This window comes from Coregonus lavaretus (assembly GCF_964263955.1).
Source record: "Coregonus lavaretus genome assembly, chromosome: 22".
In the NCBI taxonomy this organism is placed as follows: Eukaryota; Metazoa; Chordata; class Actinopteri; order Salmoniformes; family Salmonidae; genus Coregonus; species Coregonus lavaretus.
In genome coordinates, this window is record NC_140009.1 from 29,043,787 (window position 1) to 29,115,157 (window position 71,371).

At 42.3% G+C, this 71,371-nt stretch overlaps 4 protein-coding genes across 4 annotated transcripts in view; 1 reads left to right on the forward strand and 3 right to left on the reverse strand.

Annotated features, from left to right (window-relative positions):
* Positions 1-4,692, reverse strand: part of LOC311149917 (matrix metalloproteinase-19-like) — a gene marked incomplete at both ends in the record, with an annotated part of 10,979 nt that extends 6,287 nt beyond the window's left edge. Inside the window, 2 exons of the mRNA XM_084187146.1 lie at positions 4,385-4,476; positions 4,612-4,692. Coding sequence (XP_084043272.1) covers positions 4,385-4,476; positions 4,612-4,692 — 173 coding nt within the window. The remainder of the gene's footprint in view (positions 1-4,384; positions 4,477-4,611) is intronic.
* A 492-nt stretch (positions 4,693-5,184) lies between these two features.
* LOC311149565 (partner of Y14 and mago B) lies at positions 5,185-9,092 on the reverse strand. The gene is made up of 4 exons (XM_084186742.1): positions 8,981-9,092; positions 8,758-8,873; positions 6,968-7,061; positions 5,185-6,835 (listed from the first exon to the last, which is right to left on the reverse strand). The coding sequence occupies exons 2-4, from the start codon at positions 8,795-8,797 to the stop codon at positions 6,349-6,351; spliced, it is 621 nt and encodes a 206-aa protein (XP_084042868.1). The 5' UTR covers positions 8,798-8,873; positions 8,981-9,092; the 3' UTR covers positions 5,185-6,348.
* A 3,382-nt stretch (positions 9,093-12,474) lies between these two features.
* Positions 12,475-52,511, forward strand: LOC311149866 (spermatogenesis-associated serine-rich protein 2-like). The gene is made up of 13 exons (XM_084187106.1): positions 12,475-12,561; positions 40,988-41,331; positions 42,925-43,004; positions 43,193-43,301; positions 43,703-43,752; positions 44,221-44,452; positions 44,603-44,785; positions 44,881-45,016; positions 45,721-45,779; positions 48,762-48,871; positions 49,044-49,146; positions 49,348-49,481; positions 49,612-52,511. The coding sequence occupies exons 2-13, from the start codon at positions 41,307-41,309 to the stop codon at positions 49,900-49,902; spliced, it is 1,512 nt and encodes a 503-aa protein (XP_084043232.1). The 5' UTR covers positions 12,475-12,561; positions 40,988-41,306; the 3' UTR covers positions 49,903-52,511.
* A 7,155-nt stretch (positions 52,512-59,666) lies between these two features.
* LOC311150421 (PAN2-PAN3 deadenylation complex catalytic subunit PAN2-like) overlaps positions 59,667-71,371 on the reverse strand; it is a 13,387-nt gene continuing 1,682 nt past the window's right edge. The window contains exons 3-26 of the mRNA XM_084187896.1: positions 70,100-70,269; positions 69,728-69,848; positions 69,504-69,581; positions 69,112-69,382; positions 68,669-69,014; positions 68,202-68,298; positions 67,904-68,026; positions 67,622-67,741; positions 67,308-67,436; positions 65,422-65,621; positions 65,062-65,210; positions 64,834-64,940; positions 64,656-64,754; positions 64,312-64,403; positions 63,964-64,105; positions 63,554-63,691; positions 62,835-62,894; positions 62,633-62,723; positions 61,919-62,076; positions 61,497-61,640; positions 61,162-61,341; positions 60,771-60,864; positions 60,440-60,642; positions 59,667-60,298 (exon numbers count right to left, since the gene is read on the reverse strand). Coding sequence (XP_084044022.1) covers positions 60,452-60,642; positions 60,771-60,864; positions 61,162-61,341; positions 61,497-61,640; positions 61,919-62,076; positions 62,633-62,723; positions 62,835-62,894; positions 63,554-63,691; positions 63,964-64,105; positions 64,312-64,403; positions 64,656-64,754; positions 64,834-64,940; positions 65,062-65,210; positions 65,422-65,621; positions 67,308-67,436; positions 67,622-67,741; positions 67,904-68,026; positions 68,202-68,298; positions 68,669-69,014; positions 69,112-69,382; positions 69,504-69,581; positions 69,728-69,848; positions 70,100-70,269 — 3,300 coding nt within the window. The 3' untranslated portion in view covers positions 59,667-60,298; positions 60,440-60,451. The remainder of the gene's footprint in view (positions 60,299-60,439; positions 60,643-60,770; positions 60,865-61,161; positions 61,342-61,496; positions 61,641-61,918; positions 62,077-62,632; positions 62,724-62,834; positions 62,895-63,553; positions 63,692-63,963; positions 64,106-64,311; positions 64,404-64,655; positions 64,755-64,833; positions 64,941-65,061; positions 65,211-65,421; positions 65,622-67,307; positions 67,437-67,621; positions 67,742-67,903; positions 68,027-68,201; positions 68,299-68,668; positions 69,015-69,111; positions 69,383-69,503; positions 69,582-69,727; positions 69,849-70,099; positions 70,270-71,371) is intronic.

A 71,371-nucleotide genomic window follows, 5' to 3' on the forward strand; every position in this document is an offset into this window, starting at 1 on the left:
TTGTCATCTATCGCCCTCCAGGTTCCCTTGGAGAGTTCATCAACGAGCTTGACGCCTTGATAAGTTCCTTTCCTGAGGATGGCTCACCCCTCACAGTTTTGGGGGATTTCAACCTCCCTATGTCCACGTTTGACTCATTTCTCTCTGCCTCCTTCTTTCCACTCCTCTCCTCTTTTGACCTCACCCTCTCACCGTCCCCCCCTACTCACAAGGCAGGCAATACGCTTGACCTCATCTTCACTAGATGCTGCTCCTCTACTAATCTCACTGCAACTCCCCTCCAAGTCTCCGACCACTACTTTGTTTCCTTTTCTCTCTCGCTCTCCTCCCACACTACTCACTCTGCCCCTACACAGATGGTAATGCGCCGCCGCAACCTTCGCTCTCTCTCTCCCACTACTCTCTCCTCTTCCATCCTATCATCTCTTCCCTCTGCTCAATCCTTCTCCCTCCAATCTCCTGATTCTGCCTCCTCAACCCTCCTCTCCTCCCTTTCTGCATCCTTTGACTCTCTGTGTCCCCTATCCTCCCGGCCGGCTCGGCCCTCCCCCCCAGCTCCGTGGCTTGATGACTCACTGCGAGCTCACAGAACAGAGCTCCGGGCAGCGGAGCGGAAATGGAAGAAAACTAAACTCCCTACCGACCTGGCATCTTTTCACTCCCTCCTCTCTACATTTTCTTCATCTGTTTCTGCTGCTAAGGCCACCTTCTACCACTCTAAATTCCAAGCATCTGCCTCTAACCCTAGGAAGCTCTTTGCCACATTTTCCTCCCTCCTGAATCCTCCTCCCCCCCCCCCCACCTCCTCTCTCTCTGTGGATGACTTCGTCAACCACTTTGAAAAGAAGGTTGACGACATCCGATCCTCGTTTGTTAAGTCTAATAACACTGCTGGTCCTGCTCACACTGCCCTACCCTATGCTTTGACTTCTTTCTCCCCTCTCTCTCCAGATAAAATCCTGCGACTTGTGACTGCAGGCCGCCCAACAACCTGCCCGCTTGACCCCATCCCCTCCTCCCTTCTCCAGACCATCTCCGGTGACCTTCTCCCCTACCTCACCTCGCTGATCAACTCATCCTTGACCGCTGGCCATGTCCCTTCCGTCTTCAAGAGAGCGAGAGTTGCTCCCCTCCTCAAAAAACCAACACTCGACCCCACTGATGTCAACAACTACAGACCAGTATCCCTTCTTTCTTTTCTTTCCAAAACTATTGAGCGTGCCGTCTTTAGCCAACTCTCTTGCTATCTCTCTCAGAATGACCTTCTTGATCCAAACCAATCAGGTTTCAGGACTGGTCATTCAACTGAGACTGCTCTTCTCTGTGTCACGGAGACTCTCCGCACTGCTAAAGCTAACTCTCTCTCCTCTGCTCTTGTCCTTCTAGACCTGTCTGCTGCCTTTGATACTGTGAACCATCAGATCCTCCTCTCCACCCTCTCCGAGATGGGCATCTCCGGCGCGGCTCACTCCTGGATTGCGTCCTACCTGACCGGTCGCTCCTACCAAGTGGCGTGGCGGGAAGCTGTCTCCGCACCACGTGCTCTCACCACTGGTGTCCCCCAGGGATCGGTTCTGGGCCCTCTCCTTTTCTCCCTATACACCAAGTCACTTGGCTCTGTCATATCCTCACATGGTCTCTCCTATCATTGCTACGCTGACGATACACAACTAATCTTCTCCTTTCCCCCTTCTGATAACCAGGTGGCGAATCGCATCTCTGCATGTCTGGCAGACATATCAGTATGGATGACGGATCACCACCTCAAGCTGAACCCTGGCAAGACGGAGCTGCTCTTCCTCCCGGGGAAGGACTGCCCGTTCCATGATCTCGCCATCACGGTTGACAACTCCGCTGTGTCCTCCTCCCAGAGTGCGAAGAGCCTAGGCGTGACCCTGGACAACACCCTGTCGTTCTCCGCCAACATCAAGGCGGTGACCCGCTCCTGCAGGTTCATGCTCTACAACATTCGGAGAGTGCGACCCTGCCTTACACAGGAAGCGGCGCAGGTCCTGGTCCAGGCACTTGTCATCTCCCGTCTGGACTACTGCAACTCGCTGTTGGCTGGGCTCCCTGCCTGTGCCATTAAACCCCTACAACTCATCCAGAATGCCGCAGCCCGTCTGGTGTTCAACCTTCCCAAGTTCTCTCACGTCACCCCCCTCCTCCGCACACTCCACTGGCTTCCAGTTGAAGCTCGCATCCGCTACAAGACCATGGTGCTTGCCTATGGAGCAGTGAGGGGAACGGCACCTCTGTACCTTCAGGCTCTGATCAGTCCCTACACCCAAACGAGGACATTGCGTTCATCCACCTCTGGCCTGCTGGCTCCCCTTCCTCTGCGGAAGCACAGCTCCCGCTCAGCCCAGTCAAAACTGTTCGCTGCTCTGGCACCCCAATGGTGGAACAAGCTCCCTCACGACGCCAGGACAGCGGAGTCACTCACCACCTTCCGGAGACATTTGAAACCCCACCTCTTTAAGGAATACCTGGGATAGGATAAAGTATTCCTTCTAACCCCCCCCCAAATTGTAAAGTGGTTATCCCACTGGCTATAGGGTGAACGCACCAATTTGTGAGTCGCTCTGGCTAAGAGCGTCTGCTAAATGACGTTAATGTGCCCTTGAGCAAGGCACTTAACCCTAATTGCTCCTGTAAGTCGCTCTGGTTAAGTGCGTCTGCTAAATGACTAAAATGTAAAATGTAATGTAAATGTTAAAAGAGCAAGTCCATATTATGGCAAGAACAGCTCAAATAAGCAAAGAGAAACGACAGTCCATCATTACTTTAAGACATGAAGGTCAGTCAACACGGAACATTTCAAGAACTTTGAAAGTTTCTTCAAGGTCAGTCACAAAAACCATCAAGCGCTATGATGAAACTGGCTCTCATGAGGACCGCCACAGGAAAGGAAGACCCAGAGTTACCTCTGCTGCAGAGGATAGGTTCATTAGAGTTACCAGCCTCAGAAATTGCAGCCCATATAAATGCTTCACAGAGTTCAAGTAACAGACACATCTCAACATCAACTGTTCAGAGGAGACTGTGTGAATCAGGCCTTCATAGTCGAATTGGTGCAAAGAAACCACTACTAAGGGACACCAATAAGAAGAAGAGACTTGCTTGGGACAAGAAACATGAGCAATGGACATTAGACCGGTGGAAATCTGTCCTTCGGTCTGATGAGTTTTTTTGGTTCCAACCTCCGTGTCTTTGTGAGACGCAGAGTAGGTGAACGGATGATCTCTGCATGTGTGGTTCCCACAATGAAGCATGGAGGAGGGGGTGTGATGGTGCTTTGCTGGTGACACTGTCTGTAAATTTATTTAGAATTCAAGGCACACTTAACCTCTTAAGGATCGGACCCTTTTTTTCCAATTTTCGCCTAAAATGACATACCCAAATCTAACTGCCTGTAGCTCAGGACCTGAAGCAAGGATATGCATATTCTTGATACCATTTGAAAGGAAACACTTTGAAGTTTGTAGAAATTTGAAATTAATGTAGGAGAATATAACACATTAGATATGGTAAAAGATAATACAAACAAAAAAACATGCGTTTTCTAATTATTATTTTTTCCATCATCTTTGAAATGTAAGAGAAAGGCCACAATATAATATTGCAGTTTAGGCGCAATTTAGATTTTGGCCACTAGATGGAAGCAGTGTGTGTGCAAAGTTTCAGATTGATCCAGTGAACCGTCCCATAGAGGTTTTAACCAGCATGGCTACCACAGCATTCTGCAGCGATACGCCATCCCATCTGGTTTGCGCTTAGAGGGACTATCATTTGTTTTTCAACAGGACAATGACCCAACACACCTCCAGGCTGTGTAAGGGCTATTTTACCAAGAAGGAGAGTGATGGAGTGCTGCATCAGATGACCTGGCCTCCACAATCACCCGACCTCAACCCAATTGAGATGGTTTGGGATGAGTTGGACCGCAGAGTGAAGGAAAAGCAGCCAACAAGTAAGTGCTCAGCATATGTGGCAACTCCTTCAAGACTGTTGGAAAAGCATTCCTCACGAAGCTGGTTGAGAGAATGCCAAGAGTGTGCAAAGCTGTCATCAAGGCAAAGAGTGGCTACTTTGAAGAATCTAAAATATAACATATATTTTGATTTGTTTAACACTTCTTTGGTTACTACATGATTCCATATGTGTTATTTCATAGTTTTGATGTCTTCACTATTATTCTACAATGTAGAAAATAGTAAAAAATTAAGAAAAACCCTTGAATGAGTAGGTGTGTCCAAACTTTTGACTGGTACTGTATGTAGTCATACAGTAAGTATCGAGTATGAGTAAGCTAGTTGAAAGGCAGCCAAAAGCAGAAGAAAAAAGAGAGAACATACTACGAAGTGTGATGTTTAGTGGTTACCTTAGTGCCTCTGTGATTTCTTCAGTCTGATAAACCTGGCTCTTACTACTGTCCAGTGGGATGTGTAGGTAGCCATAGTTCCTTAAATAGGCCTAAGATGTGACAGTATTAGTACGTACATGTCTGGTATGAAAACAAACAGTTGGCTAAAGCACAAACCAGGCTGTTTAGTAAATAACGAATTGCAGCAGTTCTCATTGGTAATCTACTATACAGTATATTCTTACCATTGCTTCCATGATTTCCTCCCTGTTCAAGGCAATGGACGACACAGTTGTCAGCAAGACAAGAAACAGCATGTACTCCATTTGAAAATCCGTTCTATGATAGTTTAAGTACTATATCTCATTTTCTCTTCAGTAAGCTAGTGTGATGAAAATAGCAAAAAACGTATTTAGTATTTCAGGTCTCTATCCAAGAAAATATGATGCAATATTTGAGGTAAAGTTTAACCATTTAGATTATTATTCTAAGCTTAGTCCTTCATTTCCATTATGTTGGTCCCTGTCTTATAATGTTCCCTGGAAGTCTGTAGTTTATGGTTTAATACCCAGTTTTTATACCATCGTCTGCCCACTAGGACCCGTTTCCAACCACACAATAAACCATTAGAGGAATGCAGTCTGGGATTACTTTAGAGCAAATAAATACTCGACACTGACAGCAACTCTTGAAGTACACTGCCCACTTTCACGGCAACTATCCAAAAAGCTATCCCCTTTCAACTGATTAAATTGCCTCTAAATACACACTCTTGCGTCAGAGGAACACAAAATCATTAAGTCAATAAAACTACCAATAACTTTTAAAGGTCTATTTTTGGTCCGTTTTAAGGACAACTGAGACAAGGTTACAATACAGATGGTGTCTTCAATACATCTAATATTGCAAAGTTAATGAACAATGAAACATTGTAGTGATTCACTACCAGGGAAAGACCATGTGTGTGAAAGATTTACAAAATGTATCACTTAAGTCTCTCCATAAATACCATGTAGTCTGTGAGACAAAAACCTCTTCCTCCAGTAATGTAAATCATGATTTTTAAAACTGTCCTATGTGAGAAAAACAACTAACCACATTTCCATTCCGAGACAACCGTTAATTCGTATGTTTATATATAAAGAGCCATTAACACATCAATGTTACATGTAAGCTTCTCGATGTCACCACAACAATACTCCCTATGCCCTGTCATCAGGGGAGATACAGTTTTAGTCATTTCCACTGAGCCCAGCTTTGCCTGATTTCCCCTGTAGAGGGAGCTATCTATTTAATCTCACAGCAGCATTAAAATAACCTTTCATATGAGTGATGTTTATAATGTTGTAAACCATGAATCGCTTCATTATGTACACAAATTCAAACTATTTCAAGTCATCCAATCATTGGTAAAATGTGTATCACTTCAGTGCACAGATGGGTCAACAAAACGGCATTCTCTTGAATAGGGGATTTCTGTATCTTTAATGCAATAAATAATATTCTATGCTATTCGACAGATACAGGTAAAAAAAAAAAAAAAAAAAGTTAAGAAACTCACAGTAAAAAGACTGAGCACTAAAATAAATGCTATTACAACTATGAATGGCCAATAAGTTAACAGCCAATACAAGCGTTGGGGTTCAGTTCAATTGTTTTAAAAGTACATTTCAAATTAAGAGAAAAACATGGCTGTCTCATTGTCGTTCGTTAATTGGTTTTTGGAGAAAGTGTGGGAAAAGCATGATCAGTTCTTGTCAACAACATAACTTGAGGTGTTGGGTTTATGTACACTTGGTATTCCAAAGCCAAAGTTAATGTTGATTGGCTGTTTGATAACACCAAATCCCCGAAAAATGTTCGCAAGGGAAGCTCATCAATGCAGATGTAAATGTCTATTTCTTTTAGAACTTGGTGTTTGTATTTTCCAACAGTCTAACTTCCATAACTGGTCTACTGCCCTTTTGACAACCTTTTTAATCTCATGAATCCTCTTCAAGCTGCAGCAACTCGTCCTGTATGGCCTTGGCCCTCCCAAGCTTATCCAGCTGCTCTTTTGTAGCTTGCGCAATCTCCCCAGAGTCCAGTTTCTGCTGCAGCTCCTCAACCTGCCTCAGCTTCTTTTTCAGGTTCTTGATCTTCTTGGCCTTTTCTGCTGCTGCTCCTGAAGGGTCATTAGTAGCTTCAGCTGGGTTAGATGCAGCCATCTCACTGTCACCGCCCTCTGCAATCGCCACATTCGCAACAGCATTTATAAGTGCTTCCACATTGCTATCCGGGCCTTGCAGCTTGCGCTTTTCCTTGCGTTTCATGTTTCGCTTGGCTGTCTTGGAAAGCCCAGCTGTCTCACTCTCTGCAATGCCAGGGATCCCCTGCTGCTGCTGCCTTGCCTGGGCCGCATCCCCGGGGCTCATACCTGGTGGCAGATCGGGCTTGCCCTTGAAGAACTTCACAAATTTATTCTCGTAGCTGAAAACAAAGAGATTCGCAGAGAGGAAATTAGGAAACAACCATTTTATAGCAGAGGCTTCTAACAAAATGAATACAACATTAGTATAAAGGTTGACTTGACAGAGGTCACTTTTAGGTAGCATTACTTACACAGGGACTTCTTCCTGAGGGGTATAACCATCCTTCACTTTCCGAGGCTTTCTCCAGGTTCCATCAGGTCGCTGTGTAGCAGCAATGTATTTCCCTATAACAGGAGGCGCAAACAAATATTACAAATTCACTGAAAACCATGCATTTACATTTGAACCAATTAATGTGTTTTGCTCAGTTGGTAGACTAAGGCTTGCTAAAACATTGATATGTGTGTGTGTTACAACAATATACAGCTGTACTACAGTGCATTAGCTAGCCACATTTGCATCGGCACTAGCAAGAACAGGACCCAGAACAATCCAACATAATTGAAAGTTTTATAGCCGCTAGCTAGCCAAATTGACACTGGATTACTGGCTAGCTAGTTAACGTTACTGTTGTGACTACAGGTAACTTAGAAAGATTTAGCTAGCTAATGCATTTCAAATGAGCCACTTGCTGCTGCTACTATAGCCCATTCGTAGACGGTAATGATAAACATATACTGTCTAGGAATGTGCAAGTTTCCCTTTCAAGACGATTCGATACATAACCTAGATACATTGGCGCCGATACATTTCAGTTTGATTAGAAGAACGAGTCGATGCGATGCACTAACAGTTGTTGCATAAACAATTATTTTCCATTCCAAATTAAAATCTGCTGCTGATGGAGCTCATGATCTGGACCTTTGAGCCGGATATGTCTGAGCCGACTGTGTGTGTGTGTGTGAATGATGTATATGTCTATGGTGTATGTACGCGCCTGAGCTGAGCCAGAAGGGAAACTGAGCATCTTCCACCTCACTATTAGTTAGTAATGTTTGCTTTTTGTCTCAGCCAGTTCCACTGTCTTTTTTCATTGTTCCCTTCTGATTAGGGACTGATTTAGACCTGGGACACCAGGTGTGTGCAATTAATTATCAGGAAGAAACAGAAAACCATCAGGCTCCGGACCTCGTAGGCTAAGAGTTGAGTACCCCTGGTTTAGACCATTTGGAAGTTGATAATCGGAGTGAGCTCTTCTCCTGTTTCAACCATGCAGTGCTAGTAGCAAAAGTGATTGCTGTCCTCATTATGAAATTATTAACTTTACCCTGCATATCAAAAAACGTGACACGCAGATGTGCCAGATCAGGAATAGGCCTACTTCTCGCTGGTCAGCGCGCAAAACTGCGCACAGCACGCACTTTGACGAAGCCAGGGGTGTTAAAACTTCTCCTCTGGGACTCTTAGCCGTTCCATGTATTATAACTATTGCACAGCTAGCATACCTGATTCAACTTCTCAACTAATATCAATTCCTTTACTATGAATTGTGAAAGGCCTGGAGGTCCTCGAGGAGAGGTTTGAAAACCGCTGGACTACACTCCTTAACAGTAAATTAGTGGGCTACTGTAGTCTGATATATCAGGCTGTAGTACACAATTAATTGGTATATACAGCCTGAAACATTTGTGCAAAAAGGCTAGGCAACATAATCTAGTTTCCCATATAGCTAACGTAAGATAGTTAAGACATAGCTATTAACTATAAATATTATCTAGTAGTAACGTTGGCTACGCTAGCTATCTGTTAGCTTGAGTTTAGTCAGCTAGCTAACTACGTTAACTGGTGTGTTTGTTAGCTAGCTAACTGGTTAGCCAGCAGCAGCACACTTGGACAATGTGTTCGCTCCACAACGCGAGCGTTGCTGGGTTACTGTTCTGGGGAAGCGATCTAAAGACAAACGGGTTAGTCATTCTAAATTGTATTTATTCTCAAACTCCAACAATATTTAATCAGCGTTCTGACTTAAATCAGCCTTACCAGAGTCATCTTCAACATAGGGAGTTGCCATTTGAGCCATTTTGCTCAGTTAACTATTTCCGTTGGCTGGTAGAAATGACAGGAAGTGATGTCCTCCTTGCTGCCCAGAAAAGATACTAGAAACAATTTAGTCCAATCAATGTAAGCTCAATTTGATGTGGCTGTCAATGGTTCTGATTTGTGTATGTGTGTTCCTGCAAGTAGAAAAAACATGTTGACTCACCCTATTTGTAGAGAAATGCCATCCTCCTCTCTTTCATGTTGAAACGGTCTATCACTTTGTCATACAGTACAGCTTTTATGTGTTGTTGTCCTAGGCTACCTGGCTAAAATGCTTCCTCTCCAGCCTAACTTCCTGTCATGGGCAACGCCAGCTAGTTAACATTAGCCTTCTACATATTGAACTTCCATCCTCTCTGGGCAGGGGCACAATGTATGAATTAGTGGTTGGATCAGAATCGCCTTTATAATCATTGGCAATATGGAGAATTAAGTAAAACCACAAGTCCAAATCCCTATCTCCATCCATGGCTAATTTAGGAAAGGGCCAATTTTAGCTAGCTAGCCACTGGAGGACACCAACACAACGAGATTCAACAATGAAAGTTGTTTCTGTCAATGAAGTATGCTCTCAATGCAATTTGATAGGAAAGATGCCAAATCCAAATTGGCTTCCTTTGACACTTTTTTGGGTGCTCCAGGACCATTCACAGTTGAGCTCACTCAGTTTAGCTCAAAGCTGATTGGCCATTATGTTATACTTTTAATCAAGGGAGGCCAAATGCTCGCTGGCTTTCAAGTTTTAATGTCACATGCACAAGCACAGTGGAATGCCTTTCTTGCAAACTCAAAACCAAACAATGCAATAATCAATAACAATGTATTACTAGGAAAAAGCACACGAGAAATAAGAATAAGAAATGAAATTCACAAAGTAAGTAAGCAAACATACTATATACAGGAAATAATAATTTTAAAAAGTCAGTTCCAGTACCATATTTGCATGATACTGGAATCACTACTCTCGGCGGGTCTGACCTAGAGTATGTGGACAACTACAAATGCCTAGGTGTCTGGTTAGACTGTAAACTCTCCTTCCAGACTCACATTAAGCATCTCCAATCAAAAGTTAGATCTAGAATTGGCTTCTTATTTCGCAACAAAGCCTCCTTCACTCATGCTGCCAAACATGCCCTCGTAAAACTGACTATCCTACCGATCCTTGACTTCGGCGATGTCATTTACAAAATAGCCTCCAACACTCTACTCAGCACATCTATCATTCCAGTGGTAATACGAAATTGTAACTATTTTGCACTATGGCCTATTTATTGCCTTACCTCCATAACTTACTACATTCGCACACACTGTATATATATTTTCTGTTTGTATTTTTGACTTTATGTTTTGTTTACCCCATATGTAACTCTGTGTTGTTGTTTTTATCGCACTGCTTTGCTTTATCTTGGCCAGGTCGCAGTTGTAAATGAGAACTTGTTCTCAACTGGATTACCTGGTTAAATAAAGGTGAAAAAATAAATAATAATAACAATGTGCAGGGATACTGGAGTGATAGAGGTAGATATGTATAGGGGTAAGGTGACTAGGCAACAGGATATAAGATAAACAGAGTAGCAGCAGCTTGCATGTGAGTGGGTGTGCGGATGTGTAGAGCTAGTATAAATGTATGTGCATATTATATGTGAGTGAGCTAATGATAGAGTGAGTGTTTGTGTGTGTGTTGGAGTGACAGAGTGTAGTGCCCTGTGAGTGTGCATAGAGTCAGTGCAAATACTGAAATAAAGGGTCAATAAATATATAAGGTAAACTCAGTCTGTGTAGCTTCCCTTGCTTCCATTGTTTTTTTGTTGTTGTTTTTAGTAAAAGAAGGCCAAGAAGATCATCAAGGACCTCAGCCACCCGAGCCACGGGCTCTTCACCCCGCTACCATCTAGAAGGCGGAGAAAGTACAGGTGCACCAAAGCTGGGACAGAGAGACTGAAAAACAGCTTCTATCTACAGACCATCAGACTGTTAAATAGTCACCACTATCCTGCCTCCGCCCAGTACCCTGCCCTGAACTTAGTTACTGTTACTAACCGGCTACCACCCGGTACTCTACCATGCACCTTAGAAACTGCTATCCTATGTACATAGTCATTGAACACTGGTCACTTTAATAGTGTTTACATACTGTTTTACCCACTTCATATGTATATACTGTATTCTAGTAAAGGCTCATCCTATATAACTACTGCTGTACACACCTTTTCTATTCATATACTGTCCATACACCCCATCATATACATATATATTCATATTCCGAACTCTGACATTGCTCATTCTGATATTTCTTAATTCCTTTCTTTTAATTTTTTTGATTAGTGTGTGAATCTCACTGGAGAAATCATCAGAGGGAGGGAAACACCGCCCCCCTGTCTCAGTATGTGTAGCCCATGTATCTGATGCTGTCTGGACAAAAAGAGTATGGCATGTTGCCGTCGTGGCATTTGATTGATTGATGGCCTCCCTTGATAATTATTTTTTATAAAATAATTAGCCAATCAGCTTTGAGCTGAGCTCAACTGTAGGTAGTCCTGGCGCAGCAAAACCACCCCGAAGGGAGGCCAGGGCTGCGTTCAGTATGTTGTTACGTTCTGGAATGTTCAATTGAACGGAAATGGTACTGGGGGGTTGGGTTGTGGGTTGGGGAACGCTTTCAGCAAGGCCACTGCCCTTTAAATATGTCACTCATTGCTTCAAGCCACACCTCACCACACCCACCAAACGGGATCAAATGTACCTCAAAGTCTCTTCAAGAACGTACAAGAACGTTTTGGGGAAATGTGTCGTTCATTACACACCGTTCCGCAACGTAGCACCTGAACGCACCTCAGGTTGAAGAGGTTGGAGCAGGAGGCTGGATGGCCCGGTTTGGGGGCCATGGGGTCCAGCAAGAAGGTCGCAGGGAGGGCTGAGGTTTGATGCAGTGAGCGCATCCTGAAGGCGATCAGGGACATCTTTCTGAATGTGGCAGTGGCAGCTTGGACACAGGGAGGTGGAATTACTCTACAGGAGTGCAACAGATGATGGGGTTCAGATGAGTGAGAGTGTGTAGTTTGTGGGTGTGTTTGCCTGTGCCCCGGGTTTGCACATTTGAGAACATTCCATTGGTCCTAAAGGGAAACTCCACCAACCCAGGGCATCGGGCAATGCATAATGAGTGTGCACTTTTATTGTTGTTAATAGAAAAAGTGTGCCCAGTATTTGGGTATGTTCCAGATATAGTCTTTGCAGATTATCAGATCTTTACAATGCCTGGAGAAAATCAGGCACCTCATCAACGTCAAGATCCCGTAACACTGTGTATTTTAGTGTTAGACTTTTGTGGTCCAGGTCAATGGTCATTAGGCACCCACCGTGCCAATAGACATGACATACCACTGCAGCCAGGTCTGAGCCCCCATAACTAGCTCTCCCTTTGCCTACATATTTTTTACAATCCTATAATTTGCACAGCGCTCCATTGTCACTGTTCAGAATATCAATGGCTCAGAAAAGTTATAATACAGTCAAGAATACCCCTTAAAATGATCAAGAGTATGTGTTGAGCATTCTAATTTACATAAATGCACGCCTCTATGAACTAATTCGCGTTGTCCAAAGGTTATTTTGGCATGCGTGGCGAGCTTTACCGATTTCAGTCTGTTCGGAAGTGACGACGTGGATAGATGAGTGACTGAACCTGAGGGAAAATATTGGAGAGCATAGACGACTGGTAACGTCGCCGAGAAAGACACCCAGGTAAGCGCTAAAGCACTAAAAAATACAGGTTATATAGCTAGTTAACGACATGGCTAACAATCTTAGTAAGTTAGTAAACAGACCCAGTTAGCTAGCTTGCTCGACGCTTGCTGTGTCACAAACTGGAGAGACAAGTGCGTTAGCTAGCTAACGTTAGCTAGCATTGTCAATTGAACTAGCAGCTAATTAGCTGACGTTAGTAATTTAACTAGCTGATATGACGAAGAATACAGTGATAAACTACACTGCAGTCTCAGGTGGTTGTGAAAATGTTTACGTTAGTTAGGTAACGTTAATAACGCACTAGCTAACTACCTTCCTTGCGATCCGTTCATTGTGGATTTGGCACGTTATTTTAACAAAGCGAGAAGAGTAACTAGCTAGTTAGTTAACGCGTTGGGTGGTCTCTACCACTAGCTAGCTACATTCCGTAGATTATGATGGTACCCGGCCAGCTAACGGTAGTTAGCTAACTAAATAAATACACATAAGCCAATGTGCATAGCTAGCAACTAGCTAGATATAAAACGAGACATGCAAATTGGGCAAGTTAGGCTAGCCAGGAAAGGCGTTGCTAAGATACAGTCACACACAGATAACAAAAAATGAGTTCTAGCTTGGAACTTCTCTAGCTAGCTAATTGGCCAGAAATGTTTGCTTTTTTTTAAATAACTAGAAGCAGGTAGCGAGCTAGCTGCTGGTGGTCTTTTCCAGAAGCTCGCACAGACGAACTTATTAGGTTGCAAAGTATTTTAAAGGGCTAGTATACCCAAATCATGTTGCCTTACCTTGACTGAGTGGTAACGTTATATTGCTCACAGGAGACAGACAACTAATAGATCAGATTTGTTTACTAGCGAAGTTAAAGCTGCCATGCTGTGGAAGCACACAGCGTAATTAAATTGTTGCCAGCAGCACGGTTACAGTCACCAACGATCTGGATAACATGAAAACAGACTCTACTAGGGTGAATAAAATAGTCAGAGTGAGGTGTTCTCTCATTTGTGTCTGTAAGTAGCTAGCGTGGAACCCCGTATTATCGGCATATTCAACAGCTTTTAAGAAATATATTACCTTCAACAGTGATCAAGCCATCAAAGTTTTGTGATTATTGGTGTCGTAGAAATTTTAGCTAACGGGTTAGCAATTAGCAAGTTTGACATTTCAGTGGAAATGATACTATTATCAGCTTTTTGATAAGTGGTTTAGCAAAAAAAATATGTCCCATATACGTCCCGTATTTTTTCTTTTATTTATTTCACCTTTATTTAACCAGGTAAGCCAGTTGAGAACAAGTTCTCATTTACAACTGCGACCTGGCCAAGATAAAGCAAAGCAGTGCGATTAAAAACAACAACACAGAGTTACATATGGGGTAAAACATAAAGTCAAAAATACCACAGAAAATATATATCCAGTGTGTGCAAATGTAGAAAGTTATGGAGGTAAGGCAATAAATAGGCCATAGTGCAAAATAATTACAATTAGTATTAACACTGGAATGATAGATGTGCAAGAGATGATGTGCAAGTAGAGATACTGGGGTGCAAATGAGGAAAATAAATAACAATATGGGGATGAGGAAGTTGAGTGGGCTAATTTCAGAAGGGCTGTGTACAGGTGCAGTGATCGGTAAGGTGCTCTGACAACTGATGCTTAAAGTTAGTGAAGGAGAAAAGAGTCTCCAGCTTCAGAGATTTTTGCAGTTCGTTCCAGTCATTGGCAGCAGAGAACTGGAAGGAATGGCGGCCAAAGGAGGTGTTGGCTTTGGGGATGACCAGTGAGATATACCTGCTGGAGCGCATACTACAGGTGGGTGTTGCTACAATGAGCTAGGATAAGTCAGAGATTTGCCTAGCAGTGATTTATAGATGGCCTGGAGCCAGTGGGTTTGGCGACAAATACGTAGTGAGTACCAGCCAACAAGAGCGTATAGGTCACAATGGTGGGTAGTATATGGGGCTTTGGAGACAAAACGGATGGCACTGTGATAGACTACATCCAATTTGCTGAGTAGTGTGTTGGAGGCTATTTTGTAAATGACATCGCCGAAGTCAAGGATCGGTAGGATAGTCAGTTTTACGAGGGCATGTTTGGCAGCATGAGTGAAGGAGGCTTTGTTGCGAAATAGGAAGCCGATTCTAGATTAACTTTGGATTGGAGATGCTTAATGTGAGTCTGGAAGGAGAGTTTACAGTCTAACCAGACACCTAGGTATTTGTAGTTGTCCACATACTCTAGGTCAGACCCGTCGAGAGTAGTGATTCTAGTCGGGTGGGCGGGTGCCAGCAGCGTTCGATTGAAGAGCATGCATTTAGTTTTACTAGTGTTTAAGAGCAGTTGGAGGCTACGGAAGGGTGCATGGGCAAGTTGCAGTGGAGGGTGCAGAGCTGGTGGCCGGGGTAGTGGTAGCCAGGTGGAAAGCATGGCCAGCCGTAGCAAAATGCTTGTTGAAATTCTTGATTATTGTAGATTTATCGGTGGTGATAGTGTTTCCTAGCCTCAGCGCAGTGGGCAGCTGGGAGGAGGTGCTCTTATTCTCCATGGACTTTACAGTGTCCCAAAACTTTTTGGAGTTAGTGCTACAGGATGCAAATTTCTGTTTGAAAAAGCTAGCCTTTGCTTTCCTAACTGCTTGTGTATATTGGTTCCTAACTTCCCTGAAAAGTTTCATATCGCGGGGGCTATTTCATGCTAATGCAGTACGCCACAGGATGTTTTTGTGCTGGTCAAGGGCAGTCAAGTCTGAGGAGAACCAGGGGCTATATCTGTTCTTAGTTCTGAATTTTTTGAATGGGGCATGTTTATTTAAGATTGAGAGGAAAGCACTTTTAAAGAACAACTAGGCATCCTCTACTGACGGAATGAGATCGATATCCATCCAGGATACCAGGGCCAGGTCAATTAGGAAGGCCTGCTCGCTAAAGTGTTTTAGGGAGTGTTTGACAGTGATGAGGGGTGGTCGTTTGACCACGGACCTGTTACGGACGCAGGCAATAAGGCAGTGATCGCTGAGATCCTGGTTGAAGACAGCGGAGGTGTATTTAGAGGTTAAGTTAGTCAGGATGATATCGGCATACGGCCCCCAGTTATTGGTCACCTTACTATTTTGTTCAATTACAAGATATATCTGTTTAATTTTGTTAAAAAAAAGAGACACCAACCATGTACCCGAAGTGTTTACTAGATAGTTGACTAGTTGGCTAGGCTTCCGGAAAAAATAATGACTTGCCTGTCAACTTTTCATCGCGTAGCCTGGTGCGCCCTCCTGTGGAGTCTTAAAAAATGGTTCTTCACCAATGTATTCAATGTTGTAACCAAATAATGTCTCATCATTTGTTTTACAGATTAATCTTATGTTTTGAGGAAGTAGATAACAGTTGAATACTAAAATATGAGTATTAATAATTTACATCAAATAAAACTTTAATTTCAGTTATGTGCATTGACATAAACAGTGAAAACACTGTTGGAGTTTGTGTTGCAGAGGTGCACTTGGAAAGTAAAGGAAGAAATACACAAGATGGGTTCAATAAATATATATATATTATATTTTAGACATTTATTTTTTTGTAAAAATAAATAATTTCATATGAACACAAACAAAACAAACAATTAAATCTCGACCTCCATCTCTATATTGTCACAAAAATCACAATAAAAATACAGCTCCACCGCTACCTCTTGATCCCACTGCACACACCTGCAGTGGAACCAGTGCTGGCAGAAGTCACAGCACACCCATGGCACCTCGGATCTACACTCCTGAGAGGAGCTTGCAGGCGGATCATGCTCCCCGCAGCAAGCACAGCAGGTGGTGTCTTTTATAAAAAATTTAATAATAATAAAAATTGATTAATATGGTTTTGCAAAATGTAGAAGTTCTTCAACAACTATGGTAATTGATACAACTGAGAGAGAGAGAGAGAGAAACAGATGATGAAGTACCTGAGAGTGGTGCCATGAATGGCGTGACAGATGTGACCGGTGGAGCTTTTCTCTTCCTTTTCTGTGCTGCAGTTTGAGAAAAAGTAGTGTTAGACAGAGCATGTTTCATGAAAACCCCTTTCAACTTTTTTACATCAATACCTCTGGAGGAAGCTGCAGAGGTTTTGGAGGAGGTGGAGATGACTTGAGGGCTGGTGCTATGTACTGTAGATATGTAAAGAGAGATTTTTTTTTTTACATTGCTGTTTTATAAAACAGATAACAAACAGTAATTTGTTCGTAATTTAACATGTGTTTACCTGTGGAGGAGGCGGTATTCAAATTGCAGGGGGCAGGGACACCAGACGAGGCTGCTATGGTGGTGTGACCAGGGGAGGAGGAGGAGGCAGTTGGTCCAGAGGAGGCCGTGTTGGTGGTGACAGACGGGAGGGGTGTGGTGTGCATTGTGGTGGACAAAACCGCCAACGATGGCTTGGAGGAGCTGGTGTTTGTAATGGTGGGGTTGAGGGGCCGACGATGGTGTGGCCGGGAGAGTAGGCACGTGGCCTTCTTCTACAGCTGGGGACTCCGGCGGCTCCTACAGGTGTTGCACACTGGGAGGCACTGGCAGTGGTGATGCAGCTGTCAGGAGTGGTTCCAGCAGGGGGTCCTGCAGAGGCGACGGCGTCAATGGTCTCATCCATGGCAGCCCTCTCCTGTGCCCTCTGTGTTCTGAGGGCTGCCCGACGCTCTTTCTCCTCTGCCTCTGCCCTCTTTCTCACCCCTCTCCTGCCACTGGCACGTGTATTCCTCCCCGGTGAGGCATGTGGCGACCACAGGGAGTCTTCTGTATCGGTCCAGCCGATACTTCAGGACAGTAAGGATGTGCCCCAGGTCCTTCGCTATCAGCCCCCCTATTAGGGGGTGCTCTTCTAGAGCTAGGCCTGGGACTGGAGCAGGGGCTGAGGGTCCTCCTGTGGTCGCTGGGGAGGAGGTGCTGATGGACGGCACAGTGCTGCTTGTCCCAGGAGAGGTGGTGGTGGGACCCGGTAGGGACTGAGACGGCATTAAACGGGACCCTTCAATGGCTGAAGGGTCAAAAGGGAAGAGGCCACACTTCTTAAACCCTTCCACCACATAGCGCATGTCCTTGCATCGCTGGTACGGGTAGCGGAATACTCTGGCAAATTCTGATTTGTTTACCATGTAGGAGTGGTCGAAATGGCTAAGGTCTCCAGCTACCTTGGAGAACTCAGCCTTTAAAGGGCCAAAGGACATGGGTGCAGTGTGGTGGAAGACAAAGAAGTATAACCCCTTCCCTTAGTGCCGCTGCGAGCACGTCCGGGTCCATGTGGTTCTTGTGTCCATCGAAGAGGAGACGGCGCTCTTTCACTGCATGCTTAATGAAGTGCTGAAACCACTTCCTGAACAGGTCCCCATCAATGTAGCAACTGCTTGACCGTTCATACAAGGCTTGGGTGGGGCCTTCCAGTGTGTAGTGGCCACCGGGGAAACACTTGGGGTAGATAATAAACGGGGGGATGTCCTCCCCAGCTGCGTTGAAGCAGGCCAGCACTGTGATGTGCTCCTTGGTCCCCGGAGCCTGCTGGTACACGTGTTTTGCGCCCCGGGGAGCCAGCACTTTGTGCCTGCTCTGGTCGCTATGAAACCCAGACTCATCGCAGTTATAGATTTGTCTGGGTTTCTCCCTCAACCCACTCTCCTCCAAGTGCTTCTCATAAGAAGTGAAGGTGGTGTCCATCGTCGGACGTGTGGCACACTCCGCTCTCCCCCTGTCCAGGGTGTCCGGTCTCCTCATGCTCAGGTTCTTGTGCCTCCTCCTGAACATTTCCCACTACCTCTTCCCCAGTGATGGGATTGTTTCCCCTGGGTGCCGAAACCTACAATAGAATATAATATATAATTGTCCATCCAGGATGAAAATGTTTTTGGCATCACCATACATATCCACATTTACATCACACACATTGAGAACAGTCAGTCCACCAATCTACATGCATAAATACAGAGAACACCAAATACCTGCATATTTTGCCGGCGTATTTCATCAGCCTCTGTCTGGTGAAGGGGAACCCATGGCTGGCGCAGTAGATACAGTACTGCACCAGAGAATTTTCATCCTCTGGTGCAAGCAATGTGGGTGGTCCACTGCGACAACCATGGGTCACCCGGCCGCCCAGCCTGTCCGCCAGGGTCTGCCGAGGTATACCATGCACCTTGGTAGATAAGAAAATAAAACTGTTACTAGCAGATAAAATTCACATACACATGGTAATCTCCTAAAAACAAAAGATTGCTAACCTTGGCAGCCTGGCGGATAGCCATCCCTGCCCCGCAGTCCTCCAAGGCATGGAACATGTCCACCTCACTCCACTGCTTCCTCTTGACTTTCTCCATGCTGTGGTGTTAATACATGTAGCTAAATAATTTGGCATACTATACACATTTTAGAAAGATAACTCAATCTGAATATGTATAAACATTTACAAGGTGATTAAAGTTTTCACAATAGCTGAAAGTGTACCCACGTTTTTTGTTTGATGTTATCTGTAATGAAAATTAGTGTCCCAATTAGTTTAATATTGATGCATACATTGTCAAATTTGACTAAATACTGCCTCTATGTAGCTGTTGTAAGATGAAACATAGCCAACAGTGATAGGTGTCAAAAAGTTAATGGTTCAAAGTTCCAAATACATTTTTGCAGATTGTGCAAAACGTCTCCGTCAGAGGACTCCAATTTTGATACGTTAAAGCTTGACAACATTCAGCTGTTTTCGTGACATGTATTATCTAACGCTTACAATTTATTTCCTTTTTGCTGTCTTAGCAGTTCTATCAACATTTAGCAACTAAGCTAGCAACATTAGAAAATCCGTTAGCTATATTTCAGAGGTAAAAAGTTGGATATTAAATGATGTGTGGTCTGTCGCGCAGTCGAATTTTACAATATGCATCGTGTTCCACAAAATGTGTACATATAGGTTTTGAGCGTTTTCAAAAAAGTTAACTTAACTTAACATAAATTGCACTGAAAATCGGTGGTCAGCTAGCTAGAAGGCTGTCGTTAGTTGCAAAACCTACTGTTATTTTCCAGTCCATTTTAAATGTTGAGCTCAAGGTGATTTAGTCCTCCAACCACTAGAGAGTGTCCGAAGTTAGGGGGTGTCCGATGTTGGGGGAAAATTAGCTAGCAGTGTGCGCTCTGAAAGCTCCGACAGCCGAAACGCTCGGAATTTACCAACGGACAATCTGACATGACAATGCTCTGAATTTACGAACCCGCACTCTGAGCACACTCTGGCACTCCAGATTTAATTTATGAACAAACCCTAAGTTTATTGGTCTCGTACACAAATGTGCAGGTGCAGCGAAATGCTTGTTTCTAGCTCCAACAATGCAGTAATACCTAGAAATACAAAACAATATACACATAATCCCAAAAGTTAAAAATTCAGAAATATCAGAATGAGAACGAATAATGTCAGAGTCCGGAATATACACTGCTCAAAAAAATAAAGGGAACACTTAAACAACACAATGTAACTCCAAGTCAATCACACTTCTGTGAAATCAAACTGTCCACTTAGGAAGCAACACTGATTGACAATACATTTCACATGCTGTTGTGCAAATGGAATAGACAACAGGTGGAAATTATAGGCAATTAGCAAGACACCCCCAATAAAGGACTGGTTTTGCAGGTGGTGACCACAGACCACTTCTCAGTTCCTATGCTTCCTGGCAGATGTTTTGGTCACTTTTGAATGCTGGCGGTGCTTTCACTCTAGTGGTAGCATGAGACGGAGTCTACAACCCACACAAGTGGCTCAGGTAGTGCAGCTCATCCAGGATGGCACATCAATGCGAGCTGTGGCAAGAAGGTTTGCTGTGTCTGTCAGCGTAGTGTCCAGAGCATGGAGGCGCTACCAGGAGACAGGCCAGTACATCAGGAGACGTGGAGGAGGCCGTAGGAGGGCAACAACCCAGCAGCAGGACTGCTACCTCCGCCTTTGTGCAAGGAGGAGCAGGAGGAGCACTGCCAGAGCCCTGCAAAATGACCTCCAGCAGGCCACAAATGTGCATGTGTCTGCTCAAACGGTCAGAAACAGACTCCATGAGGGTGGTATGAGGGCCCGACGTCCACAGGTGGGGGTTGTGCTTACAGCCCAACACCGTGCAGGACGTTTGGCATTTGCCAGAGAACACCAAGATTGGCAAATTCGCCACTGGCGCCCTGTGCGCTTCACAGATGAAAGCAGGTTCACACTGAGCACATGTGACAGACGTGACAGAGTCTGGAGACACCGTGGAGAACGTTCTGCTGCCTGCAACATCCTCCAGCATGACCGGTTTGGCGGTGGGTCAGTCATGGTGTGGGGTGGCATTTCTTTGGGGGGGCCGCACAGCCCTCCATGTGCTCGCCAGAGGTAGCCTGACTGCCATTAGGTACCGAGATGAGATCCTCAGACCCCTTGTGAGACCATATGCTGGTGCGGTTGGCCCTGGGTTCCTCCTGATGCAAGACAATGCTAGACCTCATGTGGCTGGAGTGTGTCAGCAGTTCCTGCAAGAGGAAGGCATTGATGCTATGGACTGGCCCGCCCATTCCCCAGACCTGAATCCAATTGAGCACATCTGGGACATCATGTCTTGCTCCATCCACCAACGCCACGTTGCACCACAGACTGTCCAGGAGTTGGCGGATGCTTTAGTCCAGGTCTGGGAGGAGACCTTCCGCCACCTCATCAGGAGCATGCCCAGGCGTTGTAGGGAGGTCATACAGGCACGTGGAGGCCACACACACTACTGAGCCTCATTTTGACTTGTTTTAAGGACATTACATCAAAGTTGGATCAGCCTTTAGTGTGGTTTTCCACTTTAATTTTGAGGGTGACTCCAAATCCAGACCTCCATGGGTTGATAAATTTGATTTCCATTGATCATTTTTGTGTGATTTTGTTGTCAGCACATTCAACTATGTAAAGAAAAAAGATAAGATTAATTAATAAGATTATTTCATTCATTCAGATCTAGGATGTGTTATTTTAGTGTTCCCTTTATTTTTTTGAGCAGGGTATATACTCGCGCACACACAGTACCAGTCAAAAGTTTGGACACACCTACTCATTCCAGGGTTTTCTTTATTTTTAGTATTTTCTACATTGTGGAATGATAGTGAAGACATCACAGCAATGAAATAACACATATGGAATCATGTAGTACCCCAAAAAGTGTTAAACAAATCAAAATATATTTTATATTTGAGATTCTTCAAACTAGCCACCCTTTGCCTTGATGACAGCTTTGCACACTGTTGGCATTCTCTCAACCATCTTCATGAGGTAGTCACCTGGAATGCATTTCAATTAACAGGTGTGCCTTGTTAAAAGTTAATTTGTGGAATTTCTTACCATAATGTGTTTGAGCCAATCAGTTGTGTTTCAAAGTAGAGGTGGTATATAGAAGATAGCCCTATTTGGTAAAATATAAGGTCCATTTTATGGCAAGAACAGCTCAAATAAGCAAAGAGAAACGACAGTCCATCATTACTTTAAGACATAAAGGTCAGTCAATCTGGAAAATGTCAAGAACTTTGAAAGTTTCTTCAAGTGCAGTTGCAAAAACCATCAAGCGCTATGATGAAACTGGCTCTCATGAGGACCGCCACAGGAAAGGAAGACCCAGAGTTACCTCTGCTGCAGAGGATAAGTTTATTAGCATTAACTGCACCTCAGATTGCAGCCCAAATAAATGTTTTACAGAGTTCAAGTAACAGACACATCTCAACAAGACTGTGTGATCAGGCCTTCATGGTCGAATTGCTGCAAAGAAACTACTACTAAAGGACACCAATAAGAAGAGACTTGCTTGGGCCAAGAAACACGAGCAATGGACATTAGACCGGTGGAAATCTGTCCTTTTGGTCTGATGAGTCCAAATTTGAGATTTGTTGTCTTTGTGAGACGCAGAGTAGGTGAACGGATGATCTCTGCATGTGTGGTTACCACCGTGAAGCATGGAGGAGGTGGTGTGGGGGTGCTTTGCTGGTGACACTGTTGGTGATTTATTTAGAATTCAAGGCACACTTAACCAGCATGGCTACCACAGCATTCTGCTGCGATACACTGATACACTGTCCCATCTGGTTTGGGCTTAGTGGGACTATTACTTGTTTTTCAACAGGACAATGACCCAACACACCTCCAGGCTGTGTAAGGGCTATTTGACCAAGAAGGAGAGTGATGGAGTGCTGCATCAGATGACCTGGCCTCAACAATCCCCTGACCTCAACCCAGTTGAGATGGTTTGGGTTGAGTTGGACCGCAGATTGAAGGAAAAGCAGCCAACGTGCTCAGCATACAGTGTGGGAAAAAAGTATTTGATCCCCTGCTGATTTTGTACGTTTGCCCACTGACAAAGACATGATCAGTCTATAATGTTAATGGTAGGTTTATTTGTACAGTGAGAGACAGAATAACAACAAAATAATCCAAAAAAAACGCATGTCAAAAATGTTATAAATTGATTTGCATTTTAATAAGGGAAATAAGTATTTGACCCCTCTGCAAAACATGACTTAGTACTTGGTGGCAATCACAGAGGTCAGACGTTTCTTGTAGTTGGCCACCAGGTTTGCACACATCTCAGGAGGGATTTTGTCCCACTCCTCTTTGCAGATCTTCTCCAAGTCATTAAGGTTTCGAGGCTGACGTTTGGCAACTCGAACCTTCAGCTCCCTCCACAGATTTTCTATGGGATTAAGGTCTGGAGACTGGCTAGGCCACTCCAGGACCTTAATGTGCTTCTTCTTGAGCCACTCCTTTGTTGCCTTGGCCGTGTGTTTTGGGTCATTGTCATGCTGGAATACCCATCCACAACCCATTTTCAATGCCCTGGCTGAGGGAAGGAGGTTCTCACCCAAGATTTGACGGTACATGGCCCCGTCCATCGTCCCTTTGATGCAGTGAAGTTGTCCTGTCCCCTTAGCAGAAAAACACCCCCAAGGCATAATGTTTCCACCTCCATGTTTGACGGTGGGGATGGTGTTCTTGGGGTCTTAGGCAGCATTCCTCCTCCTCCAAACACGGCGAGTTGAGTTGATGCCAAAGAGCTCGATTTTGGTCTCATCTGACCACAACACTTTCCCCCAGCTCTCCTCTGAATCATTCAGATGTTCATTGGCAAACTTCAGACGGCCCTGTATATGTGCTTTCTTGAGCAGGGGGACCTTGCGGGCGCTGCAGGATTTCAGTCCTTCACGGCGTAGTGTGTTACGAATTGTTTTCTTGGTGACTATGGTCCCAGCTGCCTTGATCATTGACAAGATCTTCCCGTGTAGTTCTGGGCTGATTCCTCACCGTTCTCATGATCATTGCAAATCCACGAGGTGAGATCTTGCATGGAGGTAGATTGACAGTTATTTTGTGCTTCTTCCATTTGCGAATAATCATACCAACTGTTGTCACCTTCTCACCAAGCTGCTTGGCGATGGTGTTGTAGCTCATTCCAGCCTTGTGTAGGTCTACAATCTTGTCCCTGACATCCTTGGAGAGCTCTTTGGTCTTGGCCATGGTGGAGAGTTTGGAATCTGATTGATTGATTGCTTCTGTGGACAGGTGTCTTTTATACAGGTAACAAACTGAGATTAGGAGCACTCCCTTTAAGAGTGTGCTCCTAATCTCAGCTCGTTACCTGTATAAAAGACACCTGGGAGCCAGAAATCTTTCTGATTGAGAGGGGGTCAAATACTTATTTCCCTCATTAAAATGCAAATCAATTTATAACATTTTTGTCATGCATTATTCTGGATTTTTTAGTTGTTATTCTGTCTCTCACTGTTCAAATAAACCTACCATTAAAATTATAGACTGATCATTACTTTGTCAGTGGGCAAACGTACAAAATCAGCAGGGGATCAAATACTTTTTTTCCCCTCACTGTAAATTCCACAAATGAATTTTTAAGAAGGCACACCTGTTAATTGAAATGCATTCCAGGTGACTACCTCATGAAGCTGGTTGAGAGAATTCCAAGAGTGTGCAAAGGGTGGCTATTTGATTTGTTTAACACTTTTTTGGTTACTACATGATTCCATGTGTTATTTCATAGTTTTGATGTCTTCTCTATTATTCTACAATGTAGAAAATTGTAAAAATAAAGAAAAACCCTTGAATGAGTAGGTGTGTCCAAACTTTTGACAGGTAGTGTATATGAAAGTGCCAATATTGTACGGTCACCAAGTATGATCATAGTATTCTTATAACTGTAAAATAAATAAGTAGTTTATAATTTGACTGTTAGGGCTGTGACGATCTTGGAATTTCAGGTGTTGGTGATTGGCGTGACATTTATACGAGTCATCGGGAGGGGCCGACGGGGTGCATTCCATGCGTCATCACATTTTCAGAGTTACGTAAGACAGCTGACTATTCCTAATGTGATTAGTAAACTGGATAGTAATCATTTAAACTAATATAACTCAATCACTGTTAGCAAGAAATCCTTAAATGCAGCGTGTGGTGGAGTAGGCCTAGGCTAGATCAGATATTCCTCTTTCTTTGCACGGGAAAAATGTGCCCTTTTTATATCATGCAATTCTTTTACACTTGATGACTAGAGAGATTAGCACAATCTTTTTCAAGACGAGTTTCAAGGTGGCACTGACCCAATGATAAAAACTGAATATGCTCCGCTAGTGCAAATAATACTGTTCGCCAGCCCAGCACCTCCAGGTGAACGGATGATCTCTGCATGTGTGGTTACCACCGTGAAGCATGGAGGAGGTGGTGTGGGGGTGCTTTGCTGGTGACACTGTTGGTGATTTATTTAGAATTCAAGGCACACTTAACCAGCATGGCTACCACAGCATTCTGCTGCGATACACTGATACACTGTCCCATCTGGTTTGGGCTTGTTGTTATTCTGTCTCTCACTGTTCAAATAAACCTACCATTAAAATGATAGACTGATAATTTCATTGTCAGTGGGCAGACTTACAAAATCAGTAGGGGATCAAATACTTGTTTCCCTCACTGTATGTGGGAACTCCTTCAAGACTGTTGGAAAAGCATTCCAGGTGAAGCTGATTGAGAGAATACCAAGTGTGTGCAAAGATGTGGCGAAGGGTGGCTACTTTGAAAAATCTAAAATATATTTTGATTTGTTTAACACTTTTTTGGTTACTACATGATTCCATATGTGTTATTTCATAGTTTTGTTATCTTCACTACTATTCTACAATGTAGAAAATAGTAAAAATAAAGACAAACCCTTGAATGAGTAGGTGTCCAGTTACAGCTCATATATGGAAATCAGTCAATTGAAATAAATGCATTAGGCCCTAATCTATGGATTTCACATGACTGTGCAGGGGCGCAGCCATCCACTTGGGAGCAAGGCCCAGCCAATCAGAATGACTTTTCCCCCACATAAGGGCTATATTACAGACAGAAATGCTTCTCAATTTCATCAGCTGTCCGGGTGGCTGGTCTCAGACGATCCCGGAAGTGAAGAAGCCAGATGTGGTGCTGGGCTGGCGAACAGTATTATTTGCACTAGCGGAGCATATTCAGTTTTTATCATTGGGTCAGTGCCACCTTGAAACTCGTCTTGAAAAAGATTGTGCTAATCTCTCTAGTCATCAAGTGTAAAAGAATTGCATGATATAAAAAGGGCACATTTTTCCCGTGCAAAGAAAGAGGAATATCTGATCTAGCCTAGGCCTACTCCACCACACGCTGCATTTAAGGATTTCTTGCTAACAGTGATTGAGTTATATTAGTTTAAATGATTACTATCCAGTTTACTAATCACATTAGGAATAGTCAGCTGTCTTACGTAACTCTGCAAATGTGATGACGCATGGAATGCACCCCGTCGGCCCCTCCCGATGACTCGTATAAATGTCACGCCAATCACCAACACCTGAAATTCCAAGATCGTCACAGCCCTAACAGTCAAATTATAAACTACTTATTTATTTTACAGTTATAAGAATACTATGATCATACTTGGTGACCGTACAATATTGGCACTTTCATATACACTACCTGTCAAAGGTTTGGACACACCTACTCATTCAAGGGTTTTTCTTTATTTTTACAATTTTCTACATTGTAGAATAATAGAGAAGACATCAAAACTATGAAATAACACATGGAATCATGTAGTAACCAAAAAAGTGTTAAACAAATCAAATAGCCACCCTTTGCACACTCTTGGAATTCTCTCAACCAGCTTCATGAGGTAGTCACCTGGAATGCATTTCAATTAACAGGTGTGCCTTCTTAAAAGTTCATTTGTGGAATTTACAGTGAGGGGGGAAAAAAGTATTTGATCCCCTGCTGATTTTGTACGTTTGCCCACTGACAAAGTAATGATCAGTCTATAATTTTAATGGTAGGTTTATTTGAACAGTGAGAGACAGAATAAGAACAAAAAAATCCAGAAAAACGCATATCAAAAATGTTATAAATTGATTTGCATTTTAATGAGGGAAATAAGTATTTGACCGCCTCTCAATCAGAAAGATTTCTGGCTCCCAGGTGTCTTTTTTATACAGGTAATGAGCTGAGATTAGGAGCACACTCTTAAAGGGAGTGCTCCTAATCTCAGTTTGTTACCTGTTTAAAAGACACCTGTCCACAGAAGCAATCAATCAATCAGATTCCAAACTCTCCACAATGGCCAAGACCAAAGAGCTCTCCAAGGATGTCAGGGACAAGATTGTAGACCTACACAAGGCTGGAATGGGCTACAAGACCATCGCCAAGCAGCTTGGTGAGAAGGTGACAACAGTTGGTGCGATTATTCGCAAATGGAAGAAACACAAAATAACTGTCAATCTCCCTCGGCCTGGGGCTCCATGCAAGATCTCACCTCGTGGAGTTGCAATGATCATGAGAAGGGTGAGCAATCAGCCCAGAACTACACAGGATGATCTTGTCAATGATCTCAAGGCAGCTGGGACCATAGTCACCAAGAAAACAATTGGTAACACACTACGCCGTGAAGGACTGAAATCCTGCAGCGCCCGCAAGGTCCCCCTGCTCAAGAAAGCACAAATACAGGCCCGTCTGAAGTTTGCCAATGAACATCTGAATGATTCAGAGGAGAACAGGATGAAAGTGTTGTGGTCAGATGAGACCAAAATGGAGCTCTTTGGCATCAACTTGACTCGCCGTGTTTGGAGGAGGAGGAATGCTGCCTATGACCCCAAGAACACCATCCCCACCGTCAAACATGGAGGTGGAAACATTAGGGGGACAGAACAACTTCACCGCATCAAAGGGACGATGGACGGCGCCATGTACCGTCAAATCTTGGGAGAGAACCTCCTTCCCTCAGCCAGGGCATTGAAAATGGGTTGTGGATGAGTATTCCAGCATGACAATGACCCAAAACACACGGCCAAGGCAACAAAGGAGTGGCTCAAGAAGAAGCACATTAAGGTCCTGGAGTGGCCTAGCCAGTCTCCAGACCTTAATCCCATAGAAAATCTGTGAAGGGAGCTGAAGGTTCGAGTTGCCAAACGTCAGGCTCGAAACCTTAATGACTTGGAGAAGATCTGCAAAGAGGAGTGGGACAAAATCCCTCCTGAGATGTGTGCAAACCTGGTGGCCAACTACAAAAAACCTCTGACCTCTGTGATTGGCAACAAGGGTTTTTTCACCAAGTTCTAAATCATGTTTTGCAGAGGGGTCAAATACTTATTTCCCTCATTAAAATGCAAATCAATTTATAACATTTTTGACATGTGTTTTTCTGGATTTTTTTGTTGTTATTCTGTCTCTCACTGTTCAAATAAACCTACCATTAAAATTATAGACTGTTCATGTCTTTGTCAGTGGGCAAACGTACAAAATCAGCAGGGGATCAAATACTTTTTTGTATTTCCTTAATGCGTTTCAGCCAATCAGTTGTGTTGTGACAAGGTAGGAGTGGTATACAGAAGATAGCCATATTTGGTAAAAGACCAAGTCGACATTATGGCAAGAACAGCTCAAATATGCAAAGAGAAATGACAGTCCATCATTACTTTAAGACATGAAGGTCAGTCAATATGGAAAATGTCAAGAGCTTTGAAAGTTTCTTCAAGTGCAGTTGCAAAAAGTCTGCCAATAAGAATGCGGTGATTGACAGAGTCGAAAGCCTTGGCCAGGTCGATGAAGATGGCTGCACAGTACTGTCTTTTATCGATCGCGGTTATAATATCGTTTAGGACCTTGAGCGTGGCTGAGGTGCACCCATGACCAGCTCGGAAACCAGATTGCATAGCGGAGAAGGTATGGTGGGATTCTAAATGGTCGGTGATCTGTTTGTTAACTTGGCTTTCAAATACTTTCGAAAGGCAGGGCAGGATGGATATAGGTCTGTAACAGTTTGGATTTAGAGTGTCACCCCCTTTGAAGAGGGGGATGACCGCGGCAGCTTTCCAATCTTTGGGGATCTCAGACGATACGAGAGGTTGAACAGGCTAGTAATAGGGGTTGCGACAATTTTAGCGGCTAATTTTAGAAAAAAGGGGTCCAGATTGTGGAATCATGTAGTAACCAAAAAGGTGTTAAACAAATCAAAATATATTTTATATTTGAGATTCTTCAAAGTAGCCAACCTTTGCCTTGATGACAGCTTTGCACACCCTTGGCATATTCTCAACCAGCTTCATGAGGTAGTCACCTGGAATGCATTTCAATTAAAAGGTGTGCCTTGTTAAAAGTTAATTTGTGGAATTTCTTTCCTTCTTAATGCATTTGAGCCAATCACTTGTGTTGTGACAAGGTAGGAGTGGTATACAGAAGATAGCCCTATTTGTTAAAAGAGCAAGTCCATATTATGGCAAGAACAGCTCAAATAAGCAAAGAGAAACGACAGTCCATCATTACTTTAAGACATGAAGGTCAGTCAACACGGAACATTTCAAGAACTTTGAAAGTTTCTTCAAGGGCAGTCACAAAAACCATCAAGCGCTATGATGAAACTGGCTCTCATGAGGACCGCCACAGGAATGGAAGACCCAGAGTTACCTTTGCTGCAGAGGATAGGTTCATTAGAGTTACCAGCCTCAGAAATTGCAGCCCAAACAAATGCTTCACAGAGTTCAAGTAATAGACACATCTCAACATCAACTGTTTAGAGGGGACTGTGAATCAGGCCTTCATGGTCGAATTGCTGCAAAGAAACCACTACTAAAGGACACCAAAAAGAAGAGACCTGCTTGGTCCAAGAAACATTAACAATGGACGTTAGACCGGTGGAAATGTGTCCTTTGGTATGGAGTCCAAATTTGAGATTGTTGGTTCAAACTGCCGTGTCTTTGAGACGTGGTGTGGGTGAACAAATTATCTCCATGTGTAGTTCCCACCGTAAAGCATGGAGGAGGAGGTGTTCTGGTGTGGGGGTGCTTTGCTGGTGACACTGTCTGTGATTTATTTTGAATTCAAGGAACACTTAACCATAATGGCTACCACAGCATTCTGCAGCGATACGCCATCCCATCTGGTTTGGGCTTAGTGGGACTATCATTTGTTTTTCATCAGGACAATGACCCAACACACCTCCCAGGCTGTGAAAGGGCTATTTTACCAAGAAGGAGAGGGATGGAGTGCTGCATCAGATGACCTGGCCTCCACAAACCCCGACCTCAACCCAATTGAGATGGTTTGGAATGAGTCGGAAGGCAGGGTGAAGGAAAAGCAGCCAACAAGTGCTCAGCATATGTGGGAACTCCTTCAAGACAGTTGGAAAAACATTCCAGGTGAAGCTGGTTGAGAGAATGCCAAGAGTGTGCGAAGCTGTCATCAAGGCAAAGGGTGGCTACTTTGACGACTATAAAATCTATAATATATTTTGATTTGTTTAACACTTTTTTTGGTTACTACATGATTCCATATGTGTTATTTCATAGTTTTGATGTCTTCACTATTATTCTACAATGTAAAAATAAAGAAAAACCCTTGAATGAGTAGGTGTCCAAACTTTGACTGGTTGTGTAACTGCCGACAATTATCTCCAAAATGTCAGCTGAGCGGCGCACAGATGCCATTCAAATATGTGTAGACTTCTTACAACTTTAGTTTTTAAGCACAGTTATTTATTCCGTCTGTAACCAAGAAAAAGTGGTATTGTTTCAATTCTATGAAAATATTTCTTATTTTTTCATGAATTGTGGGGTGTGAAACTGGACATTTAAATTCGGCTCCGATAAGAGAGTGAAAGGGAAGAGAACACAGTCAGAACCGCTCAAAGTCTCCCATATGGGAGACATAACATATTATATTAACGGTTTTGGTGGCTAACCATAGGATGGATTGCAGTCTGTCCTTGTCTATAATAAACCAAAATGTAAATATGTATTTAATTTAGGTGAACTATCACTTTAAAATAGGACCATAGAAAATCCAGCCTAGAGGTACAGGTAACTGCCAAAATAAAGGAAATGCCAGCAGTGTCTTAATAGGGCGTTTGGCCATCATGAGCCACCAGAACAGGCATAGATTCTACAAGTGTCTGGAACTCTATTGGAGTGATGCGACACCATTCTTCTACGAGAAATTCCATCAGTTGGTGTTTTGTTGATGGTGGTGGAAAACACTGTCTCAGGGCCACTCCAGAATCTCCAGTAAGTGTTCAATTGGGTTGAAATTTGGTTACTGACACACACACCCACACACACACACACACACACCCTTTTAAGCTCCTTTGAGACCCCTCTTTCAAAGTCACAGATCTCTTCTAACCATGTTAGCCAAAATAATGGGCAACTGGGCATTTTTATAATTGACTCTAAGCATGATGATGTTAATTGCTTAATTAACTCAGGAACCACACCTGTGTGGAAGCGCCTGCTTCCAATATACTTTATCCCTCATTTACTCAAGTGTTTCCATTTTATTTTGGCAGTTAGCTGTTGCTCTCCAAGAGGGTTGGCCGCCCACCCCTGGTCTGTGTTTCCTAAATACTGAGGGTTTGTAAATGGTTGTGACATTTTGATTTCTACAGAATTAGCCCACATTCAAGAAAATATTGATATTCAATTTCAGGTGGTTGAGGCTGATTTTACAAAAACCTTGCCGTCTACGTAGGCAAGCTCTTTTGCATTTATGCCTACCGTTTCTACCTAGAAGCTAAAATGTCAAATCAGGATATTGGAGGCAAGGGGCATTTCAATATAGCCTATTCTCATTTTATGACTTAGCCTATATTCTGTCCATAAATGCTTACAAAAATGCATAGCCCTTTAACTTTTTTTTTTTTTAAGTACATGTATTTTCAGTGACAAATTGGCATATCAGATTTCAAATAGCCTAATTACACCCTCAAAATTGCTAAGAAGTTAAATAGTCAAAGTAGTGGGAATAATGGTAGTGTTATTGCTGAGATAAGCACACTAATTAGTCTATATTTTAGCCCATTGTAGGGGACGGGAACTGTTCTATTGACTTAGGCTTACATAAGCTATTGTGAAAGACCAAATAAATTAAACTGATAAAATCTCCTGAAGACTATATAGCTTAAATCTGCCCCTACACCCAACCCAAATTATCTTTCAATGTATTGTCCACCCAGTAGAATAAGTTACACATTTGGGTTCACAATCTGTTTGGACAAATCAGGTCACTCTACCTAAATTCATTCTGGATGCTGCTTTTTTGTTAAAGCCTAAAGAACCTAGAGCTAAATTGCCAATTACCAAACGAGTCGATTTTAACGTAGCCTATGGATCTGGGCAAATTCAATTGGTGGATATATGCCACATTCACATGCTATAAGAGTTATCAGAAGCTCCTAGTTCCCAGCGGGAAATTTCACTTGAACGGCCCTCCAAGTGGGAAACTGCGAATGTTGCAGTTGCAATGCTCTTGATGTAGAATTGCAGGCAAATGTGCTCCAATTTCCAGGCTATTTGCAGGCACAGTTGAAAAGTTAAACGCACTGAATATATACACAGGAATAATTAGAAAATAAAAGCAATACTTTTTTCAATGTGTGAGAAATAAAAGGTGTGGCTTGTAAGCGTGTGAAGAGGGTTAAATGCGTGTCTCATGCCCAATGCGTGGTTTGTTTGGTTGTATCGGTGTGTCATGTCCTGTGATTACACAACAAACTACAAAGTTGTCCAGAAAATGTATTTATCCATTACGAAACACACAGCCTGGTGTTGTTTAGTCTTTCAGGTGGTATAATCTGTCATCTCTGAAGTCCTAACAACTTTGATCAACACGGCTACACTTTTTTTATCTGAGGTCAAAGTTGCAGATTGCGCCTTTATCTGTGAGTTTTCTGAATCTAGGCCCTGCAGGACACATTGTCTGTAAGAGTGACTGATTGAACTAACAATGCTGTTCACATCACAAGACAGTGGGTTGCCAACATCTTGAGTTATGATGACCCTTGTCAATTCGCTTCAAGTGGACATCTTATTTCAGTTTCCTCAATTTGCTACTCTCAAATTCAGTTTTTAGAATGTAGGCCAATTTATATATTTTATATTGCCTGATCCTCTTCAGTGTTTTGCCTAAATCAACACATGATGTGTAACCTTCTTGGGGAATCAAGCACCATCCCTCTTGATAAACACAATGTGTCAATGTCTTGGCTTACTTGAAACATGGTTGTGCGCACACTGGCGTCACTTGTTGAAAGTGTGCATGTTTGTCGTTCAGAGGTGTGGTGTACTGTGGTGGCATGCCATGCAGTAAGTGTGAGTGAAGAGATAATGAAAAGGGTGTGGGTTTGCACAGTTTCCAGGACTGCTGGGTCAGAAAGTGAAACCTTAAGTGGGAAACAGCTGGCCCATAAATGACTCCACAGTTTACTGAGGGTGGTGTTCAAGGTTCTCAAGGATCAAATACAATTTTATGTCACATGCGTCGTAAACAGGTGTAGACTAATAGTGAAATGCTTACTAATGGGCCCTTCACAACAATGCAAAAAAAAGAAAAGAAAACGGTAAAACATTTTAAGTACGGTGCATTCGGGGAAGTGTTCAGACCCCTTCACTTTCTCTGCATTTTGTTATGTTACAGCCTTATTCTAAAATGGATTACATTGTTTTTTCCCCCTCATCAATCTACACACAATACTCCATAATGACAAAGCAAAAAAATGTTTTTTAGAAAAATGTGGAAATATATCACATTCACACAAGTATTCAAACCCTTTACTCAGTACTTTGTTGAAGTGCCTTTGGCAGCGATTACAGCCTTAAGTCTTCTTGAGTATGATGCTATAAGCTTGGCACACCTGTATTTGGGGAGTTTTTCCCCATTGTTCTATGCAGATCCTCAAGCTCTGTCAGGTTGGATAGGGAGCGTCGCTGCACAACTATTTTCAGGTCTCCAGAGATGTTAGATTGAGTTCAAGTCCGTGCTCTGGCTGGGCCACTCAAGGACATTCAGAGACTTCTCCCGAAGCCACTCCTGGTTTGTCTTTGCTGTTTAGGTCAGGTTTAATTCACCCAGAGGAACTAGGCCTAAACTAAATCATGATTCAAAGGTTTCTTCTCCATGCATTTGAACCAAACCGAAAATATGCTGCTGCCAATTACAATATTGAATGCAGATTGTCTAGAATGTTGTGCCAGACAGTGATTTATTGAAATCTGTTTTTCATGACGTTTTATGACTTATGCGCAAAGGAAATTGATTTTTTTGTGGATGTGCATGACTATTTTCAAAATTCGCGACAATGCACATTAATAGCAGTCTACATTTCTATAAGTTTTCCCTAGAATAGCCTAGTTATAGGCTTGACGTCAAGGCATTTCCATCTAAAAGGATCCATGAGCACCAACGTGAAGTTTATAGGAGCATATCAGATTGGCTGTCAAATGAAAGCTAAGAAGCTATATTTTTGAGAAATTAAGGCATGCATATATATATATATATATATATATATATATATATATATATATATATATATATATATATATATATATATATATATATATATATATATATATATATACACACACAGTGGGGGGAAAAAAAGTATTTAGTCAGCCACCAATTGTGCAAGTTCTCCCACTTAAAAAGATGAGAGGCCTGTAATTTTTATCATAGGTACACGTCAACTATGACAGACAAAATGAGAAAAAAAATCCAGAAAATCACATTGTAGGATTTTTAATGAATTTATTTGCAAATTATGGTGGAAAATAAGTATTTGGTCAATAACAAAGGTTTCTTAATACTTTGTTATATACTCTTTGTTGGCAATGACACAGGTCAAACGTTTTCTGTAAGTCTTCACAAGGTTTTCACACACTGTTGCTGGTATTTTGGCCCATCTCCTCTAGAGCAGTGACGTTTTGGGTCTGTCGCTGGGCAACACGAACTTTCAACTCCCTCCAAAGATTTTCTATGGGGTTGAGATCTGGAGACTGGCTAGGCCACTCCAGGACCTTGAAATGCTTCTTACGAAGCCACTCCTTCGTTGCCCGGGCGGTGTGTTTGGGATCATTGTCATGCTGAAAGACCCAGCCACGTTTCATCTTCAATGCCCTTGCTGATGGAAGGAGGTTTCACTCAAAATCTCACGATACATGGCCCCATTCATTCTTTCCTTTACACGGATCAGTCATCCTGGTCCCTTTGCAGAAAAACAGCCCCAAGCATGATGTTTCCACCCCCATGCTTCACAGTAGGTATGGTGTTCTTTGGATGCAACTCAGCATTCTTTGTCCTCCAAACACGACGAGTTGAGTTTTTACCAAAAAGTTATATTTTGGTTTCATCTGACCATATGACATTCTCCCAATCCTCGTCTGGATCATCCAAATGCACTCTAGCAAACTTCAGACGGGCCTGGACATGTACTGGCTTAAGCAGGGGGACACATCTTGCACTGCAGGATTTGAGTCCCTGGCGGCGTAGTGTGTTACTGATGGTAGGCTTTGTTACTTTGGTCCCAGCTCTCTTCAGGTCATTCACTAGGTCCCCCCGTGTGGTTCTGGGATTTTTGCTCACCGTTCTTGTGATCATTTTGACCCCACGGGGTGAGATCTTGCGTGGAGCCCCAGATCGAGGGCGATTATCAGTGGTCTTGTATGTCTTCCATTTCCTAATAATTGCTCCCACAGTTGATTTCTTCAAACCAAGCTGCTTACCTATTGCAGATTCAGTCTTCCCAGCCTGGTGCAGGTCTACAATTTTGTTTCTGGTGTCCTTTGACAGCTCTTTGGTCTTGGCCATAGTGGAGTTTGGAGTGTGACTGTTTGAGGTTGTGGACAGGTGTCTTTTATACTGATAACACGTTCAAACAGGTGCCATTAATACAGGTAACGAGTGGAGGACAGAGGAGCCTCTTAAAGAAGTTGTTACAGGTCTGTGAGAGCCAGAAATCTTGCTTGTTTGTAGGTGACCAAATACTTATTTTCCACCATAATTTGCAAATAAATTCATAAAAAATCCTACAATGTGATTTCCTGGATTTTTTTTTTCTCATTTTGTCTGTCATAGTTGACGTGTACCTATGATGAAAATTACAGGCCTCTCATCTTTTTAAGTGGGAGAACTTGCACAATTGGTGGCTGACTAAATACTTTTTTTCCCACTATCTATATATATATATATATATATATATACACACACACACACACACACACACACACACACACACACACACACACACTGGGGAGAACAAGTATTTGATACACTGCTGATTTCGCAGGTTTTCTTACTTACAAAGCATGTAGAGGTCTGTCATTTTTACCATAGGTACACTTAAACTGTGAGAGACGGAATCTAAAACAAAAATCCAGAAAATCACATTGTATGATTTTTAAGTAATTAATTTGCATTTTATTGCATGACATAAGTATTTGATACATCAGAAAAGCAGAACTTAATATTTGTTACAGAAACATTTGTTTGCAATTACAGAGATCATAAGTTTCCTGTAGGTCTTGACCAGGTTTGCACACACTGCAGCAGGGATTTTGGCCCATTCCTCCATACAGACCTTCTCCAGATCCTTCAGGTTTCGGGGCTGTCGCTGGGCAATACGGACTTTCAGCTCCCTCCAAAGATGTTCTATTGGGTTCAGGTCTGGAGACTGGCTAGGCCACTCCAGGACCTTGAGATGCTTCTTATGGAGCCACTCCTTAGTTGCCCTGGCTGTGTGTTTCGGGTCGTTGTCATGCTGGAAGACCCAGCCACGACCCATCTTCAATGCTCTTACTGAGGGAAGGAGGTTGTTGGCCAAGATCTCGCGATACATGGCCCCATCCATCCTCCCCTCAATACGGTGCAGTCGTCCTGTCCCCTTTGCAGAAATGCATCCCCAAAGAATTATGTTTCCACCTCCATGCTTCACGGTTGGGATGGTGTTCTTGGGGTTGTACTCATCCTTCTTCTTCCTCCAAACACGGCGAGTGGAGTTTAGACCAAAAAGCTATATTTTTATCTCATCAGACCACATGACCTTCTCCCATTCCTCCTCTGGATCATCCAGATGGTCATTGGCAAACTTCAGACGGGCCTGGACATGCGCTGGCTTGAGCAGGGGGACCTTGCGTGCGCTGCAGGATTTAAATCTATGACGGCGTAGTGTGTTACTAATGGTTTTCTTTGAGACTATGGTCCCAGCTCTCTTCAGGTCATTGACCACGAGGTGAGATCTTGCATGGAGCCCCAGACCGAGAGTGATTGACCGTCATCTTGAACTTCTTCCATTTTCTAATAATTGTGCCAACAGTTGTTGCCTTCTCACCAAGCTGCTTGCCTATTGTCCTGTAGCCCATCCCAGCCTTGTGCAGGTCTACAATTTTATCCCTGATGTCCTTACACAGCTCTCTGGTCTTGGCCATTGTGGAGAGGTTGGAGTCTGTTTGAGTGTGTGGACAGGTGTATTTTATACAGGTAACAAGTTCAAACAGTTGCAGTTAATACAGGTAATGAGTGGAGAACAGGAGGGCTTCTTAAAGAAAAACTAAGAGGTCTGTGAGAGCCGGAATTCTTACTGGTTGGTAGGTGATCAAATACTTATGTCATGCAATAAAATGCAAATTAATTACTTTAAAATCATACAATGTGATTTTCTGGATTTTTGTTTTAGATTCCGTCTCTCACAGTTGAAGTGTACCTATGATAAAAATGTCAGACCTCTACATGCTTTGTAAGTAGGAAAACCTGCAAAATCGGCAGTGTATCAAATACTTGTTCTCCCCACTGTATATACAGTGGGCTCCAAAATGACTGCCACTCCTGACTGGCAATGCACAAACAATACTTTAAAAAATATAAACAATATAATTATAGAGAAACTCAAAATACCAACATGTGAGAAATACTGTACTATATTAATGTTCCAATGGAACCCACCAAAATAATGTATTGATTTAATTAAAAATCTATGTACACCAAATCAAGGTTTCACAATTAATGGCACCCTTAAAGATTATTGTAAATAACATCTACCAAAATTAAACCAGGAATTAAATTCCACGTATTTAAGTTTATCTAAGTCTTAAGGAACTATATTGAGCCATTACATCACTTCCTGTTTCACTAGGGTATAAAAATGAGGTAACATGCATGCAATATCCCTTTGTCATCCAAACACCTTGAAGAAAACAAAAGATCTGGCAGTTCAAAAGAGACAGATTGTCGTAGACCTTCATAAATCTGGTAATGGCTACAAGATCCACAAACAATTGAATATACCACTGAGCACTGTCAGGGCAATTTATAAAAAACAAAAAATATATATGGAACAGTTTAAATCCTCATGGGTAGAGGACGCAAATGCATTTTGCCCCCCAGGATCGGGAGGAGGATGGTGAGAGAAGCAACAAAATCCCCAAGAATTGCAGGCCTTGGTGGCATCTTGGGGTCACCAGGTTTCAAAAAGCACCATCAGATGCCAACTCCACAACCACAGGCTTTTTGGAAGGGTTGCCAGAAGAAAGCTCTTTCTGATCCCAAGACTCAGACGCAAGCGCTTGGAGTTTGCCAAACGTCATTTCAATTATGACTGCAAGAAGGTGCTCTGGTCAGATGAGACCAAAATTTGGTCAGATACAGCATCAGCATGTTTGGCTTCGAAACAGAGATGCGTACAAGGAGAGGCACCTCATACCCATGGTGAAGTACTAAATGAGGAGTGCCAATAATTATGAAACCTTGATTTTGGCGACGTTTATTTTGTATGAAATAATTGTATGATTTTGGTTGGTTCCATTGAAACATTAATAAAGTGCAGTATTTCTCACGTTGGTATTTTGAGTTTCTCTATAATTATATTGTTTATATTTTTATAAGTATTGTTTGTGCATTGCCAGTCAGGGGTGCCAATCATTTTGGAGCCCACTGTGTGTGTGTGTTACACACACACACACAGTACCAGTCAAAAGTTTGGACACACCTACTCATTCTTGAAGGAGTTCCCACATATGCTGAGCACTTGTTGGCTGCTTTTCCTTCACTCTGCGGTCCGACTCATCCCAAACCATCTCAATTGGGTTGAGGTCGGGGGATTGTGGAGGCCAGGTCATCTGATGCAGCACTCAATCACACTCCTTCTTGGTAAAATAGCCCTTACACAGCCTGGAGGTGTGTTGGGTCATTGTCCTGTTGAAAAACAAATGATAGTCCCACTAAGCCCAAACCAGATGGGATGGTGTATCACTGCAGAATGCTGTAGTAGCCATGCTGGTTAAGTGTGCCTTGAATTCTAAATAAATCAGACCGTGTCACCAGCAAAGCACCCCCACACCATAACAACACCACCTCCTCCATACTTTATGGTGGGAAATACACATGCGGAGATCATCCGTTCACCCACACCGCATCTCACAAAGGCACAGCGGTTGGAACCAAAAATCTCCAATTTGGACTCCAGACCAAAGGACACATTTCCACCGGTCTAATGTCTATTGCTCGTGTTTCTTGGCCTAAGCAAGTCTCTTCTTATTATTGGTATCCTTTAGTAATGGTTTCTTTGCAGCAATTCGACCATGAAGGCATGATTCACACAGGCTCCTCTGAACAGTTGATGTTGATGTGTCTGTTACTTCAACTCTGTGAAGCATTTATTTGGGCTGCAATTTCTGAGGCTGGTAACTCTAATGAACTTATCCTCTGCAGCAGAGGTAACTCTGGGTTTTTCATTCCTGTTGCGGTCCTCTTGAGAGCCAGTTTCATCATAGCGCTTGATGGTTTTTGCGACTGCACTTGAAGATTGACTGACCTTCATGTCTTAAAGTAATGATGGACTGTCATTTCTCTTTGCTTATTTGAGCTGTTCTTGCCATAATATGGACTTGGTCTTTTACCAAATAGGGCTATCTTCTGTATACCCCCCCCCCCCCCCCCCCCCTACCTTGTCACAACATAACTGATTGGCTCAAATGCATTAAGACGGAAATAAATTCCACAAATTAACTTTTAAGAAGGCACACCTGTTAATTGAAATGCATTCCAGGTGACTACCTCATGAAGCTATTTGAGAGAATGCCAAGAGTGTGCAAAGCCGTCAAGGCAAAGGGTGGCTATTTGAAGAATCTCAAATATAAAATATATTTTTATTTGTTTAACACTTTTTTGGTTACTACATGATTCCATATGTGTTATTTCATAGTTTTGATCTCTTCACTATTATTCTACAATGTAGAAAATTGTAAAAATAAAGAAACCCTTGAATGAGAAGGTGAGTCCAAACTTTTGACTGGTAGTGTATGTATTTCAACCATTTCCCATCCTAACATTTGGAATAAGCATAGGCTTAGATTTCTGGTCAAATGGATGGAAATGGTTCTTAGAAAGCATCTGCTAGAAAAAGTCTTACGGTATTCCATATGTCTACCTTTGTGTACCTATTCAGGATGCATCACCTTGAAGAGAATGATATTCATATCCATAATTAGCCTGTACATTTCTGTATAGTACAGATCAGGGACCCATGATGTAAATTCACTTCACTTACTGTGGTTCAATATCCAAAATGTATTTTTAAACTCAAGATATCCTGTCATAGGTGACACCCCATTCTTTCTGCAAACATCTTTGAATCTTAATTCGGAGCAGATATTTATGTTTTTGGAAAACATGGTTGCATAAATAACTGAGGGAGATCTGACCATAATTCTGTAACCAAATTTAGCATCTGCACAGTTCTTCCAGTAAACGTGTTTTTATGAATTGTTGTGTACATTTTTCAAAGTAGTCCTTGTGCATAGTTGTATTTTGGTTTTAGTTTGGCATTCGTTTTGCATTCGTTTTAAAGAGAGATCTGAGTCAAAGCGTAATTCCATTACCATGGAATTGACCGGCACCGATGTAATAGTTATTCTGTCTGAATATGCTAAATGTTACAACCATTTTCCTTTGTGTGCATTTGTTGGAGCAAGATTCATTACGAACTACTAGTGTTTGTCTGTTCCATTGGATCGTCTCATGAAACTCTGTTTTTAATCCTCTGTGCGTATTACATCAACCCTAGAGAGTAACCTTATTTCCCTGTCTCCTTTTTTCAGAATTGGATCAACTTCGTGGAGAACGGAGAAGAAAAGTTGAATCCAAGCCTAAGTGGTGGAGGCCTGATCTGACCCTGCCTACACCAACCCCTTCCACTGCCAGAGTTGTGAGCCTTTGTTGGCTTCCTGTCTGAGAGGGAGAAATCAAGGAGGAACATTTATACACATGAAGAGCTGAAGTCTCCACTTAGGAAACAAGATCAAGCGGAATATCTGGAAAAGCGCATATTGTTTTTGTTTTTATTTGAAGAGCTATACACTGGGACACTTATCAGCTGTGACCTACTTACTATAGCTTTTGGACTAGTGGAGTTACAACATGGCGAAGAAAAACAGCCAGAAGGGTATGTCTTTTTTTATTTATTTAACCTTTATTTAACTAGGCAAGTCAGTTAAGAACAAATTCTTATTTACAATGACGGCCTACACCGGCCAAACCCGGACGACGCTGGGCCAATTGTGCACCGCCCTATGGGACTCCCAATCACGGCCGGTTGTGATACAGCCTGGAATCGAACCAGGGGGTCTGTAGTGACGACTCAAGCACTGAGATGCAGTGCCTTAGACCGCTGCGCCACTCGGGAGCCCACTGCTACTATTAGTCTGCTATGTTTTTAAAAGCAGATTAACTAGCATTGAAAATGCAATAACTAGTGAGAATGCATTTTAGATGTGTAAAGTTGAATCTCAAATACAGTCAAGTCAATGTGACTCATTTTTATAGTCCCTCCCTTGGCCTAAGTGATTGACCCTTTGTAAAGTTGTCCTCCTAGATAAGTGTTTGTAAATGGTGGAAGTTTAGTCTGCTGCTCTAACTTGTTGTGTTGCTGTATCTCACTGCAAGAAGCAGTAGCCTGGTCCCAGATCTGTTTGAACTATCATGTCAACTCCTTGTTATGTCAAACATTGGTACATCATGTTTGGTATGACAAGGAGTTGACACGATAGCACAAACATAGCTGGCACCAGGCTAAGGAAGCAGCACTTGACATGCAAATTCATCAAGTGTCTACAAGACCTCTTATTGAGTTAGAATGGATCTTTTCAAACACAATAGCTGGGGATCGCTGAGAGAGATGGACAGCAATATGAAATGACATCCATGCAGTCAATGTTGGATGGGATGCCTTTAGAAGGGTCCCAGCTTTTTTTCTCCGAAATAAGTTTAGGCTATTTTATTAACTTTCTGAAATGAAGCCCTCCATTAGGACTGTCTTTGACTTGCAGAGTACAACATTTTCTGTTATAAAGTTTGTCATTGTTAAAAAACTGTCCTCTGGCATTCTTTGGTCATGCCACATGTATTTGGGTCACAGCAACCCAGCTGTTTCTCATCTCATTGAGCTTAGTTTGTTTGGGGCCTTGCTTTGCTGACTCATTCTGTTTCTACAACTGTACATCAGTTATAACCTGTTCAAATTCAATGCAGATCTCGGGTCCTTTACGGCCAGTCCAGATGCTAAGATTTCTTGAGCCAAATCTCATGGCTCTAGGGCCAGTTCATTTTGGTCCTAGCCCATAACCTATATAAAGCCATTAGAGGTGTTGTAAAATCTTTAGGCCTAGGCCTCAAGCAACTTGAAACAGTTGTTAAATGTATACATATTTTGCTTGAGAGGTCATCAAGCATCTTGTCACATTCGCCCATTAAGGGAATATCTGGGTCCTAATAGGTTTTTCATGTAAATCACCTCTTCTGTCTGTTCCACATGATTTATGATAATCCCTGTGTTCCCCGCCATGGTTTACTTTCAACACAAATAGGCCTAACTTTGAATGTCCAGGAATGACTAGGTATGGGGAGAGTTTTGTTTAGCAAATGATGTGCCTATGCATTTACAATTGTTTTGCAAATAGACCTGGGTCCAGCAGAAAACAATGAGAAATTCCAAATCAACTTTATTTTTCAATCAATCTTTTCTCTCTTTTTCCCCCAGATACCTCTGGTATGGTGTTCGACACTAACTTGAAAATGGTTATGTCCCAGGGAGGGACTTTTGAGAGAATGAAGGAGAAGGTAAGGACTGCAAATTATTTATCTCTAGGCATAACAACATTCCAATTGCATTGATTTGAATACAGTAAGTGCTATTCCTCTTTTGCTAGTAGGTTTTATTCGGTGAGAAGGCCCTTGGCCTTGGGATATGTATCACTATGCTAAAGATTTTCCTTTCTTAATTTCTCTCTTATTTGTTCTCTTCACAGATTAGCGCTGTCAGGGCCGTTGTTCCCAACAAAAGCAACAATGAGATAGTTCTGGTCTTGCAGCACTTTGAGAACTGCGTTGATAAGGCCGTCCAGGCTTTCCTAGAAGGTATGGGAATGCCGTAGTGATAATTCTTGTTGTGATATAGAACAGACACCATAATCAAATGAATGGAAAATACCTTTTTTATTTCAAATCTAAGAATACACTGGTTTAAACTGCATACATTAAGTATAACTTGTGTTTCTTGGATTCAGTCACCATCTAATTACCTGATGTATGACGCAGTCACATCAATCGAGTGGATTTACCTGTTAATTTTTGTACATAGCTCATGTCATTCATAACTTCTAGGTGTAACAGAATGCATTTCAAGAATGAGTCATGACTCCGATTATAGAACAAGGAGTGTTCCTTGTTGTAATGTGAAACGTTGTCTGTGTGTCATGAACAAGGTCAAGGCTGTTATGGAGAGAGCTTTCCTCATAATTACTTCCTTTTCCTCTCAGGTAGTGCTGTGGAAATCTTGAAGGAGTGGAATGTAACTGGTAAAAAGAAGGTAACCTTGTTTATGTTGGCCTATACTGCAGGGTATTGCATTCTATATGAAAGGGCAACATGAGTATGAATGAAATGTATTTTCATGCGTCATGACGTTTTAAGTACGGCCTATCCCTCACAGGATTATGAGACAGCATTTTTTTTAAACAAGTTCCAAAGATATTCTTCCAGTGACAGACCCATCCATATGTTGAGGGGAAAAAACACTAACTTGAAATGTAATTAACTTTTAAACTCTAAATGCTAGTCAAAGGAAATGTGTATTTTTTTAAAATCTATTTTCTCTTTTCACCTATCACCTATTTTGCTTTGAAGTCAGCAGCTCTAGCTGAAAATATGGTGTCTGTGTCATGAGGACCTACAACCTGCTCAACCATTGCTATATATGAATTATATATGAACTTCAAAAGCTGTGTAAGGTTTTATTCTAGTGGTTAAAATCCAACTTTGATTCTTCAACATCCAGCCCAAGAAGAAAAAGAAGCCCAAGCCCCAGCCAGAGCCTCCGGCAGAGGAGCCTGCTCCAGCTGAGACCACACAACCCTCTGAGACGGAGAGTAAGGAAGCTGTGAATGGGTTCCATGCCAATGGCTCCGTGTTGGACGGAGACTCACTAGACTCTCTGAGTGAGCAGTTGGATTCTGCTTCCTTGGACGCAGCTGAGCTGGATTCTGAACCTGCCACGTCGGACATTACAGGTATTGATATGGAGAGGTCTCCGTGGCTTTATCCATCAGCCGACCTTTTGATTGTTGAGACTGTACAAGACTTTTGATAATCCTCCATGTAGTTGAAACCAACCCCTACACATCGGAAAACATCACACTGCAGTGTCTTTCTCCTTACAGTTGTGGAAGCAGACTCTCTTTGTAGTGGCCCAAGCCCCACCCCTCACCATGCTCAAGGAGGAAGGAATCACCAGCCTCCCCGTGGCAACAAGTTCCGTTCCAGAACTAACTCCCAGCAATCAACTTCCGCTGTGCTCACCACTGATGAGAACCAACAGGGATCGTCTGGAGCCAAGAAGATTGGTTAGTGCCAAATTTCTTTAAAACAAAAATAGTAATGCTTTGTTTTTCTAAGACAGTAGGTGATGTCTAGTCTATCCCTGTTCTTTGACTCTCAGCGCCCAACATTGACCGCTCTGTGAAGGACCTGCAGAGATGCACAGTGTCGCTCACTCGCTACAGAGTGGTGGTCAAGGATGAGATGGACTCCTCTATCAAGACCATGAAGCAGGCGTTTGCTGAGCTCCAGAGCTGGTACATCTACCAACATTACCTCCACTACATTAGTTTGTAAAGTTGTAGTTTATATTTGGAATATTAACTTGAATTGGTGATTTAACTTGTTATGGTGGGATATAACATAGCACAAATTCCATTATGTTAAGCAGAATGTTTACCTAAGCAATTTAGGAGCCTTGATTTAAAGGTCCAATGCAGCTGTTTTTAGCCCAATATCAAATCATTTTTGGGTAACAACTAAGTACCTTACTGTAATTTGTTTTTAATTAAAATGATCAAAAAGAAACAAATAGCTTCATAGCCAAGAGCAATTTCACAAGCAATAATTTTGCTAGGACTGTCTGGGAGTGGTCAGGGTGGGAGGGGAAACTTTAAACTAGCTGTTATTGGAAGAGATTTTGGGAATTATTTTTGTTATTGGTCTATTAACTAATTTACCGCCTGGTGCGTTGCTCTAACCTCTGCTCTACAACAACCACCACCAGTATCTATTTCAGCCTATTGCTAATCAGTGTTATTGTAGTATACAAATGGTGAGTGTAGCCTAAATCAAAGTACAGACTATCTTATCTTAGAAATGTAAAGAATCATGATCCCCTTATCGTAGTAAAGAACATGTCATTTAATATCTTGCTCTTTCTCCCCTCCCCACCCCCTCTTCCTCTTTCTCTCCTCCCCACCCCCTCTTCCTCTTTCTCTCCCCCCCCTCGCTCTCTTAGTCTAATGGACAGAGAGGTTACACTGTTGACAGAGATGGACAAAGTCAAAGCAGAGGCCAGTGAGTACGATGCCTTTTAATTAGCATTTGGACTTCAATGTATATTATACTTTGTTTCTATTCTTACTATGTTTCTTTTTTCTGAAAGCCTTTGTCCCAGTTAGGTAGGGCTGTCCCAGTTAGGTAGGGCTGTCCCAGTTAGGTAGGGCTGTCCCAGTTAGGTAGGGCTGTCCCAGTTAGGTAGGGCTGTCCCCGTTAGGTAGGGCTGTCCCAGTTAGGTAGGGCTGTCCCAGTTAGGTAGGGCTGTCCCAGTTAGGTAGGGCTGTCCCAGTTAGGTAGGGCTGTCCCAGTTAGGTAGGGCTGTCCCAGTTAGGTAGGGCTGTCCCAGTTAGGTAGGGCTGTCCCAGTTAGGTAGGGCTGTCCCCGTTAGGTAGGGCTGTCCCCGTTAGGTAGGGCTGTCCCCGTTAGGTAGGGCTGTCCCAGTTAGGTAGGGCTGTCCCAGTTAGGTAGGGCTGTCCCAGTTAGGTAGGGCTGTCCCAGTTAGGTAGGGCTGTCCCAGTTAGGTAGGGCTGTCCCAGTTAGGTAGGGCTGTCCCCGACGAAAAACAATCTTGGTTGATCGAGAGTCGTCCTGTTCTTTCGACCAATCAATTGGTCGAAATGTTTAAACGTATTTTTCCATATATAGACACACACCCTATGTGTTTGAATAATATCAACTACATATGCACTGAGCTTGTCTGATGCTTTAATCACACTGTTTGATTCAATAATTAAGACACACAAAGTACTCAGCGCTGTGTCTGGCGCTTGTCTCGCTCTCCCTACTGCAGCGAAAAGGCACCACAGCACAGCAAATGTTTATTGCGCTGTTCGTGCTGAAGCTGCAACATTTCAGTCATTTAGTTTCTTAATTGTTTGTGACTGAAAAGTTCTGTTACCGAAATACCTAATTTGTTTACGAAAAACATTCCCTATTCCTCCTTGCTCTCTTTACGTGAAACATGTAAGCATCGCATGCATATGACCAATAGGGCCTGACCTATAGCCTATCATAATCACATCAAGAAATTTGGTTATAACAAACTCTAACAATGTCGACAGCAAAATGGATGCGGAGGACGTGAAAAAGAAAACGGACTGTTTAATGGTTGCTCAGGAGGGAAAGGGGAAGTCAGATCTGTGGAAGACATTTGACTTAGTTGTGGAAACTACTGGAGATCAAGAAAAAAGTAGGGTATAGGAGCAAGCGTTGCGTGAGCATTGTGTGCTGTTAGATTACAATATTATCATTTTTTCTGACCATTTGGAACAGTGTAAACAACACTAAATAAATAAGTGTTAACAGTCTGTTCTAACAACAAAAAATAATATATATATATATAAAGCCTTTATTACAGCAGACTAAAAATAGTTGCATGTATTTGTGAATTCCGGTTTATTTATTGTTCAGGCTAATTATTCAAAGCACCCTTTATTTAATTTAAAAACTAAAATGCTTGATTGGATTTCAAAGCATGAATGTCTCATGCTGTGTGATGGCATGAACGAATTAAGGATTGATTGATACAGTAGCCAATATATTGAAATATAGGCCTAAGTAAGTTACGGTATTAAGACTAAACAGTATGCGCTCTTAGGCCTAAAGCTCGATGGTGGTTATACCAAGCCTACTAATGATAACGACGTTACTTATTATTATAATGATGATCATAATAATCATTGTAATAACAATAAGGAGATGAAGATAAAGGAGGGTATAGGAGCGAGAGCTGCATGCATATTATTTGTGACAAACCGGTGTCGTTAGATTACAATATAATTTTTCTGCCTGTTTGGAGCAGTGTAAAATACACTAAATAAATTAGAACACACTGGTATTACTTCTAACGAAAACATTTTTGTAAAACCTTTATTACAGCCAAATCTGTGAAATTGCTTTATCTGACATTTTGCCGTTGCATGAGGCTTCGCGCTCACAGAATCAGTAGGCTATTAAACAAACACTCACACAGGCAACAGAAGCCAGATCTGTCTTATTTCTGTAGATATACAGTGCATTTGGAAAGTATTCAGACACCTTGACTTTTTTCACATGTTGTTACGTTACAGCCTTATTCTTAAATTGATGAAATTGTTTGTTTCTCATCAAAGTACACACAATACCCCATAATGACAAAGCAAAAACTTTTTTGTGCACCATAAAAATATAAATAAATAGTGACTGCTCGACTAAAGAAATCTCGGTCGACCAACAACCTATCGACCAAACAATCGACCAGTCGAGTAAATGGGGTTAGCTCTACAATTAGGACATTCCAAATAGACTAACTATAGAGATCTTCAAATGTATTTCCTCAGGGTTATTTTGGATCTTAGGCATACCAGAGTCTTCTATGTAGTGAAACATGACAGCAAGACTGTAGGCGATTCTTCCCTCATTCTTTCCGTCTTCCCAATGCACAGTGTAGTGTTCTGAGCCTGGAAAAAGTGAATAGTGTCAGTTGTCAAGGCAGACTAAATGCTGTCTTTGTGTTGAGGTGTGTGGGGAATTGAGGGAAGAAGAGAGGGAACACTAGAGCAGTTCTTTGACGTTACAAAAACCCAACATTCCTTCTAATTGACCAGTTTCTGCCCTAATATCTTCCCCTCCTTTAGATCTGTGTTACTGTTAATGGATGACACTTGCTTTCTTCCCTTTTTTCCCTCATGAGGAGAATCTCCTTAGCAACTGATACACAAAAAGTACTCTTCCGCATATGGGAGTTTGTGTTTCCGCATGTGTTTATTTTCCCCCCTCCGTCCTGATAATGGTCAGCACCAGGAAAAGCCTGTGGAGTTATTTAGGGATACAGTGTTGTAGCTGATCCATTTTGTAGAAACCGGTCAACTAATAGGCCTACCCTTTACCTTATGATATTGAGGACATACCTAGTCCCAAGTTTCAGTATGATATTGCTTCTGTGTGGATTTCTCTCCGTACAACTGAAGGCCTCTGAATATGGGGTGAGCGGTCAACTAATAATGTGTATCTGTGTTTCAGTGGCCATTTTGGATGGCCGTCAAAAGAGAGCAGAGGAGCTCCGCAGGCTGACTGACCAATCGGCATCCATGTCTGAGGACCAACTGAGTGAGCTGCGCGCTGACATAAAGGTAAGTTGACTACCGTAATAACACTTACAGTAATATAGTCAAGACAAATGTACAACTGTTAATTAACACTGGCTCAGGGACTGTGTTGTGTGGGAATTGAGCCATGATCTGACCTAAGACAAGTCAGTAACTCCTGGTCAGTGATGATATGTCTTGTCTCCTTTTTTTGCAGCACTTTGTGAGTGAACGTAAATTCGATGAAGACCTGGGAAAAGCTGTGAAGTTCACTTTCGAGCTTGATCCACTGAAGACAAGCATCACAGGATTTGGATCAGGTACAGTCCTTTGTTCTTCTCTAATTGATATCTTCTCACAGAAACTCATTGTGGTAGTACAGTATTGCATTGCTATTTAGAGGGAAATAAATCAATATCCTTGATAGGAATGGCCACAGAATTAAATAGAACACATATTTGTATAATAATAATATGTATCTCTATGGTAACACCTGCCCTCGTGTCACCCTCTCTGATCAGTGTACCACCCTCAGACGGGTTACTCCAGCCGCTCCCGCTGTAGCTCCACCTCCTCCTCCATCACAGGCCCAGGGTCCCTAGAAGCCCCACCTCCCTCCAGCTACGAAGGACGCCCTACTCAGCCAAACAAAACGGTCAGCTCACAAAGCAATCATAAACATGCAACTAAGTTCTCAGTAATGTTGTTTCCTTAGGAGTAATAATTATCAACGTAATATGATTGTTTTATGTGATTTAACAGTGATTTTAAACTTGAACTTTCAGACTTTCCTAGGCAACAGGCGTTACACGGCGGGCCCAGGGTACCACTCTGGTGGGCAGCGGTATAATGGCAGCTCCTATCGTGACAGGAACCCCAATCGTGGAGGCTACCGTTCCCAGGGTTACCAGGGCAACCAGGGCCAAGGCGACAGCCCCAGCCATCCTACCACCACTGCCACACAATCCTCCAACTCCACAAGAGGCCCTTCCAACTCCACTCCATCCTCTTACCGTCAAGACCACCCTTCTCATAACGGTCTGCCCCAAAGGCCTCCGAGGACACACTGCCCCTGACACGGAACTCCCTGGCCCATTTGTCAAAACCCCCTACTAACCCTGGCATTCCACCCTCAATACCCTGCCCCTTCCACCCCACTAACTCCTCTCAATGAAGAATAGAACACAAGTTTACATATTTTGTCAATTGAGCTGTAGTGCCACCCATAGGCAACCATTCATCCTCCTAACTTGAAAATTAGCTACCCATGTTCTGCCATTTTCTCCATCCTTTAGAATGAGCTATTAAGACCTATTTTCTCATGCCTGTTGATATAGCAGCTACCCAGGTCCCCTCATGTGAGTCTGTGATTTAATCTTTGCTATTTCAGAGGCCAGTGTTATCTGGTGAGGAGTTCAGCACAGAGGCTGAAGTGATTTATATGCATTTTGTAGTGTTTTTATTTGATCTGTTATGATTTCTTTTAGTTTTTTTTCTCAAGCATCAAATTCATATAATTTTGCTTTAGGTTGCAAGTTTTTTGCAGTCCATCAAACCATTTCAGCTCTGTATTTTAGACGATACATGACAAACTTACTATGGTTTCACTAGTATGGATGGGAGATTGTCATCAATGGCATGCAATCAACACTACATAATTGTATCTTATTCGTTTAGAGCTTTCCATATATACTGGTTGCTCCTGTAAATAATATGTACTCATTGAAATGTACAATGAATACGTTGTTAATCAGAACTAGCAGGTGAACTAGAGGTAATCATGTTGGATGTTGCCTGATAGCAGTTGTTTATTCCCTCCCTCACATGTAAATTCAGAACTGTTTAGTGGATAGTTTTCCTGTCCTTCTCTCTATTGTTATTGTATAATCCAAGGAGAGGGCTCCTTTTCTTTATTACATACATACTTTATTATGTGGGATTCCACTTCTCAAATCTCAGGTATGAGAAAGGAACCTACACTCCCCTTCACGTATGGTCTGAATTAAGATTTCCCTTTGTTAGTACATCTATTCAGGTGTTATTTGGTCTTCTCATTCTTTACTTATGTTCAGTGTGTCTCAGACAGGACCATAAACAGCACACACTTGACATGCTTGGCTTGTATCACAGTGCAACTTCACCTTTGCCTTTCTAGAAATGCAGAGATGCTTGCATCACAGACAGTGTTAAGCGCACACACTTCTGATCTTTTACATTACTGAAAAGTGAGCTGTAGGAACTTTCTGTCCTTTTTGATATGTTCACTTTCCTCTTAATCATATCCTAGAGAAGGAAAAAATCGGATCAAATTTCTGTATGCTGTTTCGGTCTTATTTCGAACACGTTTTATGGTTGCTGAGTTGGGACAAATTGAAATGGTAATGCATGGATTTCAGATTCTTTGTAATGTCTACAATAACTGAACAAAATCTGGAGAAATAGCTCATTGTTGCCCCTTGTACACTGCCTGGTAGCATAATGTTGCTTTTTGGGCTTTGCTTTTCAGAGGCCTGAATGCTCTTTTGAAATAGGGCTTGGTATGGCTTACCATTTACCGAAAGCAGAGTGGTGTCATGTCAAGCTGCAAGGCATGTGTATAAGATCATACAAACTAGCTGTTTCCTCTGTGTACCAAAGGGTCATACCGATGAGTAGAAGAATTGAGAGAAACTTAGTCTGACTGCCCCCCCCCCCCCCCCCCCCTTTTTATAGGAGTATAGTTTGGTCATGAGGAAAATGTCTTAATTATTGGTTTTGCTATTTTGTTATATTGCACATCAACGTAAAGATTATGTAGTTCTGGTTTGTTTGTTCAGTGGTTTACAAATATTCTGGGGAAGTGCAGTGTATACAGTAGGGCAGATCACTTGGCATGTATCAGCGACTGTGCTTGAGCAGGTAAGGCTTGGTAGCCAACACCAAGATCTTCCAGCCTTCAGCTAATTGTTCCTCATCTCAAATCTGCACTGTAAATATAGTCTCAGTAATCATAATGCACATTAGTGGAGATGCATGCACTACAGTACAGAGCATTTTATCTCCACAACACACTGCTAGTTGTTACCTTTTGGTGCTGGGCCTGTTGAGGTTTGATTTTGTTAATAGCTAGACTGATTCTTCATAGGGAATGAATGATGCCTGTCTCAATTGCTCTTTTACCAAATGTATGTAAAGTCACATTCACAGCATTCCAAACTATCTGGATAGGTTATCGCCAAAGAGATCATGTTGTCCTGTTCGAGTTGCTGCCTTTTTTTCTTACTCTGCCTATAAAAAAAATGATTGATTGTTTTACAATGGGATAATCTATTCTAGGTTGAGTAACATTTTTTTCCTTTTTACATAATTTTTTCTTTCTTTCCTGAATATTTACTGTATATATGTAGCTATAATTGTGTTGTGCTCACATGGGGCATTTTGTATGTTATATACATATTGAGCATATGGTTTACCTATGACAACTGTAAACTTAAGTGCCTTCTCTTGTCTCCCTCCAATTCATTCAATACCCCCCTCCCTACCACTATCACCAAGTTTGGACCAAAGACATCTGCCCTCACCATCCATTCCAATACAAGCGCCTCTTGTATACACAGCCCTCCCCATCTATTCCAATACAAGCCCCTCCCCCCAATACATGGCAAGGCACACTTTTCATTTATTATTAAACACAATTGTTTGCAATACACAAGTGTCCTTTGTCTTCATATGCTTTTCATGTTGCACAGTCCATTTCAATGTGACTGTATTTTACAGATCCGTAGGTCAAGTTAACTGTAAGCAACAACAAAAATGCGATAAGCTTGGCTATCACCTCTCATTTTATGATTAACTGCACTCCCCTCTTATGTGGACAATGAAGCTTAGTCGTAAATTTGGCTCTATACTACAGCATTTTGGATTGTAAGAATTGTAATTTAATTTGCCATACTGGATTGTGGTGCAGGGGGGATGTTCCCCAATGCTGGAAGGGGGGCCCCGAGTTTTGGAACCCCTGCCTTAGTATACCATCTTCAGCATTGTAGATGTCTTAAGGCGTCCTCATACATAGGTTTGGTTTGCTCCTAGCAGAACTCAGCTAGGCGAAAGTCTGTGCTCACATACTCGCTAAAGACCTTCGCTTCAAAAGCGAGAAGAAAGCAATATTACTGTTTGTCCCTCTTGAGCCACCATAGCAACAACATGGTCATAATACTTTCTCACAATGGTACAAATTAATCTAAGATAAAACTGAAATTAATTTTGAAGTTTTTGCCGAGGTCTTAAGCCGTGCAATGGGTGGCAAGAAATAAGTCTAAAATATTTCAACTATTAAAGCATTGTATGTGGGGCAAATCATTGACTAAACCCTGAACCTCAACAAAATCTTGTAATGAATAATGTGGATATTGAGCAATTTGAGGAGACTAAACAGATTGGTGTAACCCTGGATTGTAAACTGTCATGGTCAAAACATATTGATGAAACGGTAGCTAAGATGGGATAGGTCTGTCTGTAATAAAGCGCAGCTTTATCAATAACGTGTCTCTCTCCTGGCTCAAAATAGGAGAGATTGACTGCATCACTACTTGTCTTTGTGAGAGGTATTGACATGTTGAAAGCACCGAGCTGTCAGTTGAAGACGAGCACACAGCTCAGACACCCATGTATACCCCGCAAGACGTGCCACTAGAGGTCTGTTCAGTTCCCATGTCCAGAACAGACTATGGGAAACGCACAGTACTACATAGAGCCATGACATGGAACTCTATTCCACATCAAATAACTCATGCAAGCAGTAAAATCAGAAAAATGTATACGCACACACATGCTAACACATGATCTCTACACACGTACATTGTAATAGTGTTATATTGATGTATTATGGATTTTGTGTTGTAGTTACAGTGCCTTCAGAAAGTATTCACACCCCTTGTGTTACAGCCTGAATATAACATTTATAAAATTGAGATTTTTTTGTCACTGGTCTACACACAATAACCCATAATTTCAAACTGGAATTATATTTTAATGCGAAAACATTTTTACAAATGAATAAAAAATGAGAAGCTGAAATGTCTTGAGTAAATAAGTATTCAACCCCTAAGTTCAGGTGTAAAAATGTGCTTAACAAGTCACAATAAGTTGCATGGACTGTGTGCAATAATAGTGTTAAACATTATTCTTTTATTTCTGTACCCCACACAGGTCCCTCAGTTGAGCAGTGACATTCAAACACGGATTCAACCACAAAGACCAGTGAGGTTTTCCAATGCCTCTCAAAACAGGGCACCTATTGGAAGATAGGTAAAAATATCCCTTTGAGCACAGTGAAGTTATTAATTACACTTTGGATGGTGTATCAATACACCCAGTCACTACAAAGATACAGGTATCCTTCCTAACTCAGTTCCCGGAGAGGAAGGAAACCGCTCAGGGATTTCACCATGAGGCCAATAGTGACTTCAAAACAGTTACAGAGTTGAATGGCTGTGATATGAGAAAACTGAGGATGGATCAACAACATTGTATTGACTCCACAATACTAACCTAATTGACAGAGTGAAAAGAAGGAAGCCTGTACAGAATTTTTAAAATACAAAACATGAATCCTGTTTGCCACAAGGCACTAAAGTAATACTGCTAAAAATTTGCAAAGCAATTCACTTTTTGTCCTGAATACAAAGTGTTATGTTTGGGGCAAATCCAATACAAACACATTACTGAGTACCACTCTCCATTCAAGCATAGTGGTGGTTGCATCATGTTATGAGTATGCTTGTAATCGTTAAGGACTGGGGAGTTTTTCAGGATAAAAAAGAAACGGAATGGAGCTAAGCACAGGCAAAATTCTAGAGGAAAACCTGGTTCAATCTGCTTTCCACCAGACACTGGGAGATGAATTCACCTTTCAGCAGGACAATAACCTAAAACACAAGGCCAAATCTACACTGGAGTTGTTTACCAAGAAGACAGTGAATGTTCCTGAGTGGCCAAGTTACAGTTTTGATTTAAATCTACTTGAAAATCTATGGCAAGACCTGAAAATGGTTGTCTAGCAATGATCAACAATCAATCTGACAGAGCTTGAAGAATGTTTAAAAGAATAATGGGCAAATGTTGCACAATTGAGGTGTGGAAGGCTTTTTGAGACTTACCCAGAAAGACTCACAGCTATAATCGTTGCCAAAGGTGCTTCTACAAAGTATTGACTCAGGGGTGTGAATACTTATGTAAATGAGATATTTCTGTATTTCATTTTCAATACATTTGTCATTATGGGGTATTTTGTGTAGATGGGTGAGAACTTAATTTTTTTTTAATTTTGGATTCAGGCTGTAACACAAAATGTGGAATATGTCAATGGGTATGAATACTTTCTGAAGGCACTGTAGAGCAGCTGTTGCTTGGCAAGGTATCTCTACCTGAAAATACATGATCTAAGTGATTGATAGTTGGTATTCAGCAGTCATAAAAGTATGCCTTATTTGCTTTTTAGAACTACAAAATAGTGATTTTGTTAGACAGCATAGGCAGCAGCTCTATAGAGATGAGATGATGACTTGGAATGAAATAGTAAAGTCATCAAATAAAACAAATATAATATACACAACAACTGAAATATTTTATTTTATTAAAGTAATGTGAATAAATGAAGGTTAATAAGTGATAAGCAGTACTGGGCAGTCACTACCATCATGGTAGTCATGGAAAAAATTATCATCGAAACCGAAATCCGTGATTATTTTTTAATAATCGAACCAACCTCAAAAAGCACTAATCACTCAGCACTAGGACCCGTCGATATACCTACCCTGAACACAAAGGATGTGTAAAGAATACTTCTCAGATAGACCCTTAGTGACATTGAAGACAGCAGGTGTTGGACTGGTTGCTCCGCCAACACTTATTTCCTGTCTTCTGGAACCAAGCCAGCTATGTAAGCCCAAAAATAAAGTTGATTAGATGTCTAATCTTTACATTGTAACAAGTACTTGACAAAGGCTTAACAACGAGCCCAATTATCAAATGTATGTTGTACTTTATCTACCAAACTGCTACTTCAGTATTTCTTTATTGTGCAGAATCTGTTTCATAGTTGTTTGTGACACCCAAACTGAAAAACACCATTCATTGCATTTAACATGTCAAGAACTTCCCTATTTAACAACTTCTAAGTGTTTCAAACCTGTCTTCTGTTGCTTCTCCAGCAATTATCGGTTGTAGGTGCTGTTGCTGATCAATGAGGAGATGTCTCTCCTACTGACAGAGGTCATCTTCACGCTCCCAACGATCACCTCGGGGTAGGTCATCATGGCCTGTGAACATAATTTTATTTCACATACCCTTATTAAATAAAATAATGTGTGTCCCAAATGGCACCCTATTCCCCTTTTAGGGCCCTGGTCAAAAGTACTACACTAAATAAGGACTAGGTTGCCATTTGGGATACCTCCCCCTCCAAAAAAGAGTATTCTTCTGCCATAGATTTAAAAGCATCCTCTATGGAAAATCTTCAGTATAGTTGGGTCTTAGTTGAATATAGGCCTAATGGTATGATGCATTGTTGTAATAAATGTTAACAGACTGCATGGAAAGAATCCTAGCATACAGAAACCACACAAGATCTCACCTGCATCTGCATGGCACGACAGATGCTACGCCTAAACTGCTACGCTGTAGAAGAGAAGAGAGAATGGATGACATAAGTAAAAAGTAATTCTCTATCACTGTTAGGAAAAAGGGTTCCAAAAGGGATCTTCAGCTGTCTCTGTGGGATAACCCTTTGATGAACCCTTTTGGGTTCCATGTAGAACCCTCTCTGGAAGGGTTGTACATGGAACCCAAAATGTTTTTTTTTACATAGAACGCAAAAGGGTTCTCCCACGGGGACAGCCGAATAATCCTTTTAGGTTCTAGGTAGAACCTTTTTTTCTGAAAGTTTGAGGTTCTTCGAAGTGAACAATGGTTAGCATTATACTCAGATAAGTGTTTTCTTGGAGCCACTTTGATACAACCAGGGGAGAAATGTCTGGGAACTTATTTCACATTTCCTCAAGTTTCAGCATCAATAGCGGTTCCCCTACAGGGACAAATCAAAGGACACTGTTATGGTTCTTCAAAAATGTGTTCTACATAGCATCAAATTACTGACCGGGGTGGGGCCCATTGATCATCAGTTATCATATTAAAAACTGCAAACATTTGCCTCCATCCTATGGCAAAATGTGTAGAATTGAAGGAAATTAGCTGTAAAACTTCAAAATTCTCTCTCCAACTCATAGCAAAATGAGTAGAATTGCATGAAATGAGTTATAAAATTGCTAAATCTTCTTCCGCCCCATGGCAAAATGTGCAGAATTGCAGCAGACGTGCTTTAAAACTGCAAAATTTTCTCTAAGCCCCATGGCAAAATGTGCAGAATTGCAGCAGAAGTGCTTTAAAACTGCAACATTTTCTCTAAGCTCCATGGCAAAATGTGCAGAATTGCAGCAGAAGTGCTTTAAAACTGCAACATTTTCTCTAAGCCCCATGGCAAAATGTGCAGAAGTGCTTTAAAACTGCAACATTTTCTCTAAGCCCCATGGCAAAAAATTTAGAATTGCAGGAAATGTACTTTAAAACCAAAATGTTCTCTCTGCTGCTGAAATATTTTCCTCACAAATGTTCCCCATCCCTGCCCTACAGGGGCAGATCAAAGAACCAACCCTCTATGGTTCTTAAAAAATGTGTTCTATGTAGAGCATTATGGTTCTTTGATTTGTCCCTGTAGGGCAATCCTAGAACCCTCTCATGAAGTTAAAACTATGTGTGGATGGTTTTAAATAGAACCTTTATTTTAAAAAAGTGATCCAAGGGTTCCCCTACAGCAGGGTTCTTCAATTCCGGTCCTGGAGGGCCGAAACACCTCTGTTTTTCATCCTCTCCTTCTAATCAGGGGCTAATTCAGACATGGGACACCAGGTGAGTGCAATTAACTACCAGGTAGAAATAAAAAACAGAAGTGTTTCGGCCCTCCAGGACCGGAATTGAAGAACCCTGCCCTACAGGGACAAATTAAGAACCCTTTTTTGGTGCTAACTAGCATATTTTTTCTAACATAGAACACATTTTAACTTGGAAACCAATGGATGCGGCAGCGTTTTTGCTAGCTGTCTGTACGCGGCTTAATAAAGACATCAACTGCTAAAGCTTATCCTAAAACAGTAATAGCCCTATGGCTCAGGGCCGGCGTTATGGACCTAAGCTTGCCTTCCCGCCTTTGGGACAAAGAATCCCACTGTTACTGTGGAGACATGAGCATCTCGTCCTTATATACAGATCTCTGGTTTCAGCCTCTTGCGAATTGGAAAGGAAAGTTGGCGGGTGCAGAGTGGCTTAAAGTAAATTGATGTTTTGCCAAAATTATATAATTACTCCTGTCTAAATGTCTAAATAAAAACAGCGGGGTTACCCAGAGGAATGGCTGCACGACGCAAGGGATCGTTCTACAAAATATGACCCTGGATGACAGCCTCACGCCCAAACCACCCCGCCCTCCTGACCAACGCTTCCATCAGTACTCCCCACTTGGTAAACAGTTCGACCACATCATTAAAAACACTGGCACATCTTGAGCACTGATCCACAACTGGAAAATACGTTTAAAGAACCCCCGCGGGTAGTCTTCAGACGCGTCCCCAACATCAGTCAAATGGTATTGAGTTCTGATCTTCCACCAGTGCCACGTAGTACCTTCCTAGACAATGTGCCGAACGGTAATTATAGATGTGGCCGATGTACCCAGTGTAACTTTAAGAACAAATGCACGATGTTCAATCACCCTATGACGGGAAAGGCCATTAAAATTAAAGGGCATCATTACGCGTTCGACAAAAAATGTCATATGTATTTGTGGTCTATGCCAGGGTTCTTCAATTCCGGTCCTGGAGGGCCGAAACACTTCTGTTTTTTATTTCTACCTGGTAGTTAATTGCACTCACCTGGTGTCCCAGGTCTGAATTAGCCCCTGATTAGAAGGAGACTATGAAAAACAGAAGTGTATGTAGGAAAACGAAACGAGCTCTGAAAACAAGGATAGCAGAACACAGGAATAATATCAGGACTCTTGAACAGAGAAACCCTGTGGCTGCGCATTTCATGGAGGCTCGTCACAACATTAGCTCTCTGAGATACATTTGTATCGAACATCCAGGAGGACTCCCAGGAGGGGGGAGATACTGATCATCTATTATTGAGAAAATAATTGTATTGGATTCACCATTTGTGTACCATGTCTCCTAAAGGTCTGAACCAAGAGTTTGATATCAGACTATTTCTTATATGAATATGTCACTTTGATTTGTCTTGCCTTCCAGATCTTCTACTTGGTCATTTTGTACATATATTATTTTCTGTGACTACTAGGGGGTAACTAGCCCCCCGTCCCGTCCCGTCCCGTCCCGTCCCGTCCCGTCCCCGTAATTCACATTAAGACCACAAGATGTCACCAAATTAAATCCCCAACACTTTTCCTGGCTGTCACTGCTCTTGCTCAACAACAAAAAAGTTGTAGATTTATTCCAATGAAGTTAGATCTATAATTGTTTTTTAAATATACAAGTAGTAAAGTCTTAAGATAAATAATCCACTTGTTTAGAGAGAAAAATGTAGGTATTTTTTTTGTAAAGTAGTAATATGTTAGAGGAGTATTACTTACTAAAGAATTTGGCAACATCTTAATGTCACATTAATTTCACACTACAGTAGAATATATGGTATAAATAATCCACAAAGTAAAACATTTCTTTAAGCAAATAGCCCACATCTTCATCATATAAAATATGAATTTGGAGGAATATATTAATATGAATAGACAGTTCAGTGTACTATATTCCGTTTTAATTAAAGGCCTCAAGAAACATCACTACAAAAACTTCAGCATATTTTCAAAATACTATTCTTTGCCCATGTAAGCAGCACAATGTACAGCATAATGACAAACACTCTTCAAATCTAATGAAAAATAGAAAAGGAAAGATTAAATCAGAAATAGTTTTGTTTTGGAGCAGATCAAAACTGTTCAGTCCTTATTCAAATACTGTACAGGCAAGCAAGATTATGTGGAAAGTTGGGACACTGACACAACCTCTGTCAGGATTCTGCTCTTGTCGATGACTTGTCCAGTTTCATACAATATGGGAGTCAATACTTTGTGAGAACTTGTTGTAACTAGGGCTGTGACGTCATGGAATTGTTGATGACGGTTATTGGTCAGCCAAATTGCCGCGGTCATCGTTATAACCGTTCAAATAGCAAATAAAAAACAGTTATGACGGTTATTTTCTTTTCATGAAGGTCTTCATCCATAACTGTTGGTTACACGGTTATACGGTAATTGTGCTAGCCCTAGTTGTAACAATACAAAAGAAAAGGCTGATTGGAATAGAGAGTGAATCAGTTTGTCTTCAGGCACTCTTCACAGTCCCATCACTGAGGGAAAGACAGCTGTACCTGTGGGAGGGGACCACATTCAATCAGTGTGGATTGATTGATACTGTAAACTGCTAATAACAGTAAGTAAAGTTTAGTTAGCCTCAATAATACCCAAACCCCACCAACATTACACTCTCTAATGCAATGTGAGCTTCATACCTTTTGGCTACCTTAACCATCTCCTGTGTCACAGTCCGGGACTTTCCAGTCCATCTTGCGGCCTTTCTCGTAGAGTCCCTTCAGAACTTTGCGTACTTCGTCATTCCCTCCTCCACGACTCAGTTCCAGGTACTTCTTGTACAAAGAAAGTGCGGTGCGTGCATCCTCAATACTGTCATGGGTCTCACCCTGGATGTTAAGGTCTGGAGAAGCAAGTAGCAGTTTTGCCATTTCACACAATTTTGTGTTACATGAAGAAGTTTGGAAAATGGCAGACTAAGTAGTAATTTCTATATGAAAAACACAGTGGTTGAGGAGTATAAACTCTTACCCAGGAAGTACCAGGCGAGAAAGCGCAGAGAGATCATCCTCTTACGAGGCATATGGAACAGGTAGACTGTGTCAACAACCTGATCCTTCAGCACCTGAGCAAGGAAACATAAAAACACAGATGAGCTCCCAAATTCCCTCCATTGAAATGACCCTGTCTACTGTTTCTAGCTAACCCACAGGGCTGGATTACTGGACTAAGACTAGTCCTGGACTAAAAAGCAATTTTAAAGGAAATTCTCCATTGAGCATTATTTTTAGTCCAGGACTAGGCTTAATCTGTGTCTGGGAAACCGGCCCATAATCTTTACTAAAACTGCGGCCAGGGGTATAGAGAAACAGGTACATTTGGTTCAATTTAACAATCGGATAAATTAAGTATACAAATTTACCAGCAAATTTATAACCCGGAAGTCCTTTTGTAAACCATGGCCAACAAAGCGCACTCCGGTGTCAATGAGGAAGCGCAGCTTCAGGTAAGTTGACTTCAGAGTGGTCAAGTGCTTGGAGGAAATCTTAGCATCTAGGTCCCCTGGTTTGATGCCTGAGTACTGGGTCAGATAGTCCACCACCTACACCAGCAAAACAGTGAAGTCTTTTTGTTAAGAAGCTTTACTGTTTGTGGTTATACAACATCTGATTTTACTACATAGCAATAATTATCTGAACATCCATCCATCCTGTTAAAGTCCTCATGTTATTGCCAGGGCGAGAGGTGCTGCATTACCTGCTCCTGAGTGGAGATGTAGTCATCGATGAATGGTACTCCATCGTTGGGACCCTGACCACGCACACAGGTGATCCGTGCCACAGACATCTGACTGGGCTTAATGGTGGACTTGGTGCCATCGCTGCGTAGCTCTGCCTCCTCCTACATACCCAAAGACATGAATTTGGTCCATAGGGGGGAATTTAAACAATGGATCTCCAAGCAGAGATGTATGACTGTTGTTGTTGATTATTAGCATCATGTTTATACTGCTAGGGTGAAGCTGCCCCTACTATACACCTGTTTAATGATTAAGGTTAGGATCTGGGTAGGAAAAACGGATCCAAAACTGTACCTAAAAGGAACCTTCTAGATACATTGTTGACCTAGCACACTAACTTATATGCCAAATCAAGCAATCACACTTCTGCCAGACTGACCTGGTTGAGGGTGACAAACTCGGCGTCCAGTCCCACGAGGTCTCCGGCCTGGGGCATCTCACTGACCATGAGGGGGATGAACGTGGCGTGGCTCTTCCTCTGCTTCCGCGCCAGTGATGCCTCTGTCAGCAGCACACTGGTCTCGATGGGGTTTTTAACTGGGAAAGACAGACATCAAGTGTTGGGGTGGGGGTGTTCTCAAACAGGTAATAAATAGTCATACACAGTACCACAAATAACACCCATCTTCACAGAGGTGGTCAGGGTTATGTTGCGTACTGGTTTGGACTGACACCAAGGCAAATATCCTGTACGTATTATCTATACTGAACAAAATTATAAATACAACTTGCAACATTTTAAAATATTTTACTGAGTTACAGTTCATATAAGGAAATCAGTAATTCTGAAATAAATTCAATAAGCCCAAATCTATGGATTTCATATTAATGGGAATACAGATATGCATCTGTTGGTCACAGATACCTTTTAAAAAAAATGGCTCTCACAATGGTCCTCAGGATCTCGTCACGGTATCTCTATGCATTCAAATTGCCATCGATAAAATGCAATTTTGTTCATGCCTGACCATACCCTAACTCCACAATGGGGCACTCTGTTCACATCAGCAAACCGCTCGCCCACACAACGCAATACACATGGTCTGCGGTTGTGAGGCCGGTTGGATGTACTGCCAATGAGAGGATTGCTTACTGCGTAGGTCATATTTGGAGTGGTAGTTTCTCTTGGCGTAATACAGGATGGCAGGCACCTTCCAGTTCACATCAAACTGTGCTGCTTCCGCCTGAAACACACAAACAAAAACAAAATGCAAACACTTATTTTAGACTCTTGTTATATTTGAGGAATTAATAAGATATTTGATATGTTGATTCAGTGAGTAAGCAAAGATGACCTTGTCAATTGGCTCAATCAGGAAGTCATTGAATAGATACCACTGCTGGTGTGTTACCCCCTTAAACCACAACATGAACAAAAATAAGTTAGTCAAATATGGTTTTCATAATATTATTATTAGCATATATACACTGAGTGTACAAAACATTAAGAATACCTTCCTAATATTGAGTTGCACCCCCCCCCTTTTGCCCTCAGAACAGACTCAATTCGTCAGGGCATGGACTCTACAAGGAGTCGAAAGCGTTTCACAGGGATGCTGGCCCATGTTGACTCCAATGCTTTCCACAGTTGTGTCAAGTTGGCTGGTCGATGTCCTTTAAGTGGTGGATCATTCTTGATACACATGGGAAACTGTTAAGCGTGAAAAACCCAGCAGTGTTGCAGTTCTTAACACAAACCGGTGCGCCTAGCAATTACTACTATACCCCGTTCAAAGGCACTTAAATATTTTGTCTTGCCCATTCACCCTCTGAATGGCACACATACACAATCAGTCTCAATGCTTAAAAATCCTTCTTTAACGTCTCCTCCCCTTCATCACACTGATTGAAGTGGATTTAACAAATGACATCAATAAGGGATCATAGCTTTCACCTGGTCAGTCTGTCATGGAAAGGTGTTCTTAATGTTTTGTACACTCAGTGTAGCCTTCCATTCTCCTGAGGTCTGTTGATGTTCCTACTTTGGCTCTAACAGATCTATCCATCCACTCACCTCTTTTCTGACGTGATAGGTCTCTCCCACTTTGATGTGTGCTACCAGGTTTCCTCCGGTGCGAGCGTCCAGTACATGAGGCACAGTAACCACCAAGTCATAGAGAGATGCTCCTTCAGCCTCCTCAGTGGAGCTCAGCTAAAGACATACATACAGTACTAATACAGATCATTCTATTAAACTGAAACCAGTACGGAAAAACAAAAACAAGCTAGAAGGAGGCAAATGGAAAAACCATGGAAGTCTTGAAAAATGATTTGGTGAGTGAGCCTATGAATGTGAAGTAAAAGTAGTTGTTGGCTGTTCTGTGTCTCTCACCTAGGGTTGCAAAATTCCATGAACTTCCCTGGATTTCTTGAAAACCAGGGAATTTATTAAAAGTTCCTGGAATTTTGCAACCCTACTCTCACCTCTTCTTCCTCTGGCCAGCTGCTGATCTCCAGGCCCTGGCTTTTGCTGATGGACATCTTCAGAGTAAGAGGGATCCAGACGTGACGCAGGTCGTCCACTCTGGTGTCAAAGGTCAGGCCCTCCGTATTGACCAGCTCTTCCCTAAACAACATAGAGGTTATCAAAAGTGCATTGAGGAAAATTTGAATTTCAGTTTACTTCCTGAATTGGCCCTAACCCCGACGCAGGGTAACAATTCAAAAACAAAATGTCAGATGATCATAGTTCTAACAAGATATCCCATCAATATTTCCATGAGAGTATGAACTGTCACTAGCCAAATATGTGTAAAGTTTCATCATTCTTACTCTAGGCACCACTCAGTTGGTTGTTGTGGTGGTGGTTCTTTGGGCTTAAGGGGTTCCATTTCCTCTTTCTTCTTGGCCTTGATGAAAGCGTACTGTGGAGAGAGAGGAACAGGTTGATTCATTGTAATAACTTTGTGCCGAAATATTACTGACACTGGAAACACAACCAACATCATCGGTTTAATAGAAGTACTAAATCTCTAATGTGCTCCTGTAGCTAATATCTAAATTAAATATATGACCATCATGTCATTGTAAATATCAATAGCCGTCTGTATTTAGCATTTGCCATTGTAGGAGGAAATACTCAAGTGGGCAATCATGGTTTGGATTTCAAAACTCACCTCTGCCTGAGCCTTCCAGAACTCAGCCTCTTTGACACTGTTCACCTCACAGTTAATGACCAGTACATCAGGAAGGCAGCGGATGTTCCGTGTCTGCACCTAGAGATAGATGGACAGGAAAAACACATTAAAGAATCGACTCAACCAATAAACAAACAACCAAGTAAGTGTCACTTACTGTGGGCTGGTACTTTTCACAGTTCTCACACCATGCCTGTGTGCTCTGCTCCAGACATATACTCTTCTTCAGGATCTCAGCAAAGTCGTACTCCTTTATCATCTTATCTAACAGAATAGGATTTACAGTAAAACAGCAATATATGATCAATAAATCCATTGTACTCCCCAAATAACAGTGATACTAGTCAAATGCTTGCAGAGTAAAGATAATTAGGGGAAAACTTACCAAGTGAGTTCTGCTCAGGGTAGTGCATGGTGAAGAGCAAGGTGAGAGAGGAGCGTACTGTCTCCTTTCCACAGCGACACAGGCTGCTGTTCTCAACCTCACACCCAAACTGCCTTCCGATCACAGACTCGCCTGAGGAGCCCAGAGCACTGTCACCAACAAAGCATAAAAAATTATCAAGCCAAAGTCAACACTAAACACAAATAGCAGATGCTCTAGTATACACTAAATAATTGTTACAAGCTGATTTACTTCCTAACATTGAGAGTGTAAGAAATGAACATCATTTTAACTAGTATCTTTTGTTTTTGTTGATTGCTTGGCTATTAAAAGTGTAAAACAAAAGGAAAAAGGTGTCACCTGCTGCTGGCTCCTCGGTAGGCCTGTGGCCCCTCCTGCTCCTGGGTCTCCTGGTGGAGCTGGGTTAGAATGAAGCGGTTCCAGCTCTGGATGAGATGGCCCAGCCTGGCCTTCCCCGTCTGCTCATCAGAGTCAGCCAGGATAAGGCCCAGGGCAGACGCCTCTGGGATTGTTCGGAAAGCTCTGAGGAAATTACTGGCCTTTGAGAGGGGTTAGAGGGGACAGTGGTTGCAATGAGTGAATGGCAATGGGAGTAGGCAGCAGGATGGTTCAATTATGGTCAGTCAGTTCAGTGCATACATAAACACATTACAGTGCTCTATTACCTCTATACAACTGCATCAAACTCTCTTTATTGCAACTCTATTACATCTACATAAGCACATTACTACAGGGGTCTATTATTTTGTATATACAGATGGACCAGAGTGTGAGATGTGTCATTGCTATCGGTGGCATAGAAATATAATTAATAGAATGGCTTGAAACCTCTGACCCTACAGGTTGTCACTAGTTACCACAGCCACAAAGTCAGAAGGCCCACCTACTCAACCAATCAAATGAGGGAGTTTGATGATGCGTATGCCGGTTTACCGTTCATGGGAAAAGACCAATCAGATGAGGGAGTGTGTTGACGCGTATGCCGACCGGCTTGCAGGGGCAGATAAGAGACATGCATTTCTTTTATCTATTGATCCATCAAGGATTTGGTTATTTATTATATATACTAAAACCAACCGTTATAAATGCAAAGTGTTAGTCGGATGTCTTATTCTTACTCAAAGTTACTTGTCTTAACCCAAAATAGGTTTACTCCAATAGCTGCATTGTTATTAAAACGGCATGTAGACAAATAGATTTACACATTACATTTACATTTTTGTCATTTAGCAGACGCTCTTATCCAGAGCGACTTACAGGAGCAATTAGGGTTAAGTGCCTTGCTCAAGGGCACATCGACAGATTTTTCACCTAGTCAGCTCGGGGGATTCGAACCAGCAACCTTTCAGATACAGTCTCAACGCTCTTAATCGCTAGGCTACCTGCCACCAATCTTGAGTTTACATTTTTATTTTAAAAATCCACAAGTAAAACGTACACAGTTTCACAGAAATGTATATATAAAATGCAAATTAATTACTTAAAAATCATACAATGTGATTTTCTGGATTTTTGTTTTAGATTCCGTCTCTCACAGTTGACGTGTACCTATGATAAAAATTACAGACCTCTACATGCTTTGTAAGTAGGAAAACCAGCAAAATCGGCAGTGTATCAAATACTTGTTCTCCCCACTGTATGTGTATTTCACACTGTTGAGGTAAAAAAATTGGAGTATAATGCTTGTATGGATGTGAACCCCAATACATGTTCATGTCATTAACACCAATCAACTGCATTACAGTTAAAAACGACTGACTACCACCACCTATTTCTGTGTGCTAGCTATGCTACCGGCTTATACGAATGGGAGTTAGCATTTAGCAGTCACTTCTAAACCTGAAAAGGGACAACTTCTAAATGTTATGCAGCAAAAATAGCCAAATATATGCAAATCTGACTTAGTAAACACATTGTGGGCCTGTTACAATACACCAATCATGACGGATTTTATGAATATCCACTTTGTTAGATTAGATTTGTTGAATGTGCCCCAATCCGGCGTCCTTCTATCCCCCACAGTCTGCGTTCCATTGATTTATTTACCACATCTATGTCAGTTGAGTTGATTTAACAAATCATAGCACAGATTGAAGGGTATACTTCCTGCTTTTACTTCCTGGCACGGGTACACTCAAAATGGCTGCCAGTCCACCCATCATGCCATCATTGACTTGAATGGAGAAGTCCTTTCTATTCATTCTATTCCTATGATCGGTGGCTACCTGACAGGGGTCTCCTCGTGACAGGTCCAGCATGTGGAAGAGGAAGCCCAGCTCACACGCCAGACAGAACTCCTTCTGACACAGGTGGTTCTGGACCAGGCAGCGGATTGGCTCCAGGAAATACAACACCTAACCAATCAGACACACGGGGAAAACACACAAAACACACACTGAAATAATCCTACAACATGTTTCTTTGTAAATGGGAACAAATAATGAACAAATAATCATGAGCTCGATAAATTAAACAAATATAAATCAACCTGGGTATATTTACAGTATATAAATGAACGCCACTCATTTCCGATTCTCACCTGGATCATGCAGTTGCAGTAAGCATTGGGAATGTGAGGTTCCAGACCAGCAAACAGGGTCCTGTTGTAATGTTTGAAGTCAAAGTCCTCCAGCCCAAGTTTGGAGTATTTGATGGTGACCTGATGGGCACAAAACAATCAAAGATGTTAGGTCTTATCGTTAACACAACAAGCTAACCTCAACACCCACATTGAACTGTGCTCATAACAGATATTCATACTATTAAACCACATATTTCACAATTACAGGTAGATAACAATGTAATTAGTAAAGAGACACACCTTCCTGTATTTCTTGGGCACCATGTAGAGGTGAGGTTCTTCATCTCGACCAATAAGAGACTCAGGAACCCCCTGATTGTAGTTATCATAGTCCAGCTCCACCTCCTTGATCTTGTAAGGAACCTGAAACACAGCAAACAGGACATTGGGTCACCAGGAGAGGATTTATATACAAGCCAAGCCTAGTTCAGTACCCAACTCTTCCTGGATAACACTGCCTGGACAAAAAAATGGATGAAAACCCATTGCTTCTAATGTAAAAAAAAAAATACACTGAATTTGTGGAAGAGTGACGTACCTGGTTCCGGGGACGTGTGCGAGGATTGGGGGCGTAACCAATGAACCCTACAGAGTTCATAGTGCGCAGGATCTCTGGGTCCACTGGGGGTGCTCGTCTGGAGGATAAAAAGGTGAGAAAGTCATTTACATTTTAGTCCTTTAGCAGACACTCTTATCCAGAGTGACTTAGAGTTAGTGCATTCATTTTAAGACAGCTAGGTGAGAAAACCACATCATAGTCGTAAGAACATTTTACCTCAATACAGAAGTTATCAGCAGTCAGTGGTAGTAAGAAAATACACATTTTGGGGGGAGGGGAGAAGACAATTGATCCTTCGGGCACAAGAGAATACATCTACGGGAACTTTTGAGAAGAGGTTGGCATAACCCCACCTCGAGGTGCAGTGAATTCACCACATAGCCTACTTCAGCAGATCAAAGTCCCAAAAGGACACAACACTTGTCTTAAAACAATGTGTTACCTACCTAGGGCTGGGAGTGGCCTGTGTGGTGACCCAGTCTGACAGTAGTGGCTCTGAGCTGGTCAAAGGCATTGGGATGAGGGACAAGGGCAACAGGTCATGGCTCCAGTCTAGCTGAGGCAAGGAGTCCACCAGACAGGGCAGAGCAAACTCTGTCTCCCGTGAGTAGCTGTTGTAGGAGACCTCTGGGGCGTCTGACCAAAGGTGCACACCTCCCCCAGAGTCCCCAAAGGCCAAAGCCTGCTTGCTGGAGGACACATCGAAGCTCATGAGCAACTGGCCCACGGTGTTGACATGGAATACGTCAGCCAGGTTGGCTAGTCCAGTGGGCTCACAGAACTGACACTCTCCTGGGGATGGAGGGAAAAGAAGGTCAGTTATTTTCTGCAGGCTGATAAATACAGCTAGCAGGCTGCACAACAAACACATTCCCCATTTGATCAATACCTGTCTGTGAGATGATGGCCAGGCGTGACGTGTATGTAGGGATGAAGCGCAAGAAGAGGGGGTCCACGTGCACTTGGAGTGGTGTCACAGTGCGCATCATGCGCAGGTCAAACACCATGAGGAAGCGGTCACACGCCAGTCTGTTCAGCCCTCGACTGGAGAACCCACATACAGCCAGGAGGTTGCCATGGACATCGAAGTCTGACAGGCTACCGGAGAAGGCATCAAATTCATGTTCTAGCTTGAAAGTGCGCAGGTCACAAAGAGACACCTGGTTTTGTGGAAAGCAAGATGATGAGTAATACAAATTATTAAGTATGTAAAAAGCCCTAGTAGCATCTTCCAAACACTGAGAAACATGGGTGGCCTTGGGCCTCTCTTGTTGTCCTTACCTTCCCAGATGTGTTCCCACAGAATAAGAAACGATTGGACTGCCGCATGATAGCTACCCCTGGAGCCTCGACTGTGAACTAGGCATTGGAAGGAAAGATCCACAATATTTACAATTATTCATCTATTCAATCACTTATTTTCAAGAGCCTATAGGCCAAAAATACAGGCTAAATTATGTATTGCAACTATAGTTATATTTTCACTTGCTGATGTTATGCAATACCTTTTGTGTCTGCTGCACAGTATTAAGGTCAAATTCAAGCACATAATTCTGTAGTCCACCCATGAGCATTGTATTGTTTTCTGTCATAAGCAGACTATGCATGTCAGCTCCCTCCTCCATTCTGAAATGCACACAATAATTAAGACAATTACACTATACTGTACAGTATTCAAGATGCACATCCAAACTGAAGCTGTAACTTGATGTTTCAACTGAATGTTGATTCTACAGATACATTTCTGCAAGCATCCTTTCAGCACCCACCTTTGAACCTAAGCAAACATGGCTGTATGGCTCGCATAATAACATAACTGGGTTATCAGTAAGAACTAAATCAGTAAGAATGTGCATAAGCATTTGCATGCAACTCACGGGTAGTCGAACATGACCAGGCCTCCACGAGTTTGGCACTTGAGATTACTCTTAGAGAGAAACAGAACCCCTGTCTCCATGCTTTGAATCTGACGAATGTCGTCAGTCGAGTGCGCCTGGAAAGATGAGTAGCGGCCCATTGTCGAACCAAAGAAGGACATTGCATGCCCCTATGGAAAAGAGAGTTGGGAAACAAGTTACTATCACAGAAAAATGGTGCCGAACAGCACATATTGCATATTTACACAAAAAGTGCCAACAAAAACGAAAGTGAACAAAACATCTATTGCACTCCTGCAAGCTCTATTGAACTCCACACTGCCCTTTCCCACCTGGACAAGAGGAACACCTACGTGAGAATGCTATTCATTGACTACAGCGCAGCGTTCAACACCATAGTGCCCTCAAAGCTCATCACTAAGCTAAGGACCCTGGGACTAAACACCTCCCTCTGCAACTGGATCCTGGTCTTCCTGACGGACCGCCCCCAGGTGGTAAGGGTAGATAACAACACATCTGCCACGCTGATCCTCAACACGGGGGCCCCTCAGGGGTGCTCAGTCCCCTCCTGTACTCCCCGTTCACCCATGACTGCATGGCCAGGCACGACTCCAACACCATCATTAAGTTTGCCGACGACACAACAGTGGTAGGCCTGATCACCGACAACGATGAGACAGCCTATAGGGAGGAGGTCAGAGACCTGGCCGTGTGGTGCCAGGATATCAACCTCTCCCTTAACGTGATCTAGACAAAGGAGATGATTGTGGACTACAGGAAAGAAAAGAAAAAAGGACTGAGCACGCCCCCATTCTCATCGACGGGGCTGTAGTAGAACAGGTTGAGAATTCAAGTTCCTTGGTGTCCACATCACCAACAAACTATCATGGTCCAAACACACCAAGACAGTCGTGAAGAGGGCACGACAAAGCCTATTCCCCCTCAGGAGACTGAAAAGATTTGGCATGGGTCCTCAGATCCTCAAAAAGTTCTACAGCTGCACCATCAAGAGCATCCTGACTGGTTGCATCACTGTTCGGCCTCTGACCGCAAGGCACTACAGAGGGTAGTGCGTACAGCCCAGTACATCACTGGGGCCAAGCTTCCTGCCATCCAGGACCTCTATACCAGGTGGTGTCAGAGGAAGGCCCTAGAAATTGTCAAAGACTCCAGCCACCCTAGTCATAGACTGTTCTCTCTGCTACCGCACGGCAAGCGGTACCAGAGCGCCAAGTCTAGGTCCAAAAGGCTTCTTAACAGCTTCTACCCCCA

What these genes read in the sequence shown, in the direction of transcription:
- LOC311149866 (XM_084187106.1), top strand. Translation starts at nt 41,307, where the DNA reads ATGGCGAAGAAAAACAGCCAGAAGG. An exon ending in GAAGAAAAACAGCCAGAAGG is followed by an intron (nt 41,332 to 42,924) that starts GTATGTCTTTTT and finishes TTTTTCCCCCAG; the next exon opens with ATACCTCTGGTATGGTGTTC. An exon ending in TTGAGAGAATGAAGGAGAAG is followed by an intron (nt 43,005 to 43,192) that starts GTAAGGACTGCA and finishes TTCTCTTCACAG; the next exon opens with ATTAGCGCTGTCAGGGCCGT.
- LOC311149565 (XM_084186742.1), bottom strand. Translation starts at nt 8,797, where the DNA reads ATGGCTCAAATGGCAACTCCCTATGTTGAAGATGACTCTG. An exon ending in CTATGTTGAAGATGACTCTG is followed by an intron (nt 7,062 to 8,757) that starts GTAAGGCTGATT and finishes CTCCTGTTATAG; the next exon opens with GGAAATACATTGCTGCTACA. An exon ending in CCTCAGGAAGAAGTCCCTGT is followed by an intron (nt 6,836 to 6,967) that starts GTAAGTAATGCT and finishes CTTTGTTTTCAG; the next exon opens with CTACGAGAATAAATTTGTGA.